Below are 72,089 nucleotides of genomic sequence, written 5' to 3' on the forward strand. Positions count from 1 at the left end.
GCCAATCTAGTTTTATGACAAATCAATAGTTGGTTTCCCTTTGGTCACACAAGTGATAGTAGTGACTCCGTTGGGGAGGATACTATTAAATGTGTCTAAGTGTATACCATTACTTGACACTAAGTCCATTAATAAGATTATGCCCCTTCCGTTGGGGAAGATCACACGCACTTAATTAACTTCCTATAGTCATCCAAAAATGGAAGTCTGTTCTAGTGATCCACAAACAAGCTCATCCGTTATGGAGGAAGACACTCAGAGCCAACGCGCAAACTTGTTTGCATCACTTACAAACCAGTAATGGAGACCATGGGATTTACTTAAAAATCCCTCTCCCACTTAGTTATTTATAAATGAGGAATTTTAACTATGCTAGCCTACTAAATATGTAAACCAACATGCACACACAGCACAATATAAAAGCAATAAATAGAAAATCTAATTTTCAACTATTATGGTTTTTATCTCTAGTTGTCCTCCGTGTGTTGTCATCCCAAGCTGCTGCCATATTTGGCCACCGCCACCGGGTCTAGCTGTCGCATCCATCTTGCTCCTAGTTCCGCTGCGCCTCTGGTCCTTAGAAGGTTCCACGCTTTGCAAGATTCGATCCGCGACATAAATAGAATTTTACATTTTTGATCCTATATTCCATAAAAGGAATGTACATGTATCTAGATCAAAAATAAAATCCTAATAAAACTAAATACAGCTCCTGCTGTATTTTATAATACAATCATGCACACACATATAAATGCCCTTGACATGTCCAAGGGTCCAATCACACACATAATAACTAAAAGTCATAATAGTTGGATCCTGCATCCACAAAGTTAGCACATCCTACTATTATCCTGCCTAAATTATGTATGACATGTGCATAATTAAACTAATACCAAATACACAGAGGCAAAACCCTAGCTCTGATACCAATTGATGGTTGCTACTCGGAAAACCTAGAGGTTCCACTGTATAAAAATTTTGTACAAAGGTCTGAACCTTTTCCTAGCTACCATATGTTCTTTTAAATTAAATTTTGGATCGCCTGCGGAACTTAACACGTTTGATCCAAAACTTAATCTATTCGTTCTTTTAGGTTTTGACTTGGGTCTCCTGCGGAACTTAACACGTTCGACCCAAATCACCTTAAGTTATTAATTTCATTAAATATTAATTTCCATAATTGGTTCCCAGTACTGACGTGGCGAGGCACATGGCCTTCTTGGATATGAGAGCAACCACCACGGACTAGACAAAACCTTTTATGGAAAAATAATATTTAATTTCCTAAAATAACTTTAGGTTAACCGAAAAGAACAATCAAATCACAAGGGAAAGAAAAACAAAAGAACACTATATCGAAAACAAATTTGAAACTCTAGAATCGTATGCCTCTTGTATTTGGTATTATTTCCATAAATAACTAGTATGATGCGGAAAGATAAATTACTAGTTATGCCTTGTAGAAAAACCTCTTGATCTTCTACCGTATTCCTCTTCTAACCTCGGACGTTGTGTGGGCAACGATCTTCCGAGATGAGAAACCACCAAGCACCTTCTTCTTCTCCTAGCTAGGTTCGGCCAATCACAAAGAAGCTTCACCAAGGACGAAGAACAAAACACCAACCAAGCTCCAAGGGATACAAGCTTTCTCTCCTTCTTCTTCTTCTTCTCCAAATAGTATCCGGCCACCACAAGAACTCCAAGCAAGAGATAAGTTTCGGCCACCACAAAAGAGGAAGAAAGGAAGAGGATGGCCGGCCACAATAATTTCCTTCAAGGATGAATAATTTCGGCCACCACCAATGCTCCAAGGGATGCTAGAGATGAGACTTGCTTTCTCTCCTTCTTCTCCTTCCTTGATCCGGCCACAAACAAAAGCTCCACCAAGAAGATAGGTTTCGGCCAACAAGAGGAGAAGAGAGAAAGGGAAGGGCCGGCCACCACACCAAGGAAAAGAGGGAGGAAAAATAATAGAGGTTGTTCGCCATGAAGGCACCCCTACCCCTTCTTTTATATTCCTTGGCTTTGGCAAATAAAAAAATTTATTTATAATAAAATTTCCTTAACTTTCCTTGATAACAATTAATTAAGAAAAAATTAAATAAATTTTCCTAATTTATTGTATGTGGCCGACCACCTCATGTAGAGCAAATAGGATAATTTTAATCAACAATTAAAACTTCCTTTTTTGTCTTTGGAAATTTTAAAAAAATAAAATTTCCTTTTAAAATCCCTTCATGGTTGATAAAAAGAAATTTCTATAATTTTAATTTTCAACATGTGAATAATTTTTCAGAGAAAATAAAATATCTTTCCAATCTACAAATAAGGGAAGAGATCTAATCTCTTTCTTTTAATCTTTTTGTAGATCTTTTTAAAGAGAGATATTTTAATTTTAATTCTCTGTAATAAAATATATCTTCCACATAATAAAAATAAAAATAAAAATTCTTTTTAATTTAATGGGGGTCGGCCACCTAAGCTTGGGTTCAAGCTAGGGCCGGCCACCCATGAACCAAGGCTTGGCCGGCCCTAGCTTGAACCACAAGCTAGCTTGGCCGACCCCTTTCTCATGGATATGAAGGTGGGTATAGGTGGGTATAGTACTCTATAAATAAGAGGCTACGATAGGGACCGAGAGGAGGAATTGGTTTTGGTCTCCCGATAAAATTAAGCATCCCGTGTTCGCCCCGAACACACAACTTAATTTTATCAATAATAATTCATTCCACTAAAGAACTATTATTGAACTACCGCACCAATCCCAAATTACATTTTGGGCTCCTTCTTATTATGAGTGTGTTAGTCTCCCTGTGTTTAAGATATCGAATGTCCACTAATTAAGTGAGTTACTGACAACTCATTTAATTAATATCTAAGTCCAAGAGTAGTACCACTCAACCTTATCGTCATGTCGGACTAAGTCCACCTGCAGGGTTTAACATGACAATCCTTATGAGCTCCTCTTGGGGACATTATCAACCTAGTATCTCTAGGACACAGTTTCCTTCTATAATCAACAACACACACTATAAGTGATATCATTTCCCAACTTATCGGGCTTATTGATTCATCGAACTAAATCTCACCCACTGATAAATTAAAGAAATAAATATCAAATATATGTGCTTGTTATTATATTAGGATTAAGAGCGCACACTTCCATAATAACCGAGGTCTTTGTTCCTTCATAAAGTCAGTATAAAAGGAACGACCTCAAATGGTCCTACTCAATACACTCTAAGTGTACTAGTGTAATTATATAGTTAAGATAAACTAATACCTAATTACACTACGACCTTCCAATGGTTTGTTCCTTTCCATCTTGGTCGTGAGCTACTGTTTATAATTTATAAGGAACCAATAACATGATCTTCTGTGTGTGACACCACACACCATGTTATCTACAATATAAATTAATTGAACAACTACATTTATCATAAATGTAGACATTTGACCAATGTGATTCTTATTTCTAGATAAATGTTTATACCAAAAGCTAGGCTTTTAGTATACATCCTAATACTAGGTTGAACCGACGTCTACTGTTCCCTTTTCGGGGAAAGCATCCTCACGTACTCCTCTAAGGAGAAATTATGTTTTTCCAAATCGGTCCTCCAGATCGTCTAGACTCTTGCACAGCGTCCGAGACTTCAGGACTTTATATTGAATGTCCGCTCCACGACTCGTCCAAACTTCCATTTGGTTCGTGACCCCCAAGAGTTTCACCTAGAGTCATTGACTCTAGGATTTCTCCCAAAGTCCACAACCTGCCAACACTTCACCCAGTCCCCCAGACCAGGACTTTGTTGCCTAACCGCAGCTAGGACTTTCCATAACCTAGGGTTACCACCCCGTAGGACCTAAGGTTACCTCCCCCTAGGGTTTTTCACCTGCCTAGAATCCCCTACGACTTCTACCTAAGAACACTTAGGACTTTCCTGCAAGCTTAGTCACACTTGTTAGATCACATGACATCTTAACTTTTGAACCCCTTGCCATAATCAAAACACAGGTTCGATCGTTTGGTGCTCCCTACACCAACATATAAGTCTTCATTGTTAGAATGTATACTAAAAGCCTAGCTTTTTGTGTAAACATTTATTTTGAAATGGGAATTAGATTGGTCAAATATCTGCATTTAGTTAAATGCAGTTGTCTATTTAAATTGTATTATAGATAACATAGTGTGTGGTGTCACACAGAAGATCATGTTATCGGTTCCTTATAAATTATAAATAGAAGCTCACAACTAAGATGGATTGGGACAAATCATTGGAATGGTTGTAGCGTAATTTGGTACTAATTTATCTTGACTATAAAATTATACTAGTACACTATGTGTGTATAGAGCAGAATCATTTGAGGTTGTTCCTTTTGTAACGCCCGAAAATTCTCAAAACTATTTTAGAAATATTCTAGGATTTTTCTGGAATTTTTAGATATTTTTCCCGGAATTTTCCGAGTAGCGGAAGTAGCAAAAAGAAATATAAGCGTAAAACGGCCTAGGCGGGGATTGAACCCGAGACCTATGATTTAGAGGGACAATGTCATAACCAGTTGACCCAGCAGGGCTGTGCTGAAAGAGGAGGGGAACGATTATATTTAAGTTGGGTTTAGCCGAATTAACCACTTAATATAAATAGAAGGTTTAAGTGGGTTTGGTTTATTTTTGCTTGGTTCGGCAACCTTCTCCCTCTCCAAACCCTCAACGCCGACTCCTCTCCCTCCTCTCCTTCTTTCGGCGCCACACCAAGGAGAACCTAGGGTTCTTCTCCTAGGGTCCCAAGATCACTTTCCGGCGACGATTTCAACACATGGACGTTCCCCTCCGCGAGTAGAGCACGTGGACGCGAGCGAAACGTCGAGAAGTCGTCTCCACCGGAATTCCTAGCGATTAGAATCGTAAGAAATTACGATCAAGAGGTAAGAGACCCCTCACCTGCGGTATAATAGCTCCGTTTGGTTTTCTACGCATTGGTTTTAGCTATATGCAGGTTTTTCGGCACGTAGGGTGTGTTTAAACCCTCCTCGAGGATGTAGGGATCTAGTTGAACACCTCTAGACGGGCCGGACGCGTTGTTCTCCTTTAGTTGGAGATTCTAGACGTTGTCGGGTGCCTAGAGGTGATCTCCCGATTAGAGGAGAGAGTTGAAGCACGCCAAGTGTTCGGTAAATTGTTGGTGTAGCTAAATACCACTTCAGTTATGTTTAATAGCTCAGTTAAGTGCATTAGGAGCACTTAAAACAGTACCTTAGTTTAGTTCAGCTTATTATATCTTATATGGATCAGATATCCAATGGGTGGGCTCCCACAGTCGCCTCTAGGTTCAGATAACCTAGCTCTAGGTTCAGATAACCTAGAAACAGCATGTTATATCGGTTAGCTATAGATATCAGTATTTTATTTTCAGTGGCACTGTACTGGATCAGATATCCTAGTAAGGTTCAGATAACCTAGTCGCTAGGTTTAGATAACCTAGTAGACCCTACTAAATTCGGGACTTGCAAACCCGGGTCTAGTTAGGGATGCGCGCACAGCACGGGCCCAACAGTATGTTTATTATTTTCACTTATTATGTATTAGATTTCAAAACTCAAAATCAGTTATGCTAGTTGAGTTTGTTTCCAGTTACAGATTTAGTTTCCGTTAGTTTAGCTTATGTTTAGTTCATGTTATCATGCTTAGATACTAGTATGCCATGATTAGACTTAACCGTTATGCTTGTATGATCATATGCCATGCTTATATGTTATGCTTTATGACCTCAGTACTCCATGTCTTAGCAAGTTCAGTGCATATTTTCAAATAGCATGATTTAAAAGCATATTGCATCGAATGCATGATTTTGTGAGGTAGATGGTTTCTTACTAAGCGAAAGCTTACAGATACTACTTTTCTTATACTGCAGATAAAGGTAAAGGAAAAGTGGACCAGTAGCGGAGGCTGGAGGTCAATGCGGAGATGGTGTGTGTGTGTGGAACTGGAATGAAAGATCTTAGGGATCTAACGAGCTTTATTTATACATTAGAACTCTTTAGCATTTACTTTCAGCACTTTCAGTTTATTAGTTTGATACTGTCGTTTTCATGCACGTTAAGTTGTTAAAATGTGTTTTAGTGAGTGAAATGCCATGAACCAGTTTAGAATTGCCACTACCTGTTATTAGAATAGTTTATTATGCAGTAGGTAGTTGTTGGATTGTATTTTGGCACACCGGAGTCCTGAAATCAGAGTTCCCGGCCGAAATCAGACACTGATCGGTCTCCAGACCGATCAGTGCCTGAGCAGTGCCACTGGATCGGTCGGCCGACCGATCCAGTGAGATACAGTAGCATACTGTATCCTCCTGGATCGGTCAGCCGACCGATCCAGCACGATACAGTAGCCTCCAGGAGCGCTGCGAGCACCTGGATCGGTCAGCCGACCGATCCAGCTATACCTGGATCGGTCTACCGACCGATCAGGGCACTCCTGGATCGGTCTGTAGACCGATCCAGCCAGGAACAGAAGCAATGAAGCTTCAGGATCGGACAGCAGAGCGATCCAGGGTCTTGTGACCGTACCAGTATCAGTAGATCGGTCTGTAAGGCGATTAGTTTATAAGAATCAATTAGTTAGCAAAGATTTTAATTAGCCCAGCTTTCCGCGCAGTATAGCTTAGCAGTATTGTAGCGATTCGCCTTACAGCTTAGTACCCAGAAGGCGGGTCGTTACAGAGTGGTATCAGAGCAGTGTTCCATACTTCCTACACACACATCAGCATTGTACCTGCAGCTTCCAAGTAAGGATACCTCTACTCTCCTTAATGTTCTTGTTTATAGCTACAGTTCATGTTATATGTTTCTTGCTTATAATTACAGTTCATGTTATATGCTTGTGCTTGTTAGTACATGGTAGTTTAATCATGATATCAGAAATTTTATAACTGTGATAGTATTAGTTATACATATGTTCTCTATGTCATTAGAAATGGCACGAGGACGCCCAGCAAAAAGGGCACTAGCCAGTGAGCCCCAGCAAGAGGCAGGCAGTTCACTAGTGGCTCAGTGACAGCAGCAGCTAGCTGAACAGCAACAGAAATAGCCACCTTAAAGGCTAATCGAACACCCCATCACCCCGAGCCAAACACGACTCCAGTTTTAGAGGTTCCACCACTGCAGACCCGACCAACAGTCCAAAGGTGAGCCAAGGAAGGAAGCCTATCCGATCCAGTGGCAGAGTCAAGCCAGAGAACTTCTCGGGCACTAGTGAACCATGGGATGCACAAGCATGGTTCAAAACACCGGAGAGCACGATGGAGCTTCACTGGCCCGAACACGAGAAGGTGAAGTGTGCCTCCTTCTGCCTGACAGGAGACGCACGCATGTGGTGGGAAAGAATCAGAACGAAGCGCCCAGTGAATCAGATGTCATGGGGGGACTTCGAGAAGGAATTCTTTGAGGAGTTCTTTCACATGCGGGTTACAAACCGCCACTACGACGAGTTCACGGAGTTTCGTCAGGGCAACCTTTCGGTGGAGGAAGCCGTGAAGAAATTCAGCAGTTGGCTCGTCTATGTCGAGTTAGTCGACCAGAAGGAACGAGTCGGTTGATGCTCAAGATCCGAGGCCCGAGATCGCGAGGCTGGTGGCATTCATAGGCCACAGACCACGGAGGAGCTAGTGAGCAGTGCCTTGACCACAGAGCATTACCAGAACAGCATGAAGCAACAGAAGCAAGTCTCCTCAGAGTTCAAAGGCCAAGGAAGCTCTCACACTCAGAAACAGCAGGGCCACAGCTCCAACTGGAAAGGGAACTCCAACAACAAGCGCAAATCAGGGAGTGACTCAAAAGGAGGACCATCTAGCAAGCGACCCAGTTATCCAAAGTGTGTCACTTGTGGGAAATTCCACCCAGGGGTTTGTCGCAAGGGCACACGAGGATGCTTTGAATGTGGACAAGAAGGGCACATGGCCAAGCAGTGCCCGAGCAAGACCGGTCTCCCGATTCCGTATGCAGGCCAGCCAGCTCAGTTACATCAGATGCAAGCCGCTCTAGAAGGTCCACTTATCAGCCAGGGCAGATTAGAAGCCCCTCCAGCTTTAGCGAATGCGAGGATCTACGCACTCACCAGAGAGGACGTAGCCAATGCCTCGACGGTTGTCACAGGTCAGATTAGCATTTTTCAGTATAGTGCTACTGTTCTATTTGATACTGGGGCAACCCATTCATATATAGCCAGGATGTTCTCCGAAAAATTAGAGGTACCCCCAGAGATACTCAGCGGTCAGTTTTTGACGACGCTACCTTCAGGAGAGATCATGGCGTCCACGCACTGGCTCAGAGCAGTGCCGGTCATTATAGCAGACAGGGAGCTCTTTTGCGATCTGATAGTGCTAGAAATGACCGACTATGACGTTATCTTCGGAATGGACTTTTTGGTCAAATACGGTGCCTCTATCGAGTGCCGTAAACAGAAAGTCACGTTCCAACCTGAAGCGGAAGCACAGTTCGAATTCGTCGGGGAACCAAGGAGAAAGGCCACGAGGTTTCTCTCAGCTATGAAAGCACAGAAGTTATTGGATTCAGGATGCACGGGATTCCTAGCACACGTAGTCAGCACCAGTCAGGACAGGGACCAACAGCTAGCAGAGGTCCGAGTCGTTTGTGACTACCCAGCAGTCTTCCCTGAAGAGCTACCAGGCTTAGCACCAGACAGGGAGATGGAATTTGAGATAGAGCTTATTCCCGGCACAAATCCAATTTCCAAGGCACCATACCGCATGGCTCCAGCAGAACTGAAGGAACTTCAGGAGCAAATACATGAGCTGCTTGACAAGGGTTTCATACGCCCGAGTCACTCACCATGGGGAGCGCCTGTGTTGTTCGTGAAGAAGAAGGATGGAAGCATGCGACTGTGCATAGACTACAGATCACTGAACCAGGTCACAATCAAAAACAGGTATCCTCTTCCCAGAATAGATGACCTATTCGATCAGCTGAAGGGGGCATCAGTGTTCTCTAAGGTAGATCTCAGATCAGGTTATCATCAAGTAAAGGTTAAAGAAGGGGATATACCAAAGACAGCATTCAGAACCAGATACGGACACTCGAGTTCGTGGTCATGCCCTTTGGCGTGACCAATGCTCCACTACATTCATGGATCTCATGAACAGAGTATTCAGGGAGTATTTAGATAAGTTTGTTATTGTGTTTATCGATGACATCCTTATCTACTCAGGAACTCAGGAAGAACACTCAGAGCACCTGAACCTAGTATTGCAGACCCTTCAGCAGAACCAGTTATACGCCAAGTTCACGAAATGTGAATTTTGGCTAGATCAGGTGTCCTTCCTGGGTCACATCATCTCAAAGGATGGTATTATGGTGGATCCCAACAAGATAGAAGCATTAAGTAACTGGAAGAGACCTAAGAACGCCAGTGAAATTAGGAGCTTTCTAGATTAGCAGGATATTACAGGAAGTTTGTAGAGGATTTCTCAGGGTAGCCTCCCCACTGACAGCTCTTACCAGAAAGAACAGGAAATTCCAGTGGACAGAGGACTGTGAGAACAGCTTCAGCGAGCTAAAAAGGAGATTGACCAGTGCTCCTATTTTGGCTCTACCAGACGACACCAGCAGCTTTGACATCTATAGTGATGCCTCTAAGTTGGGACTAGGAGCAGTACTGATGCAAAACGGCAAGGTGATTGCCTATGCCTCCAGACAACTCAAGGATTATGAGAAGAATTACCCTACTCATGACCTTGAGCTTGCAGCAGTAGTGTTCGCTCTCAAAATTTGGAGACATTACTTATATGGAGCTCAGTGCAGAGTGTACACAGATCATCAGAGTCTGAAGTACTTCTTCACTCAGAAGGATCTGAATATGCGACAGCGCAGATGGCTTGAGCTGGTCAAGGACTACGATATAGACATCCTCTACCATCCAGGGAAAGCCAATAAGGTAGCAGATGCACTTAGCAGGAAATCCAGTGCTACCTTATTGTCTCTTACAGCCATGTCGCCGCCCCTACAGAAGGAGATCGTGGATTTCGGTCTCGAGCTCATCGTGGGACAGCTCTCTACTATGACCTTAGAGTCTACCTTGCTTGGTGATATTCAGTCAGCTCAGGATCCTGAAATTCAGAAAATCAAGCAAGGGCTAGCAGAATCAGAAAGTGGAGAATTCAGAGTGTCCGACAGCGGGGTGTTGTATTTTGGCGACAGACTCTGTGTTCCAGATCGGGAGGAGCTACGGAGACAGATTTTAGATGAGGCTCACAGGACTCCCTATGCGATGCATCCAGGCTCCACCAAAATGTATCAAGACCTGAAGAAACGCTTTTGATGGCCCGGGATGAAGCGAGACATCGCCAGATATGTTAGCATCTGCCTCACCTGTCAGAGGGTCAAGGCAGAACATCAGCGACCAGGAAGAGTTCTGCAGCCTATACAGATTCCAGAATGGAAGTGGGAGGATATCTCCATGGATTTCATAGTGGGACTACCCAGAACCACGAATGGTTTTGACGCCATCTGGGTAATAGTCGACAGGTTGACTAAATCAGCCCACTTTTTAGCTATCAAGATATCCTACTCTATGGAGAAGATAGCTCAGTTGTATCTCCAGGAGATTGTCAGACTACATGGAGTCCCACGAACCATCATTTCAGACAGAGACAGCGGAGTTACATCACACTTCTGGAAGTGTGTTCAGTCAGCTATGGGCACCCAGTTAAAATTCAGCACAGCTTTCCATCCTCAGACAGATGGTCAGACGGAGCGAGTAAATCAGGTACTCGAAGATATGCTCCGAGCTTGTGCCCTAGATTTCAGGGGAAGTTGGTGCAAATATCTGAGTCTAGCAGAATTTGCATACAACAACAGTTATCAGGCCACTATCGGCATGGCACCTTATGAGGCACTCTATGGGCGGAGGTGCAGATCACCAATCTGCTGGTATGAGAGTGGTGAACAGAAGGAACTAGAGCTTCAGACATAGTAGCAGCTATACAGCAGATTCGCCAGAGGATAGAGACAGCACAGAGCCGCAGAAGAGCTATGCCGATACACGCCGCAGACCCCTAGAGTTCTCAGTTGGGGATACAGTTTTCCTCGAGTAGCTCCCATGAAGGAGTCATGCGTTTTGGGAAAAGGGCAAGCTAGCTCCCGGATATGTGGGACCATACCTTATCACGAAGAGAGTGGGCAAGGTAGCATATGAGCTAGAGCTACCTCGGAGATGTCACCGTCCACAATGTATTTCATGTCTCTATCAAGAAGCATATCCAGACGCCACCTGTGTGATTGAGCCCTTGGTACAGTCCGTGATGATCTCATATGACGGTCGGCCTATTCGGATAATAGACCGAGCTAAAGAAAATCATACCATATAATGTGAGCACATAAACATGAAATCAGAGCCGACCATGTGAGAGCATAGACATAAAATCATATTATATTATGTGAGAGTATTAACATGTAACGCCGAAAATTCTCAAAACTATTTTAGAAATATTCTAGGATTTTTCTGGAATTTTAGATATTTTCCGGAATTTTCCGAGTAGCGGAAGTAGCAAAAGAAATATAAGCGTAAAACGGCCTAGGCGGGGATTGAACCCGAGACCTATGATTTAGAGGACAATGTCATAACCAGTTGACCCAGTAGGTCTATGCTGAAAGAGGAGGGGAACGATTATATTTAAGTTGGGTTTAGCCGAATTAACCACTTAATATAAATAGAAGGTTTAAGTGGGTTTGGTTTATTTTTGCTTGGTTCGGCAACCTTCTCCCTCTCCAAACCCTCAACGCCGACTCCTCTCCCTCCTCTCCTTCTTTCGGCGCCACACCAAGGAGAACCTAGGGTTCTTCTCCTAGGGTCCCAAGATCACTTTCCGGCGACGATTTCAACACAAGGACGTTCCCCTCCGCGAGTAGAGCACGTGGACGCGAGCGAAACGTCGAGAAGTCGTCTCCACCGGAATTCCTAGCGATTAGAATCGTAAGAAATTACGATCAAGAGGTAAGAGACCCCTCACCTGCGGTATAATAGCTCCGTTTGGTTTTCTACGCATTGGTTTTAGCTATATGCAGGTTTTTCGGCACGTAGGGTGTGTTTAAACCCTCCTCGAGGATGTAGGGATCTAGTTGAACACCTCTAGACGGGCCGGACGCATTGTTCTCCTTTAGTTGGAGATTCTAGACATTGTCGGGTGCCTAGAGGTGATCTCCCGATTAGAGGAGAGAGTTGAAGCACGCCAAGTGTTCGGTAAATTGTTGGTGTAGCTAAATACCACTTCAGTTATGTTTAATAGCTCAGTTAAGTGCATTAGGAGCACTTAAAACAGTACCTTAGTTTAGTTCAGCTTATTATATCTTATATGGATCAGATATCCAATGGGTGGGCTCCCACAGTCGCCTCTAGGTTCAGATAACCTAGCTCTAGGTTCAGATAACCTAGAAACAAAGAATAGTAAGTATTAGCTATTATCAGTATTTTATTTCAGTGGCACTGTACTGGATCAGATATCCTAGTAAGGTTCAGATAACCTAGTCGCTAGGTTTAGATAACCTAGTAGACCCTACTAAATTCGGGACTTGCAAACCCGGGTCTAGTTAGGGATGCGCGCACAGCCGGGCCCAAACAGATGTTTATTATTTTCACTTATTATGTATTAGATTTCAAAACTCAAAATCAGTTATGCTAGTTGAGTTTGTTTCCAGTTACAGATTTAGTTTCCGTTAGTTTAGCTTATGTTTAGTTCATGTTATCATGCTTAGATACTAGTATGCCATGATTAGACTTAACCGTTATGCTTGTATGATCATATGCCATGCTTATATGTTATGCTTTATGACCTCAGTACTCCATGTCTTAGCAAGTTCAGTGCATATTTTCAAATAGCATGATTTAAAAGCATATTGCATCGAATGCATGATTTTGTGAGGTAGATGGTTTCTTACTAAGCGAAAGCTTACAGATACTACTTTTCTTATACTGCAGATAAAGGTAAAGGAAAAGTGGACCAGTAGCGGAGGCTGGAGGTCAATGCGGAGATGGTGTGTGTGTGTGGAACTGGAATGAAAGATCTTAGGGATCTAACGAGCTTTATTTATACATTAGAACTCTTTAGCATTTACTTTCAGCACTTTCAGTTTATTAGTTTGATACTGTCGTTTTCATGCACGTTAAGTTGTTAAAATGTGTTTTAGTGAGTGAAATGCCATGAACCAGTTTAGAATTGCCACTACCTGTTATTAGAATAGTTTATTATGCAGTAGGTAGTTGTTGGGTTGTATTTTGGCACACCGGAGTCCTGAAATCAGAGTTCCCGGCCGAAATCAGACACTGATCGGTCTCCAGACCGATCAGTGCCTGAGCAGTGCCACTGGATCGGTCAGCCGACCGATCCAGTGAGATACAGTAGCATACTGTATCCTCCTGGATCGGTCAGCCGACCGATCCAGCTATACCTGGATCGGTCTGCCGACCGATCCAGCCTATACTGGATCGGCCCCCGACCGATCCAGCCAGGAGCGTGGGGGGTCAGTGGACCGTTCAAGGGACCGATCCAAACCCAGTTCCACCGATCCAGGTGCGAACAGTAGCACCGAAAGCCACTGATCGGTCTACCGACCGATCAGGGCACTCCTGGATCGGTCTGTAGACCGATCCAGCCAGGAACAGAAGCAATGAAGCTTTAGGATCGGACAGCAGAGCGATCCAGGGTCTTGTGACCGTACCAGTATCAGTAGATCGGTCTGTAAGGCGATTAGTTTATAAGAATCAATTAGTTAGCAAAGATTTTAATTAGCCCAGCTTTCCGCGCAGTATAGCTTAGCAGTATTGTAGCGATTCGCCTTACAGCTTAGTACCCAGAAGGCGGGTCGTTACACCTTTTATACTGACTGCATAAAAGAACAGAACATCTGTTATTATGAATGTACGTACTCTTAATCCCGATATAATAACAAGCACATGTACTTAGTATTTATTTCTTTAATTTATCAAAAGGTGAGATTTATTCGTTAAATCAATAGGACCGATAAGTTGGGAAATAATACTATTTATATGGTGTGTTGTTGATTTTAGAAGGAAACTGTGTCCTATTTATTAGGATGATGATGCCCCCTTGAGGAGCTCATAAGGATTGTCATATAAACCATGCAAGTGGACTTAGTTCCGACATGACAATGAAATTGAGTGGTACTACTCTTGGAGCTAGATGTTAATTAAGTGAGTTGTCAGTAACTCATTTAATTAATGGACATTCAATATCTTAAACACAGGGAGATTAACACACTCATGATAAGAAGGAGCCCATAATGTAATATGGGATTGGTGCGATTGTTCAATAATAACTCTTTAGTGGTATGAGTTATTATTGATGGACTGGAGTTAGGTGTTCGGTCTTAGCACGGAAAGCCCAAGTCCATCAGGAGGCCAAAACCAATTCCTCCTCTAGGTCCTTGTTGTAGCCTCTTTATAAAAAAAATCTTGTATCCAACTAAGTCCACTTCTTACCTAAGTAATGGGCCGACCACATCCTTGCTTGGTGCCCAAGAAAGGGCCAGCCAAGCTTTGCTTGAAGCCCAAGAGGTGGCCGGCCAAGCCTTGCTTAGTGCCCAAGCAAGGGGCCGACCACAAGGAATTAAAAGAGAGTTTTATTTTTTTTTTAAATCTTTCCTTTTATTGTCATCGTCCAAGCGATTTAAAAGAGTGATTTTAATTTTAAAATCTTTTCTTTTATAGCCATCCTCCAAGGGATTTAAAAGAGAGATTTTAATTTTTTTAAAACTTTCCTTTTATAGTCATCCACAAAGGGATTTAAAAGAGATATTTTAATTTTAAAATTTTTCTTTTTTGTAGTCATCCACAATGGTTTAAAAGAGAGATTTTAATTTAAAATTTTTCGTTAATTGTTGCCCAAATAAGGGCCGACCACACATAATAGGAATTAAAAGGAAGGTTTTAGGGTTCCACATTTTTTTTTTAAAAGGAAGGTTTTAATTTTAAATCTTTCCTTTTTTGCATTCACCAAGGATTATAAAAGAGAGGTAGATGGTGCCTTATAGTGTAACACAACCTAAGTCCCTTCTTTTAATCCTTGTTTTGGCCAACCCTCTTCCCTTTCTATTCTCCCCTTGTTTCCTTTACCAAGTGTTGGCGGCATCAAGAGGCTCCATCTTCTTGTGGCCGGTTACTTGGAGGAGAAGAAGAAGAGAAGGAGGCTCCCTATTCTAGCATCCCTTGGTGGCCGAAAGTCTTGGAGGCAATGAAGTGGTTCAGGTAGTGTTGTCTTGGAAGATCATTGCCCACACGACGTCCAAGAGGAGGAGAGGAATACAACAGAAGATCAAAAGGTATATTGAATCAAAGGAAAGGTACAACTAGTTAATTATTCCGCTGCATATTAGTTAGTTTATTTTCTTTGTATGGATACTAAAATTCCAACACAAGAGGCCAATGATCTTGTACTTTGATTGTGATCTCTGTAGTTAAACCTAAGGTTACTGTAAATAGTTTAAATATTTAATTTCTTTGAAAGGTATTGTCTAGGAAGTCGGGATGATCTCACACCCAAGAAGGTTGATGCCTCGCCAATGACCTGGAAGCAATTCTTGAAATAGATATTTAATCAACTTCTATAATATGGTTTAACTTCTGATGAACACATGAGTTGAACTTGGATTAATAATATTAAGTTTCATTTGTAATCCAAGTTTAACTTCTGAAAAGTACATGGGTTGCTAGGAAACGTTCTGTGCTTGTACACATTTTTGTATAGGGGAAACAGAAAAGAATTTCGAGTAGCGCCAACATTCATGACCAAGGTGACTTGACTACCTTAAGTCAAAGAAAACTTACACTCGAGCTATAATGAGATTTTCATTGACATAGTTATATATGTAGAGAACCATATAAAGTCTTATAGCGGCCACTCTAATGAACTAGTTACCATAGCTAGCATCCATATTTAACTCTCAATATCTTAATGTCTCCAACCAATGATGAACACCTGTTTGGTTAGATCAAGGAGTATAACCCGTGCTAGTCTCATAGAATCGATGATGTCTGAACTCATCAATTCATCAACTAAGACTCATTTCATTACATTCAATGAACTACTTACCATAACTAGTATCCATATTTAACTCTCAATATCTCAATGTCTCCAGCTAATGATGAACACCTGTTTGGTTAGATCAAGGAGTATAACCCGTACTAGTCTCACAGAATCGATGATGTCCAAACTCATCAATTCATCAACTAGTACTTATTTCATTATATTCAAATTACACATGTAGATATGCTCACAAGTTGTGATCAAATCACAAGTTCTTTCATACTATGAATCATATTATGAACATTCAGTAAATGAGTTTAAGATTAAATTATACACAAAAAATGTGCACTAAATTAATGAAACTTTATTTATCCAATAAATAATACAAATCATAAGACAATCTATGATACTTCTCAAATATAACACGTATGTCAGTTTGCAAAAAGTAAAATTAACATTTTGTTTGAAGATAAGGAGAGTATATTGGGGGATGATCAAAGAGGGAGGAGGAAGATGGGTAGAATTAAATATTATTAAAAAAAAAGTAAATGGAGATGCAGGTATAGATCCTGTACCTCTCACATGTTAAGCAAGCGCTCTACCATCTGAGCTACATCCCCCAATGATTTAATTATAAATATTTAAATATTTTACTATAACTAAAAATGGAGATATCAGGTACCAATCACCATGCAACACTCCACCCTCTGAGCTATATCCCTAGTCGAATACAACTTCCCCAACCGAGGAAAAAAAACCATCATCCGTATTGGTCAACTACAACTTCTCAATGTAACTCCTCATAAATGGTTGTGAGGCTGACCATATGGGACCGTTGAGATGCAGATTCTATCTTTTGCTACCATATATCCCCTATCGAATAAATTCAAAATATTTTGTTATTTAAAAAATAATTATAGTAAAAAATAGATAAAAAAATGAAGAGGTAGGAGACATGCCTCCCCCGATGATATCATTGAGATACCAGATTTTATTTATTGACATTTTATTTAAATAGAATAGAGAGGTAAACAATATTCTTTCAAATCTAAAAAATACATTGGCATGTGTTTTTTGAATAATAATAATAATAATAATAATAATAATAATAATAATAATAATAATAATAATAATAATAATAGGGTGCGTGAATTTGGATTGAAATTAGTTGTTTTTTTATTTTTATATTTAACTTGACAAACATGCTTAAACACAATCACGCTAAGGCTAAACTATCCAACTGTGTATCACCCACTCAGTTACTCACAAGAACAATCATGATGTTGTTGCTGCTCAAAATGGTTTGAAGGCGATGTCACACAACACCATTCGGAGATCCCTTTCTTATGAAAAGATAAGCACATTGCATGCAGTGTTTCCCATGATAAAGTTAAAGCATTAACTGTGAAAATCTTCCTTGCCACTGGTACTATAGCTCACCTCACATGAATTTGTGAGGAACAAAATCAAACTCATCAAAATCAAACCTCTGTCATTCTTTACCAATCTGCATCGTTGTGAAGTTATTGGTTAGCATTGACAGATTCTTTGTGTTTTGTAATAGAAGGGGACAAGATAATTTAACTCACCTTTGACAGATATATAGGATCGCATGAAAGATGTTCGTCCAAGGAGCTTAGCTTATTTGACAAGTCAAATTCTTATCTTATTTGTTATGCTCCTTATGGTCATGACCCCTAATATTTACAGTTTATTTTCCTTTTCCTTTATTATTAATCCTCTTTTATTTCTTGCTTGAACATTGAGAATCGGTTGTTAGGTGAACATTCTCAGATGTCTCACACCTTAGTCTCTCCTCCTCTCGAATGCATTGAGCTATAAGTTTATTAAATGCCCATTTTTTCTTTTAAGTATTATATAAAATCTTAAAAGTAATGATCATGCAAGTAGAGACATCAAGATAAAATGCACTAACATACTCTCATACATTTTAAGTTTTAGTACTTTCTTTTGGTGATATTCGACATTTTCATGATGATATGTTTCCTTTGCCATTATACCACATATAGACACAACACTTTAAAAGAAGTGTGGTAGTGTCAACCTTTTCGTTTGCCATGAAATGGTCTGCTAATTGGGTAAGAAAACTCCTAGTATCTTCCCCTTTAGTTATCAAGCCCTTTATTGGTACTGAAATAGAGAGTCTCATTATACTTAGACTCATGTGGTTTGTGTAAATATTAGCCCTTAGAGTTAATTATGAGATGATTGATAAGGAAACTTTTATATCATATTCCATTAATAAAAGGAAAAGGTCATGGTTATTATATTTACTTCAAATTTGTGCCAGATAAATAAGTATAATAATATCCTAAGGTAGTATGTTCTAGTCTATAACATATCAATTAGTTAAATTGATAGGGGGAGACTATATATATATATTTGAAAAACTAATCTTAATTATTCCTAGTCAAACATTAATATACAAGGACAATATTATATGTTGAGACTAGTATGTAGGTCAATTGATGACTTAATATCACAAGTCATGAATATAAGATATTAAGTTAACACATGTGTATATTAGAGTAGGGGTGACAATTTTTGATCCAACACGAAAACATGACCTGAATGAAACACGAAAAAAATCAAGTTAGGGTCAGGTAGTTTCAGGTTCGGGTTAAAATTGGGTCGACCTAATTAACCCGATTAATAAACAAGTTGGAGTTTTGGTCAACCTGAAGTGACCCAATTACAACCCACAAATCCGTTTATAAATGATTATAAATTTAAACTAAAATTGTAAATTTAAAAAAGTTAAAAACCCTACCCCCATATACATGTATTTTACTAATCATCTTCCAATCGACGATCGACGCAACAGCTGAATTCTTGTTTCTAAAAATCGAACTCCTTTTCATCTTCCAATCTTCGATTCTTCTTCAGTTCTTCACCCTTCCTCAGAGAATTGCATCGATGGGCGATGCTCCAACCCTGCGATGACCTAGCCCTGAGTCCCCAACGTGACAACCCTAGACGTTGACCCCAAATGCATCAACGCCCTCGACATTGATGACCCGACATGGCGACCATCGATGTCAAAGCCACGAGGCGACGAAGGTTCGTGCTTAACCACAAGAACATTGATGACCCGACATGGCGACCATCGATGTCAAAGACATTAGACAGTACATAATTGCTATGGATGAAGGTTCGTGCTTAACCACAAGAACAATCTTTAGTCAAGATAAATTTAGGGATTTGGTGGTGCATGCAATTTTAAGACATAATTTGCCGTTTTCTTTTGTTGAATATGAAGGAATGTGGAATATCTTTAAGTACTTTGAATTGAGAGTTTGTTATTTCTCCAGAAACACTATAAAGTCTGACATTAAGAAGATTTATGGTGCTAAATTTGGTAAACTACGTACTGAGTTACTTGCATGCCCTGGTAGAATATGTTTAACCTCTGATGCATGGACTTCTATTGCGATTGATGGGCACATGAGTTTGATTGCACATTATGTAAACAAGAATTGGGTGTTGTAAAAAAGAATTTTGAATTTTTCTTATATTCCTCCTTCATATGTAGGGGTTGCTTTGGCTGAAACAATTTATAGTTTGGCTTATGATTGGGGTATTGAAAAGAAGTTGTTTTCTATCACTTTGGATAATGTTAGTGTGAATGATGTTTGTGTTGAAATACTTAAAACTCAGCTTAGGTTAAAGAATGCTTTGAGTTTTGATGGCACTTTGTTTCATGTTCGATATTATGCACATATTCTCAATTTGATTGTACAAGATGGTTTGAAAGAGATTGACATTGTCGTGGATAGGATTAGAGAATTTGTGAAATATGTTAAGGGTTCTCAACGAAGAAAGGAAAAGTTCAAGAATTGTGTTTCCCAAACTTCTATAGATTCTAAAAGAGCATTAATACAAGATGTTCCGACTAGATGGAATTCTACATATATGATGCTTTCTAGTGCTCTTTACTATCGTCTTGCTTTTTGCCATCTTCAATTGAGTGATTCTAATTTTCAAAGTTGTCTAATTGCAGAAGAGCGGTAAAAAGTTAAAAAAAATATGCAGATTTCTTGAAACTTTTCATAATGCAATTGTGGATATTCTAGATCTCGTTATCCAACATCAAACTTGTATTCTCCTCATGTTTTTGTAATCCAGTTGAAGTTACATGAAGAGTCATCTAGTCAAGATTTGTATATGAAGAAGATAGCTGATCAAATGTTTGTCAAATTCAACAAATATTGGTGTGAATTCAATGTTTTATTTGCCATTGCTGTGATATTTGATCCACGGTACAAGTTTCGATTTGTTGGATTTAGTTATGGAAAGCTCTATGGTTCTGGGTCTCAAGAATTAATGAAAGTTAGAGGGTGAGTATATGAAAGATTCAAATACTAGTCCAGCATCATCTTCGCATTCTCAAGGAAGTAAAGAGGTTAACGCTCTTACATTTCAGGATGATATTAGTAAAGAATCTTCAAATGCTTTCAAGGTATGATATTAAGTTTTTAATGTTAATGGTAATTTTAGAATGATGAACATTTTGATTGTTTTGAATTATTTTTATCAAATATAATATTTTATTGTCTTAATATGCTAGGAATTTGAGGATTTTGAGTTTGCTGCCAATGCTAAAAAAAGTCAATTAGAGATGTATTTAGATGAACCAAGAAGTAAAAGAATATCTTCAATTAATGTACTTGAGTTTTGGAGATCTCAACAATTCAGATATCCATAGTTAGCTAAATTAGCTAGGGATGTTCTTGTTGTTTTAATTTCAATAGTTGCATCTGAATTGGCTTTTAATCTTGGTGGTAGAATTCTTGACCAATATCATAGTTCAATGTCTCCACAAGTTGTTGAAGCGTTAATATGTAGAAGAGATTGGCTCTTTGGAGAAAACGGTAAATTTTCCAAAGTTTTAATTTTTGTAAATCTAAAGTTTTATTTTGTATTGTAATTTTTTCCTTTCTTTTTCGTATAGATATATCTCTGGTCAAATTGGAAGATGTAAGTCAAAACATTATGGCTTTGGACCTCAACAAAGGTGAAGCAAAATCTGGTTTGATGGAAGGTGCAAATTTAAATATTGGGTAATTAGATAATTGGTGAGTCAATGTATTTTCATTAATATTTGCATCATAAGTTTATTTCATAAAAATTTTTTGTCCAGAATTTTATGTTGTAATGTTGTTCATTTTGGATAATTAACTTTTCTACTTTGAATTGCCACAATGGATAGAGGAGTACATTTTGTTCAGAGGTTTAATGTTGAATTGTTGATCCTCTTCTACTCAAAGGCTCTTCGCCTTATCAAAATATTTTGGATATTTTGTTATCTAAAAAGTTGATGAACGTCCAAATTATGGAAACTTTATATTTGACAGTGACATTTGGAGTTTGGATAGTGATTTCTTAAAGATATTTTTAGTTTGTAATTTTAATGGTTTACATTATTTACGGATTTGACTATCATTTGTGATTTGATATTATAATTTGGAGTTTGGACTGTGATTTGATTTATAATTATAATTAATAGTAATATTTGGAGTTTAGAGTTTGGACTGTGATTTGCATTTAATTTGCTTAATCCTAAATATAGAGATGTGCTATTGATTGCAATGTCATTATGGTTTATTATTTATGATATGGATTTACAATTTGTGTAGATAAATGTAATTTTAAAATTTTAATTTAATATATAAAATTTCTTTATTGAATTTGGGTCATGTTCGAGTCAAATGGGTTAAACGAGTTAAATTGCTCAAACAGGTTAGGTTTGGGTCAAGTACAAATAAACAGATTAGGTTCAGGTTGAATAGTTTGACCTGAATTAATAATCAGATCGGGTTCAGGTTGTCGATTGTTAACCGGTCGACCTGCCAACCCGAATTTGTTTACCCGAACCGAATTGCCACCCCTATATTAGAGAATATGTACTGAATTGATTCGCCATGAGAATGTTTTATGAATTGTTATATGAGTGTCATAAATATTTTCATAGTGACTATTAGTATAAATAATCCTTATACCTGAAGACACTTCGGTTCCCTACATAAGGAGTTATGTACTTTGGTATCGACAAATGCCACCTATAACAAGGTTGACTATAAAGTAAATCACTGGATATACAATAAATTATGTGGAGGGATGTAAGTAATATAGATGGAATCTATCTCTTCCATATGAGGGAAGTGATATCTGTGGTCCTCTTGATTAAGTAGGATTACTAAAATACATGGTTATGCTCAAATAAGTCCGTATGAGATATTGAGCTCATTTGGTTAAGTGAGTTTACTTGGATATCAAGAAATATAAAGATTGATAAGAGGATGACATTGTCTATGTCTCATGGATCAATCTAGATATCAAAGATAGAAGAACCAAGTCATACAAGATAATAAACATAGAAAGATTAGGTCGGATCTCAACATTCTTATCACTTGGGTAGCCATGATGCATTGCTAGATGTCACTTATTGCTTATGTATCTAAAATATTATTTTAGAAACATTGTCAATGTTATAAGAACCTATTGGGTCACACACAAAGAGCATGTTGACTTAGAGATCAATTTATTTTAGTTTGACTAAAATAATATAGGTTTGAACCTTAAGCCCGAAATGAGTTTGGACCTTAAAGCCCAACCCGACTAAGAGCCCAATAAGATAAACACTAGTAGTAATCTCTTCTTAGATGGTGGAGAAGATGAAGAGTTAGTGGTTTCTTTATGGCACCTTAATAGCTGTCTCTTAAAGAGAGTCTTTAAGAAGGAGAAGGTGAAGAGTTGGGTTGTCTATTTATTGCTACCTTAAGTAGTCATCTCTAGCAAGATGAGAAGGTGTGTGAGCCTCTCTTTTTTTCCCTTCTTTTTCTTCTTCTTCTTCTTATTCTTGAATTCGTGAGTAACAAGAAAGGAGGTGGGTGAGATTCTCCAATTCCGGTGTTCGTGAGATGATTCATAAGGATGTGATCGTGTGGATATCATAGAGGCACGACCATTCTGATTGTCCTGAGATATGCTGAATCAAAGTTATCATAATTATGTCAATTATGTCATTCTTGTATGTGATGAATGTTTAATTAGTTATCATAATTAGGTCAATTTAACATGTCTACTAAAATTAGATACTCACTACTACCTTAATCAATTGTAGACATGTTTGCCAAAGTAAAGTGACTCGATTTATCTTGGTAAAGTGCGATGGGACAATTGTGACGTCCGATTATTGAACTTTGGATGCGACTTAACTAAGTTATTTTTTTTCCTTTCTTTTACATCTTAGGATTTGGGTCTATATAAGTGTTTATTTAGTTGATGTTTATAGAGAAGTTTTTCGATTAATAATATTTTTACCAGCGTCGTTTATTTTTTTATTTCCTAGTATCCCTCTCTGAATTAATAAGTTGTAGAAGATTGATTCTGATATTCATGAGCAAACCAACGAATTCAATAACTTATAGCATAATTGCTATCCCATTGGGCATCAACGCCCTATCTGTGGCACAACTCCTAAGACACTAGATTCTATGATTGTATATTTTTCTATTGATTTCTAATTTTTCACCTTACCATGTTGTTCACATTTGTTATTTCTGCACAAACTATTACATATATGAAGTTTACAGAGGCAAAGGAACAACTAATAAAGGCTCTTGTTAAGGCCAAAGAATATTTTGGTTTGTGGCTATTTCCCTGAAGATTTGAATAGATTATCTTGTTGTTCATTTTGTAGAGTACAATTAGTGATTATTCTTTGAGTTGATTTAGGTTCAACTCATCCAAAAGTTGGTGTGATCTTGACTTGCATAGCCATTATTGCTCGCCTTTCGATCAGGATCGAATGTAATTATAACTACCTCCAAGTAGATTGTTCATCTTTTTTGAAAGCTTTCTAGATCATTGTTCCCCTTTTGGTGATGTTTGCTCAATGTACCAAACCATAGAATGCCTTGTTGCTCAACGTATGTTTTCTAAGCTTGATTGTCTATGAATAGTAAAGTGAACTAGGCTAATCTCTTCTTTATGAGTTGTTTTATATGTGATGGATTAGCTTTTGTATCCATTTGATTGATTCTAACAACATTGTGTTTGATAGGATTTGGTTTGCTCACATTTGTGCTATATTTGGATCTCCATATTGCATTTTTCACTATCAAGGCCATGAGCTTCCAACTTATTTCATCTCAATAGCAGGTAAGTTTTTTTTTATATTCTTATTTATCACTATTGCATTATTTTGACTTGATTTGGAAGTTTCAACATACAACTAGGATATAAACTTAGCTAGGAGATTAGGAAATGATGTTTTAAGTCACTCAACACAATGCATGTGCCTAAACTCCCTTGTCAACAACATATGCTTCTACAATTTTAGTGTCTGTTTGAATAGGAGAATAATTGAAAGAATGGAGGTGAAGAGTGGCAAAAAACTTTTTCCCTTGTTTTTTTTAGCAAAAGGGATGTGTAGTTTCTCTTGATTGTAACTTTGGATGGGTAAATAACAAAATGGAGAGACAATGGATTGAAGGAAGGAGAATTACTTTCTTCCAAACCCACAATTCTTCTAAAAATGTCTTCGACAACATTCTAAGCTAAATTTAACTTTTCCTCACTTCTATTTGGATTTAATGAATGGGGGCACTTGATTGGGTAGAGAACTTGAGTCTTCGTTATCACCTGTTGAATTTTAAAAAATTTGGGCTACCCCTATCAACTGATTGGGTTGGTTAACTTAGCCCAATCAATTTTTTTGACAACTTCTGCTATTAGGTTTTTAATTTTCTTATAAATTATTATTGTCATCTAGATATGTGTTTAAAGAATAACTTGTTAATGTTATCATGTTTGGGTTATCTTATAGGAGATATTTTTGTAATTGTTACTAAAAATTTCAAATCTATGTTATGGTGCATCTCTTGTTTAGTTGGATTCCCATTTCTCATTGGACATTGGGGTAGTGATAGATTGGGGTCAATTAAACCTACATAGGAAAGAGCTCATGTAGAATAATATATGAAACTAGTTACTTTTTAGAACACAAAAAAAATCAAAGGTATGTAATATTTTATTTATTTAGAATATATAATTTGATTCAAATGTTAGAGCTCATGGGGAGTAGTTCCTAGCCATGGCATATGCAATCGACTAGTAATAGAATAGAAGATAGTTAGAAAAGATGGATGAGTAAATTAAAAAGCAAGACCAACATATTGTAATATTAAAAACAAAGATTTCTGAGCAATCAAAATCAAATCCTCTTTCAAATTGCAATAATAGTCAACACACTTCTTCAAGTAGTAATTCACAAGGTTCTATTCCATCTCGTCCAACTTTACAAGTAAGATTTGTTTAATTTTTATTTTATTATATGTTCCACACATATTTAAACTTTTGTTCTATTTTGGACTTTCATGTAGATTGGTTGTTCTATTTTGATCAAAAGTTTATTTGATTTAATAAAATTATGGCAAAAGGAGTGTTACTCTACATGGATCCAAATAATATATTACGGAAACAAAAGATAGGACCAAATTGATTGAAGTACAAATACTAGTTGTCCTAAAACCATAATAGAATTTAATTAAACCTTATGATATTTTGCAAAGGTTTTAGGATACACTTGGAGAAATGATAGCTTTGTCTTATCATCGGGTATAATTTTAACCTTTTAGTGAAATATTATTAATTTTTGATATTTGTCATGGTATTAAAATTTTAAACAAATATAAATGTATTTGCAATTGATAGTAAGTGACGACTACTATTAATGCATATGGAATGATACTTTATATATTTCTCATTTGATATAATATTCAATCTTTTAAATTATTTTCATTAGTTTTATATTTTCATTATTTAATTTACTTATACAAATTTATGGATTCTTTTTGTAGGTGACAGATACTTGAATTTTGCTTATAATATGATGGTTGAAGATGATTGATAGTAATTAGTTGAGTTTATATTTTACAAGCTTTGTTAGTTCTAAAATTTAATATTTTGTTAGTATTTAGCTAGTTTTGGATTCAATACTTTTACATTAGTATTGTATTTGTGCTTTTGTGATGATGTGATGAATTGTGAAGATAAGGTGAATGAATTAGATGTTTTGGATGTAATTTTTTCTATTCTTTATAGTGGGTGAATTGTGATGATGTTTAATTTTTTTCTATTCTAGATAGTGGGTAAATTGTAATGATGTGTAATTTTTCCTATTCTATGTGGTGAGTAAATTAAGATTATATATTCTGAATAAATATTAGTGATAATATTTAATGTTTTTATAAATTATTATAATTGACATTTAATAGTGTCACTATAGATTAGTTAAGGTGACACTTTAAAATGACTTTATAAATTATCATTTTTGACATTTTCATCAAATTATCAGTATATCTTTAGAATTAAGACACTTTCTTAGCATAAATATTTTATAATGACATTATATAAATGTCAAGAATACAGAGGGCCTAAGATGACATTACATTTCAATACATTTTTCGATAATGCCGCCATAGCTTTAGTGTCACTAAAAGTATACTATAAGAGCATTTATGTGTGCCCTTAAAGAATATTATTTTAGTCTCGCAAACATGCACAAGGAAGTGAAAGAGCTTGAAGAAGAAGAAGAGATTTGTCTTTGTGTGAGAAAATAAAATCATACCTTCACTTACCTTGGTGGAACTTTATATAGACACGAAGGTGGAAGGTCCATGTAAGCTACCACGCGAGTCCTAGATGGGTCTCGTGGATGATCTCATGAGTGAGATGCCATACATTGGCCTTCCACACGTGTGGGTGATTATGTTGGGGGTGATAGTTGTTAGTTCGTTCTCCTGTTAGGGACGATAGTCTTTAGTTCATAGTCTTGGCGCTGCCTAGTTGTTGGCCTAACATCACTTTATAGGTAGGTAGTCCTGCTAAGGTTAGTTCTATGTCAGGAACTGTTAGAGGTGGAGTTCAATAAGAGCTCGTTAGACCAAGGTTCCTTGCCGCCCTAGCACCCCTATGGTCACTACATAGGTGGAGGAAATTGGGGATTGATAGGATCCCATCATTGCCAAGGATATCGACCTAATATACAGGGTCATGATAGGCAGAGGATCAGAAACATCAATCATCAATTCATCATCAACAATCACTTTGCTCACTTAGGAGTAAAGATAACTATTTGCTTGAGACTCTGCAATGCTTCTCATCTCTTCTCTTCTTCCTTTTGCCCATTTCCTAGAGCAAAGTTAAAGTGATCATGTGGTATTTCCATCACTCACGTTCTAGAGCTACATTTCCATTGGAAAATTAGTTTTGGTAATCAATAAAATAAATAGAGATAAGACAGCTATTTTGTGAGTAGACCATTGTAAATTAATTTCTTGAGTGAATAAGAAATTAATATCTAATGAAGGGTTAGTCTGATATGATCGGACGAAAATTTTAGCTTGCCCACAAGCTGGGTTTATAGACGAGATTACATGAAGGCTAACTCGAGTATACGTGAATGTCAATCCACATGGAACCATTGAGTGTGAAATTAGAATTAATTTTATTGATTTATTAAATGATTGATTAAAAGATTAATTATAATTGTAATATTAATATTTACAATAGATTATTTACAAAATTATTCAGATTAATCATAACTATAATATTAATTTAATTAATATTATTGATTAATTGAATCAATTAATAATAATGGATAATATTTAAGTGAAAAGACACCCCATGTTTTTTTTACCTTTTGTGAGTAATCCTTCATCTCTATGAAAGAAACTTTATTCCTTCTACTCAAATCACTTAATTCTCAAGTTGTGAATTCTTCTCTTGAGTTCTCTTCTCTCTTAAGAGTTCTAAGGCTTTGAAAGTTTGACAGGGCTCAAAATTTGTAGTGCTCTTATTTTGAGACATAAGTCATTATATCTTACGAGACGATTGATGATAAACCATAAACACTTGGGTGGGGGCAATATCATCTTAAGGAAAGAATGTTTAGTCTTCACCTCTATCTTAATACTCTTATTTGTAAGGATAAACTTGTCCGAAGGGGTATGTCGATATCCGAAGTGATAACTTGACAACCGACAAGATTAAGTCGACAATGATGATACCAAAAGGGTATGTCTATTATCCGAAGGGGTACCTTGGTAACCAAAAAGTGTGTTGAGAGTACAAATGGATAAGGTCTATGTCACCATACCTAGCTCCACCTGTTCAAGTCATCGACTCATTGTCGAGATGACTAACTGGGACCAATTAGTGGATCAACATCACCAATTCCATCCATATAAAATTCAAATACTTTTAAGACAATATTCATGGTTATGGCGACCGTGGGCTGCACTCCTACTGGAGAGAAATCAGAAAAATTCTCCATAGTCATCTTCAAGCGATGATAATAAAAGATAATGTATTATTTGAATAAAATGTACCTTGTAAGATTACTATCAAAAGATGTCCTAGATCAACTAAAAGTGAACATTAAGAAATGAGAAAGTTATTCATAAGGAAGAATAGAATTTCTCTATACGAGGGCCATGCCTTAAAAGGCTGATGACAAAACTATAACAGGGTTATATAACAATGATGATCAAGGCTTTGTGGGGGTTATTTGATTAAAATCACAAAGTTAAGGATAATGAGTTTAAACTATCCAAAAAGAGGGCTAATGAAAGACTTTAGATAGAAGATCAAGCCACTTAGACAAAAACAAGATTTGAGTCTAACTCAATGAAACCTAGTGGAAGTTAAAATAGATGAGTTAGAAGGATTACATCACATGTGTTAGTGAGCGCCCTAGAGTCGATCATGTGATGATTGTTGTATGTACTCGATGTATCATATTACTATATATATTTATAAAGACATTTCTTTATGGTTATTATACTGACTTATATTGGTGGCAAATAACTGAGTATAATAACGCCCTTGAGTAGAAGGTTCTTATCTATATCAATCGATTGGTTGAATTGATAATGAGATGATATAGAGAACACTACTCTTAATCATTCCTAGTCAAGTATTAACATTCAGGGACAATGTTAATGCGATGAGACTAGCATGTAGGTCAACTCGATAACTTGATCTCACAAGTCATGGATATTAGATATCAAGTTGACACATGGGTATGCATTGGGGAATGTATACTGAATGACCCGCCATGAAAAAGTATCATGGATCGTTATATAAGTATTATATACTTTCTCATGTGACTATTAGTATGACTATCAATCTTTGGACCTGAAGTCACCATAGTTCCCTATATAAGGAGTTGCATACTTTGGCTTCGTCAAACGTCACCCGTAAATGGGTGAACTATAAAGGCGACTACTGGGTATGTAACAAATTATGTAGAGGAATGTGAGTGATGTAGATGGGATCTATCCCTCCTATATGACGGGAGTGATATCATGATTCTTGATAGAGTGAGACCATTAAGTGCATGGCCATGCCCAAATAAGTCAATATGAGATATTGAGCTCATTTGATTAGAGTGAGTCTACTTGGAGTTCAAGATTTAGATTGATCAGAGGATGACACGGTCTATGCCTCAATTGATCAATTTAGATGTCAAGGATAGAAGGTCATTGTCACATATTGTGAGAGTCACAATTAGTAGTCACAATGGTGATGTTGGATCTCAACATTCTTGTAACTTGGGTAGTAATGATGTGTTGCTAGATACCGCTCATTGCTTATGTTTCTAAATGGGTTTAGGAGCATTGCCAACGTTACAAGAACCTATAGGGTCACACACAAAGGGCAATTAGATGGAGATTAGGTTCATATGATGGACCAATAGGGTTAGGTTCATGTGATAAATCAAATTGGATTAAGAGTAGTAATCCATATTAGACTAATTGAGTTGGACTCAATTTGATTCATGTGTCGAATGAGTCTAATTTAGACTATGACTCATTGAATCAATTTAAACCAATGAATAGAGATTCATTAAATTAAATTGATTTGAATCAAAGGTTAGATTTGATCAACCATGGAAGATAAGAGGTCAAGTTTGACTTGACTTGAGAGGGAAGATGAAGGGTCAAGTTTGACTTGACTAAATGCCACCTCATTGTGACTTGGCATGTGCCAGAGGCTACATCATTGTGTGTCACCTCATGAGGAAGACCAAGAGCTATGACTCTTGGTATTACATGGAGATATAAGAGCTCTAATAAGTGGCCAACCACATTGAATCAAGGCAATTCAAGGCTTCTTCTTCCTCCTCTCTTCTTCTTCTCTCCCTCTCCTCCATTTTCGAAACCTCTCAAGAGTGCTAGCACACTCTAAGTGGTTTTCTCCACCTTTTATCCGTATAGATACGTGTAGAGGAGTGTACACTTAACATTCTACGAGATCCGGCAACCATTTGGATGAGCGGGATAAGCGAAGGGCATCGCTACAGAGTAATACTTCTTTTTCATGTAGATTTAAGGTAGATCTAGTGTAGACAAATATGTACATGAATATTTTTATTTATCTTCGCACAGATCTGTGGCTAGCTTCGAGGTTTCCGCAACGCAAAAAGCGGTTTTTGCGACTCGAAATTGCTAACAGTGGTATCAGAGCCACGTGCGAAGCTTGTACATGTTTATATTAGTTATTATGAAAAGGTTTCAGATCTGTATGTTTCTATAATTTTTCTACTTTTATAGATTTTGTGAGTATTTTTCTTGTAGAGGCGAAGCAACAAGTGCTTGGACACTTGTAGGCTTCAAATACTGAGAAAAACCTTCCGAAACGGCAAGGTCTCGCCCAAACAAATTTTTTTTTTTTTGGGACAGTGACTTAAGGCACTATTAGATCAGTTTGGGACACTCACGATATTTATTTCGCGAGAAGGGGTGCTGCCCTTAACCCCGCAAGGGGCATTGTCTCGCGATCGTGCCCGAAAATCGCTAAACGGGACCGCCGAGGAGTTGTGACTAATAAAATTGATAAAACAGTAGTAAAGTTATATAAATTTATGTAAAATACATAATTTAGAATTATGTATGATATTGTGATGGTCATGGCCCAAAAACCCCAATGTGATTGGTTAAAATTGTGTTGTAATTCATAATATGGCCTGCACGCCATTTTTGTATTGTGCGTGTTATATATGATATGCGACCTGCGCGTCGTGCCTCCCTTATTATGTTCCTGTTGTAAATAGATTTTAGACTCGAATGTAACTCGAGTTTCATATTTGTAATGTACAAAATGAAGCGGTGGAAGGTCCACTCAAGAAGGAGTTACTAGGAGGGAGCTGTCAACACATGGCGATCAAAAGGAGGCGCTTGAAGAAGCCGTTAACCCTAGGTTGACCGTCCGATCTTTTCATTGGCTTGAGAAGATCGTAGTAGAGTCATGACCTCATCACAAATTAATTAATCAGTATATATATATATATATATATATATATATATATATATATATATATATATATATATATATATATCATTGCTTATGTGTATGTGATGCATGCTAATGTAGGGTAATTAGTGCATTAATGCGTATATGATACACATTCATAATTAGATTAGATCTTAATCAAGTCAACTCTAAATGTCTATCAAGTTTTGATACCCATCACTACCTCGATCATTTGTTGTTGTTGAATCTGCCAAAGCAAAGCAACGCATATTATCTTGATAGGGTGCGGAGGGACAATCTTGGTCCCGCCTATCAAAGCTTGGGTGAGAACAAACTCAATTAGATTGAGTATAACTAGTTAACTCAATTGGATCGGGTAAAATTATAGGCATTTTCTAACGGTTGGGAAGATAGGATAAATATCACATTTATCTTGATCCTATAAACAAGAGTTGCATAAAGATGTAATTGATAATTAGTTATCTACCAATCATACTAAGTCTTGAGCGATTTAGCCAAAGCTAACTCAAGCCGTAGTATGATGTGGATCTTGTCCCGTGAGAATTATAGCTAATTGGTATGAATCTAGTAGTGTGGTTTGACCACATCCATGACTTGATTCTACAAAAGCCCTATAATTCAGTGGGAGCATCATTTAGTTAAAGACCTAATTAAATGATAAGTGGAATATCATATTTACTTTCTGCTTTATTTATGTTGTAGATTGCCATGTCGATGAACATGAACATTTTCTCCCTGCGTTCTGTCCTTGACAAGGACAAGCTCAATGAAGCTAATTTCCTAGACTGGTACAGGAATCTGAGAATCGTTCTCACACAAGAAATAAAATTGTACGTCCTGGAGTAGCCCATTCTGGAGGCACCTCCTGCCACTGCCACGCGAGCCGACTGAGATGCTTATAAGAAGCATCAAGATGATGCATTAGATGTGTCATGCCTCATGCTCACAACCATAAACTCTGAGGTTCAGAAGAAACACGAGTTGATGACTGCTTATGATATGGTTGAACATCTTCGTCAACTATATCAAGGACAAGCAAGGCACGAGAGATTCAAGATCTCTAAGGCACTGTTTCAGTGCAAGATGCAAGATGAGACTACCGTAGGTCCATATGTCCTCAAGATGATTGGGTACATAGAGAACCTACAGAGGTTAGGATTCCCACTTGGCTAAGAAAGTTATAGTCACTGACTTGATCTTGCAATCCTTGCCAGAAAGTTACAGTCAATTTGTTATAAATTACAACATGAACGAAATTGATAAGTCATTGCCTGAGCTGCTAAGCATGTTGCGAACTGCTGAGCTCAACCTTAAGAAGGTAAAGACCAACTCCATTTTGATGGTGCAAAAGCATAAAGGCAAGGGCAAGCCTAAAAGTAAGGGAAAGTCCCAAGCCAAGGGCAAAGGAAAGGTAATGAAACCTAAAGGAGGGGTTGCCAAGGATACTACCTACTTCCACTGCGGTCAGACCCGGCACTGGAAGAGAAACTACAAAGGATACCTGGAAGATCTTAAGAAGAAGAGAAATGAGATTTCTACTTCAGATATATATGTTATAGAAGTTAATCTTTCTATTTCTTCATCGTAGGTGTTAGATACCGGATGTGCTTCTCACATTTGTACTAATGTGCAGGCGCTGAGAAATAGCAGGGCATTGACGAAGGGCAAGGTGAACCTACGAGTAGGCAATAGAGCACGGGTTGCTATTGTTGCTGTAGGAACTTACTTTCTATCTCAGCCCTCTGGGCTTGTACTATAATTAGATGAATATTGTTATGTGTCTGCTCTCACAAAGAACATCATTTCAGTTTCTTATTTAGACAAGAAAAGCTTTTCATTTATAATAAAGAACAAATGTTGTTCCGTTTATTTAAATGATATGTTCTATTGTAGTGCACCTCTGATGAACGGACTCTACATTTTAGACTTAGAGAACCCCATCTATAACATAAGTACCAAAAGGTTCAAGTCAAATGAAATGAACCGAACCTATCTCTGGCATTGTCACTTAGGTCATATAAATGAGAATCGTTTATCCCAGCTCCATAAATATGGTTTGCTAGACTCATTTGATTTTGAATCATATGAGACATGCGAGTCATGCCTATTAGGCAAAATAACCAAGACTCCCTTTAGTGGACACAGCGAAAGAGCAACTGACTTGTTAGGACTTATACATAGTGATGTATGTGGCCCTTTCAATGTCACTGCCAGAGGTGGTTATAGTACTTCATTACATTTACTGATGAATTCAGTAGATATGGTTATGTGTATTTGATGACACATAAGTCACAATCCTTTGAAAAGTTCAAAGAATTCAAGAATGTAGTACAAAACCAGCTAGGCAAGAGTATTAAAATACTTCGATCAGATCGAGGTGGTGAATACCTTAGCTATGAATTTCATGACTATCTAGCTGAGTGTGGGATTCTATCCCAACTCACTCCTCCTGGAACACCACAGTGGAATGGTGTATCCGGAAGGAGGAATCGTACCCTATTAGATATGGTACAATCTATGATGAGTCACACAGATCTTCCTATATCTTTTTGGGGATATGCTCTAGACACAGCAGCCTTTACACTTAACCGTGTTCCATCTAAAGCTGTGATAAAGACACCATATAGGATATGGACAGGGAGAGATGCCCAGATATCTTTTATGAGGATTTGGGGTTGTGAGGCTTACGTTCGACATCAAGTCTCGGACAAACTTGGACCCAAATCTGATAAGTGTTATTTTATAGGATATCCCAAGGAAACGAAGGGATATTACTTCTACATTCTCAATCACCACAAAGTGTTTGTGGCTAAGACTGAGGTATTTCTAGAAAAGGACTTTGTTTCTAGAAAAACTAGTGGGAGTACGTTCGATCTTGAAGAAGTTCAAGATATGAACCATAGCACTGAAGCCTTGATGGAAGTTGAACTGGAACCGCAAAATGTTGTGGATGATGAGATTGTTGCATAAGGAGTTGAGGAACAACAACTAGTTCAAGTAGATCTACCTCTTCGCAGATCTAACAGGGTACGTCGTCAGCCTGAGAGATATTCATTTATCTTGTTTGACCATGATGACGTTATGCTCGTTGAGAATGAGCCTACCTCCTATCAGGAAGCTGTGATGAGACCAGATTCTGAGAAATGGCTAGAGGTCATGAGATCCAAGATGGAATTCATGTACACTAACCAAGTATGGACTTTGGTTAATCCACCTGAAGGTGTCAAACCCATTGGGTGTAAGTGGGTCTTTAAGAGAAAGACTGACATGGATGGACTTTTTACCTATAAGGGTCGTTTGGTAGCTAAAGGTTTCAAGCAAATTCATGGTATTGACTATGATGAAACTTTTTCTCCATTAGCAATGTTTAAGTACATTCGGATCATGCTTGCTATTGCAGAATACCACGATTATGAGATCTGGCATATGGATGTCAAAACCGCGTTTCTGAATGGAAACTTGCTCGAGGATGTGTACATGACACAACCTGAGGGTTTTGTAGATCCACTGCATACTGTAGAGTATGCAAGCTGCATAAGTCCATTTATAGACTAAAGCAAGCTTCTCAGAGCTGGAATCTTCGATTCGATGATGTGATCAAATAGTTTAGTTTCATCAAGAATGAAGATGAACCTGTGTCTACAAGAAGATTGTTAGGAACACAGTTGTCTTCCTTGTATTGTATGTGGATGACATACTACTCATTGAAAATGACATCCCTTTACTGCAGTCTGTAAAGACTTGGCTGGGGAATTGTTTCTCAATGAAGGACTTAGGTGAAGCAGCTTGTATTATAGGCATAAAGATCTATAGAGATAGATCTAAGAGATTGCTTGGCCTAAGTCAAATTACATATATTGACACAGTATTACTACGGTTTGCCATGCAGAATTCCAAGAAAGGATTTCTGTCGACGTCACATGGTGTGAGTCTTTCGAAGACACAAAGTCCCTCTTCTAGAGAGGAGAGAGACTGCATGGATAAGATCCCTTATGCTTCAACCATAGGATCTATCATGTACGTCATGCTATGTACTCGTCCTGATGTTTCGTATGCTTTGAGCATGACAAGCAGATACCAGTCAGATCCAGGTGAGCATCACTGGATAGCGATCAAGAATATTCTTAAGTACTTGAGAAGGACTAAAGAATATTTCTTAATATTTGGAGGTGATAAAGAGCTAGCTTTAAAGGGTTACAGTGATGCCAGCTTACAAACTGACCAGGATGATTATAGATCACAGTCTGGGTTTGTGTTTTGCTTGAATGGTGGTGCTGTGAGTTGGAAGAGTTCGAAGCAAGACACAGTTGCTGATTCTACAACTAAGACCGAGTATATTGCAGCATCAGAAGCAGCAAAGGAGGCAGTTTGGATCCGCAAGTTCATTATTGAGCTTGGGGTGGTTCCTAGCATAGCTGATCCTATAGAGCTCTATTGTGACAATAATGGAGCAATTGCGCAGGCTAAGGAAACTCGCTCACACTAGCAGACCAAACACATACTATGGCGCTTCCATCTCATTCGAGAGATCATCGATAGAGGAGATGTGAAAATTTACAGAGTACCCACAGAGGCTAACGTCGCTGATCCCTTGACCAAGGCTTTGGCACAGAGAAAGCATGATGGTCACACTAGGTCATTGGGTGTTAGAGCCTACCCTAATTGGCACTAGTGCTAGTGGGAGATTGTTAGTGAGAGCCCTAGAGTCGATCATGTGATGATTGTTATATGGACTCAATGTATCATATTCCTATATATATTTATAAAGGTATTTCTTTATGGTTATTATACTTACTTATATTGGTGCCAAATAACTGAGTATAATAGCGTCCTTGAGTAGAAGGTTCTTATCTATATCAATCGATTGGTTGAATTGATAATGAGATGACATAGAGAACACTACTCTTAATCATTCCTAGTCAAGTATTAACATTCAGGGACAATGTTAATGCGATGAGACTAGCATGTAGGTCAACTCGATAACTTGATCTCACAAGTCATGGATATTAGATATCAAGTTGACACATGGGTATGCATTGGGGAATGTATACTGAATGACCCGCCATGAGAAAGTATCATGGATTGTTATATGAGTATCATATACTTTCTCATGTGACTATTAGTATGACTATCAGTCATTGGACCTGAAGTCACCATGGTTCCCTACATAAGGAGTTGCATACTTTGGCTTCGTCAAACGTCACCCGTAAATGGGTGGACTATAAAGGCGACTACTGGGTATGTAACAAATTATGCGGAGGGATGTGAGTGATGTAGATGAGATCTATCCCTCCTATATGACGGGAGTGATATCATGATTCTTGATAGAGTGAGACCACTAAGTGCATGGTCATGCCCAAATAAGTCAATATGAGATATTGAGCTCATTTGATTAGAGTGAGTCTACTTGAAGTTCAAGATATAGATTGATCAGAGGATGACATAGTCTATGCCTCAATTTATCAATTTAGATGTCAAGGATAGAAGGACATTGTCACATATTGTGAGAGTCACAATTAGTAGTCACAATGGTGATGTTGGATCTCAACATTCTTGTAACTTGGGTAGTAATGATGTGTTGCTAGATACCGCTCATTGCTTATGTTTTTAAATGGGTTTAGGAGCATTGCCAACGTTACAAGAGCCTATAGGGTCACACACAAAGGGAAGTTAGATGGAGATTAGGTTCATATGATGGACCAATAGGGTTAGGTTCATGTGATGAACCAAATTGGATTAAGAGTAGTAATCCATATTAGACTAATTGAGTTGGACTCAATTTGATTCATGTGTCGAATGAGTCTAATTTAGACTATGACTCATTGAATCAATTTAAACCAATGAATAGAGATTCATTAAATTAAATTGATTTGAATCAAAGGTTAGATTTGATCAACCATGGGAGATAAGAGGTCAAGTTTGACTTGACATGAGAAGGAAGATGAAGGTTCAAGTTTGAGTTGACTAAATGCCACCTCATTGTGACTTGGCATGGGTCAGAGGCTACATCATTGTGTGCCACCTCATGAGGAAGACCAAGAGCTATGACTCTTGGTATTACATGGAGATATAAGAGCTCTAATAAGTGGCCAACCACATTGAATCAAGGCTTCTTCTTCCTCCTCTCTTCTTCTTCTCTCCCTCTCCTCCATTGTCGAAACCTCTCAAAAGTGCTAGCACACTCTAAGTGGTTTTCTCCACCTTTTGTCCGTATGGATACGTGTAGAGGAGTGTACACTTGACACTCTACGAGATTAGACAACCATTTGGACGAGTGGGATAAGCGAAGGGCATTACTACAAGGGTAATACTTCTTTTTCATGTAGATCTATGGTAGATCTAGTGTAGACAAACATGTACATGAATATTTTTATTTATTTCGCACGGATCTGTGGCTAGCTTCGAGATTTCTGTAATGCAAAAAGTGATTTTTGCGGCTCAAAATTGCTTACAACATGTGTTGCAATTAACTAAGAAATTGAGTCAAGTGTCTCTTAAATAGTAAATGCAATCTGATCAGCACTCCAATCAAATGACCACTCGCTCGATGAGATTAGAAGACCAAAGGATGTATACTTCTTAAGTCGAGTTTCTCTCAAAGAGTAAATACAATCCTAGTCAGCACTCTAATCAGATAACTATAGCTTTGGCTCGACAAGATTGGAAAATCAAGAAATGTATACTTATTAAGTCAAGTGTCTCTCGAAGAGTAAATACAATCCTAGTCAGCACTCTAATTAGACAATCACGGTTTTGGCTTAAGGAGATTGGAAAATCAAGGGATGTATACTTCTTGAGTCAAGTGTCTCTTGAAGAGTAAATGCAATCTTAGTTAGCACTCCAATCAAATAATTGTAGCTCTAATTACTAAGATGCATATTTTCTAAATTGAGCACTTTTTGAGAACAAGTGCAATCTTGGTCGCCATTCTGATTAGACAACCACAATTTTAACTTGGTGAAATCAGAAGATTAGAGTTGTGGAGACTTGCTTTTAAGCAAGATAGTCCTTGAAGTATTTTAAAATCACTAGAAAAATGGTTGAAAAATCAACTAAGCAAGATCATCTATAGTGATTAAGGGGGAGAATGTAGGATATTGCTTAAGGAATGTTTCTTGAGGAAGAGCAACATTCAATAATCAACTATATCTCATTCAGCTTAATTCAATAATGTTATGGCTAAATATTGAGAACATGATAAAAGTTATGTTGATAAGTTTTTAGTTTATCTTAGAAATTATGGGAGAAGTTGTCCTCTCAACAAATCACAAGCCCTAGTGAGATAGTATTGAAAAATTTTCAATGACATTGAAAGATCACATAGCTTATAATGGAGCTAATAAATGTGAGGATATTTGGGTAAGGTATAAATACCAAAATTGAGAGCTCAAAGAATTAATGGCATAAAATGTATCAATATGTGCTAATATATATATGATATATTATGATATCTAAGAAATTATGAAAAGGGCACTAGTGTAAAATGGTAAGTCTTGAAAAGATTTAATAATATTAAAGCAATAGATCTCTCGTGGTGAAATTTTCATTCAATATGGCGAATTGTAGGGCATAAAATGTATCAATATGTGCTTATATATATATATATATATATATATATATATATATATATATGATATATTATGATATCTAAGAAATTATGAAAAGAGCACTAGTGTAAAATGGTAAGTCTTGAAAAAATTTAATAATATTAAAGCAATAGATCTCTCATGGTGAAATTTTCATTCAATATGGCGAATTGTAGGGATTTGCTAGTTAAAAAATGACCTACAAAGAGATTAACTATATTGTATATCTAGGTGAATGAGTGTAAAACTCAACATTTAAATCAAGTAGTGATAATCCAACCATGTTGACTGGTGATCGCAAGATCATGGTTCAAATGAGACAACTAAGCTATAAGATTTGAGGCACCTAGGAGTCATTACTCCAACTCATTCCTAGAGACAAAAGGTGAGACTTATAAAATGAGTAAAGGATGAACAAAAGTTCTTAATGATTTATGTATTATATTATAAAAGGTATAATATCGTATTACAGGATACTCTTAATAGGAGATTACCTATATAAGTGTGAAGACGGACTACTTCAATGAACACTTATAAATCTCAAACTTTGTCCATGGCTAAAACAGACACGATAGAGAATCGGTAAAAACCTAGGGGCTATTGTGTGGATATGATTGTCTTTGTTTACACCAACAATTGAACAATTCAAAACATAATTCATTGGATAACCAAGTAAATATGGTCGTATTTCACTACAAAAAGTTCAAAGCTACAAGCTACCTCTCCTAATGCGATAGTCTTTCGATGAAACTCTTGTTTGAAATTTGAAACTTATCCATAATTTGTATTCATGCGGGGATTGTTGAAAACTTAGTTTGGTAACTAATAAATTAAATAGGGATAAAACGACTATTTTATGAGTAGGTCATCGTAAATCAATTTCTTAAGTAAATGCAAAATTAATGCCAAATAATGAATTGATCTAGTATGATCAGACAAAAGTTTTGGCTCACACATGAACTGGGTTCATGGATGAGATTACATGAACGCTAACTCGAGTATGAGTGAATGCCAATCTATGTGGAACTATTGAAGGGTGTGAAATTAAAATTAATTTCATTGATGAATGAAAAGATTAATCATTATTGTAATATTAATTAATTAATTAATATTTATAATAGATTAATTAAATAATTAATTATATTAATCATAACTATAACATTAATTTAATTAATTAATGTTATTGATTAATTGAAGCAATTAATGATAATGGAAAATATTTAAGTGAAAAGACACAAATCATGTCTTTTCTCCTCGGGAAGAAATTTTTCATCTCTTTAAAGTAACCCTTCATTATTATAAAAGAAACCTTATTCCTTTCATTTAAATCACTCAATTCCTAAGTTGTGAATTTTTTGAGTTCTCTTCTCTCTCTTTTTTCTTAAGAGTTTCAAGACTTTAAAAGTTTGTCAAGGCTCAAAATTTATAGTGCTTTTATTTTGTGACGTAAGTCATTGTATCTTGGGAGATGATTGTCGATAAACTATAAGCACCTGGGCAGGGCAATATTGTCTTAAAGAAATAAGGTCTAGTCTTCACCTCTACCTTAATATTCTTATCTATAGGGATAAGCTTACCTGAAGGAATGTGTCGATATTTGAAGGATAACTCGATGACTGACAAGATTAAGTAGACAATGATGATACCAAAGGGGATATATCTATTACCTGAAGGGGTACCTCGATAATCAAAAGGATATATCGAGAGTATAAATAGGACAAGGTCCACATTGTCATACGAAGATCCACTGGTTCGAGTATCAACTCATCGTCAAGATGACTAACCGAGTCCAACTGCTAGATTAACACTGTTGATTACATCCATATAAAATTCTAACACATTTTAGACACTATTTCTTTTTCTTTTGTAGAAAAAGATGATAACCCTTATATGAGGTCCTTCCAAGACTATCCCACCGTTTCTTGTTCTTCTGTTTTTTCAAGTGCCACATTAATGAATAAATAATTTTCTTCATTCATATAGTTGCTAAATTATTTTATAAATTTGAAATTTGAAAATTTTCTTCCCATTAAATGAAGCAAAAGATGACTTCACTCACCGCGAGTGTCCCTCGTTGCATGCCCCGTTGTGAGATAAAATAAGATAAATCATGTAATGGGTGGTCTCCTAGATAGGAGGGCTAAAATATTTTATCAATTTCAAATTTGAAAATTTTCTTTCCATTAATTAATGTAAAGGGAGATTTCGCTCACCTTGAGCATCTCTCATCCTTGGTCCATAGTGAAATAAGAGGTTGTAAATTGCATACCAAGTGATTTCTTAGATGGGAGGATATTTAATTCCCATAGAAATGAACCTCATAGAAATCGAACCCTTACCTAATAAATCTGAGTTTCAATTCAGCTACGATGTGGGGGCAAATTTCTTCCCATTAAAGCAACACTAACTGTATTCATTATTAAAAAAAGAATTAGCGAGTGCTTTTCAATTTATCCTAATGGCTGGTGAGAAATTTTATAGGACCGGATTAGTCGCTCCAGCTCAGTTTTACCTAATTCAACATTATTAGAAAAAGAATTTATTTATTTCTTTAATAAAATTTGGTATCTCTATTTCTAGATTTATTATCTTTTAAAACTTAATTCTTAATGTTAAAAGATAACCAATAATATCAAAATAATTATCATAGTTTAAAAAAGACATTAAAACAGCTTTCCTTTAGATAATTATTACCACCGACAAGCAATTTTGCTTTTTTTAATTTTAATTTTTATATGATATTAAACTTTTCTTTATATATGTTAGAATTATAATGAAATGAACTTAAAATAATTTAATTTTAAAATATATTTTTTTAAAATAAATAGAATATCAACGCTTAGAGGACAGATCTCCTGGACCACTTTTTTATGAGACGAGAGGAGATCCTCTCGTCCAGAATTTTCTGGACCAGATGAGGCTCTATCCATTGATTGGTTGGATGGGCTGGACCCCATATGTTAAATAGGTAGGATCCAGATCATTCAACCAATGAATGAGCAGGGGACCAGTACAGGTACAGGGATCCTGGACCAGAGGATCCCTGCCCCTTTTTTATAGTACAGTGGATATGTCACTTGTATTTGCGGTCGGATCGTGACTGCGATCCGGCCGTAAATTATTGTGATCCCTTCTTGGGTTCATCATCCCTACCAGGGCATAAGTGGCCAGGTTACTGGGCGCCGAGCGAGGGTGTCCTCCAGATGGCCTCCGACCGCTCGTTCCGAACAAAAACTATAACCTGGTGGGGACGGTGAACCCAAGAAGAGATCGTAACAATTTGTGGTCGGATCACGATCACGATCCGATCATAAATACAAATGATACATCCTCTAGACCATAAAAAATGATTCAGAAGATCCTGCCTCCAATCTCCATATTTGTATATGTTTTATAAATTTCATTATTTTTTCTCTTTATGTGTCAATTCATCTTCTAAGTTATTAATGGTGTCTTTATTACTATTAATATTTGATGAATCAAAATTCTAGCCATTAGAATTTTGTTCATATTTTTTTAAGATAAAAATTCTTAAAAATACCAGAATAATAGAAACTTACTCAAAAGGATTTAATCATGGATAACAAATAAAAAATAAAAAATCATAAAAAATAAAAATACTTAAAACTTAACTTTGTTAATTCTTCAACATTAACAAGGAAGAATAAGTTTCAAAATTAAATAATTCTAGATCAAAAATGAGAAAAAAAAGTGAACAAACAAGAAGAAAGAGTATTTCACATGCGTTAGTAAGTACAGATCAGGGGCAGATGTAAGGGGTGGCAGGCCTGGGCTATAGCCCAGGCCTGGATTTGGCCCATTCTCTGTTAAATAGCAATATAGCATAATAAGATAAAAACTTATGCTTCATTACTTAACCTACCTACCACCCCTTTCATCCGCCGCAGCCTGCAGGTGACGCCAAGCTTCACGCAGGCAGCGCTGAGCTTCACGCAGACAACTCCGAGCTTAACGAAGGCGAAGTCGAGGTCTCGAGGAGGTATACCGGCTATACATAAGATCTCCTCTTTTCCCCCTTCAATCATCCTCTTTGAGTTTTTTCCCCCTTCGATCTCCTCTTTTCCCTCGCAACCTGCCGCCCAGTTCTAACTTCCAATGTATCAACTAAATTAGGGAACTATCGGTGTTAGATGGGTGTAGACTTGTAGTTTCCAAATGGACCAAACCGTACTAGAGAATTGTTTCCACTTTCCAGCAAGCAACCAAAAGGGAATTGCAATGCATTTTAATTTTAAATTTGTTAATGTTATATTAGTGGGCATTAACGAGTTCTATGACATTCTTTATAGGTTTTTTAGTTTCCTTATTTCAATGCTCCTTATTTATAGTTTCAATGCAGCCCCTATGATAGAATTTTAGGTTTTCCATATCCTATTTCTTGTTTGTTTTTATGATTTTGTTTAGTATTAAGAATGGTAATATGATATGTATTTCAGTATTTCAGTAGTATTATACAGAAAAAATATGGAAACATTAAAGGGTTGTTAGGCGAACCTTCAGGAATTCTACCTAGACCTATAAATATCAAATTACCTATATTATATCATGAATAATGATCAAGGATAATTCCTTATAGCTGTTGTATCTCATGCATGTACTGGATACTCTAAACAAAGCTTGTTTCAGACAGAAATTCAAATGAAATTGTAAAATTGACACTGTGAGTTTCAAAAAATTTTCATTATTCTTATTTGATTTAGGAATTAGGACATTAACTTTAAATTAATAATCATTGTTAGAGATTATTTCTGTATATGTGGGTAATACAAATCTGTAGATTATATTTAATTATTTATTCCTAATTAGATGAATATTTGTAGAATTAATGATGTATGACTATTTAGTATTTATAGAATTATCAAAATTTTTGGTTGAAGCTTCAATCTTCTTAAAGTTGTATTAGTTATTTCTAGTTTTGTTTGAGATTATGTAACTATTAATAATATAATTGGTTTGCTTAATAGGGGTTAATTTTGCAGATTGAAAATGGAAAATCATCAACCTGTTATGAAAAGGGGAAAAACTTTATTATTTTTTTTTCAAAAACAAGACCAATCTGAAGGTTCCTCAATTCCTAATGATGTCCCCCCTTCAGTAGCCACATCTTCTGAATTCATAGAGTCTTCACCTTCTAATCCTGTCATAGAACTATCTGTTTCTATTGAACGTGATCCGGGGAAGAGGAAACAAATATGTGAATATCCAATAAATGAACGAGACCAAGTTCGACGAGCTTACCTAAATGCTGGACCATATCAACCGAAACTTTTGACATATCAACGAACACAATTTGGTAAGCAAACACGTAGATTCCAAGAACATTGGTATAATAAGTTTCGATGGTTGGAATACTCTTCTTCAATAGATAAGGCATATTGCTTTTATTTCTTTCTTTTTCTTACCGATCCTACTCAACCAAACCTTTCATCATTGGCCATCGATGGATTTAACAGTTGGAAGAGGGTATGTAATGGAGATAAGTGTGCATTTCTCACTCATGTTGGTACCTCATCTTCATCACATCATAATACATCTTTGAGAAAGGCCGAAGTTTTAATGAAACCATCTCAGCATATTGACAAAGTAATGCTTGCTGTATCAAGTGAGGAAGTTCAGAAAAATCGTCTGCGTCTTAAAACCACAATTACAAGTGTGTGGTGGCTTGCACTTCAAGGTTGTTCTTTCAGGGGGCATAACGAATCATCTAAGTCATTGAATCGAGGAAATTTTCTTGAATTGTTGGATGCTTTTGGACGACTTAATAAAGAAGTTGGAGATGTATTGAGTAGTGCTACAAGAAATAAAACATACACTTCTCCAAAAGTACAAAAAGAGGTTTTGAATATTATGGCCAATAGAGTTCGACAAAGAATTCGAAGTGAAATTGGGGATGCAAGCTTTTGTATTCTTGTTGATGAAGCACAAGATGAATCTAAACATGAGCAAATGGCTCTTATCTTGAGGTTCGTGAATAGCAACGGGATTCTAACAGAACGATTTTTTGAAATCAAAAGTGTTAGTGATACTACCTCATTGACACTCAAAAACACAGTTAGTAATATTCTTGTTCATTACAACCTTCGAGCTCAGAACATGAGAGGCCAAGGGTATGATGGGGCTAGTAATATGCGGGGTGCTTGGAATGGACTACAGGCTTTATTTCTCAAAGATTGTCCATATGCATATTATGTACATTGTTTTGCGCACAGATTACAATTAACATTGGTTCCAGCAGCTAAGGATGTTCGAGATATTTTGGATTTCTTCTCTCATTTGGATAATGTTGTTAATATGATGACGTCTTCTCCTAAGCATCTTTGTGAGTTGCAAATTACTCAAAGAAGAGAAATAGAGCATTTGCTAGAAATTGGAGAACGTAATCCAGGACGTGGGGCTAATCAGATTGGTAACTTGCAACGAGCAGGGGCAACTCGTTGGAGTTCTCATTATGACTCTGTAAAGAGTTTGATAGATATGTATGGTGCTACTTGTAAGGTGCTTGAGCATCTAAGTGAGCATAGTTCAAATACAAGTTCTCAGGCTGAAGTTGGTGGTATATATAAAAACATAACAAGCTTCGAATTTGTATTTGTCTTGCATTTCATGAATAGGATTTTGGCCATCACTGAAAGTTTGTGTCAGGCCCTCTAGAAGAAAACTCAAGATATTTTAACTGCAATGAGATTTGTCTACAGTACAAAAATTGTCATTCAAGCATTGAGGGAAGATGGCTGGGAAGAATTTCTACAGGAAGTGACTTCATTTTGCTCAAAACATGATGTTTACATACCTGACTTCGACAATTCATATAGGGTTGGTCGTTCCCATGGGCGAGAGTATCCTACAGTTGAGCATCATTATCATTTTGATGTTTTCAATAAAGCAATAGATTTTCTTCTGATGGAGTTAAATACAAGATTTAATGAGACATCAGTAGAACTCCTTTCTCTTAACGCAGCATTGGACCCTAAAAATTCATTTGAATCATTCAACATAGATGACATTTGCAAGCTTGCAGAGAAGTTTTACCCTCAGGATTTTACAAAATAAGATATTTATTCCTTGAGAATTGAGTTGCAACATTATCAGAGTGATGTGATTTCTGAATCTCGATTTCAAGTATCCACTCTTTCTAATTTATGTCAGGAGTTGGTTGCGAGTAGAAGGTCAGAGAATTATGTTATGCTGACACGACTGATTTATCTTGTGTTGACACTACCCATATCTACTGCTACAGTTGAAAGAGCTTTTCAGCCATGAAACATGTCAAAACTGCAATTCGTAACAAGATGGAGGATGGTTTTCTTGCTGATTGTATGACCATTTATATTGAGCGAGAATTTGCAATGAATATAGATGTAGATTCTATTATTGATGAATATTACGTTATAAAACATCGTCGGACACCACTTAAATAGGTGAGATTGAATTATTACTTTTGATATATTCTATTAATTTTATTCTTATATTTGACTTTTTAAAGATATAGGAATAAAGCCAAATAAGTTTTAGTCATTTTTTGTTGTCATAAGTTCTATACTTTAGTTTTTATGTACAGCTTTGTTCATTAAGATTTTTTGTAGTTGGCACTTGGTTATCATAGCAAGGGGAGATACATGTGATATCACAAACCTTGTTTTTCACTTGAAGCAATTTGATTGTATACTCGTACAAGGTTGTTTTATTTTTATCTTCACCTTTTAAACATTCATTCTGTTCCAGGCTTACGATCAGCATTTGAATATGATTTTTGGAGATATGGAAGAGATCATAACTACTGTGGAAATTGACAATGAGACTTATAAAGAAATAGTTCAGGTAAGCTAATCTTGCTACTGTGGTATCATTATCCTAAGATGCAATAGTGCCAACAAAACAAATTTTGCCCAAGTTTATCTAATTTACATATTCTAATTTATTTATTATAATGAAATGACACATGTCTAGCATTACACAAATGATTTTTGGAAAAATAAGAGGCTACTGATGTCTATGTTTTTCATAATTTGCTGTTAAAACTAAGATTATAATATCCAAAAAGTATATAGTCTAAGGTTTGTTGAAGATTCAGAGCATCAAGGAAAGCAAAATAAAAATGAATTTTCTGTAAATTTTTTTTGCATGATACCATAACAGTGACTACTGGGTTGGTAAAAGATAAATTTAGAAACAAATCACAACAAAAAAAAGGTTCCACTTTTAATTTGTGTCACTGGTTTGCCTCTAAATTGTACGACGACAACAATAAATAGATAGTATTCCTCCCAAACTCATCGAGTGCAATGTCAACCATAAAAGAGTTTTTATTCTTCTATCATACACTTGTCGAGTCAGTCTTCTGCATTCAAATAGTCTATGTTTTTCTTCTGTTTGACATCCACGCAAGTAACCATATGTCCATACCAGACCTGTACCATACAATGTTGTCAAACTCAAACTATGAATTTTGAACTTTGCAAAACTAAATTACTTATTCTCTTGTTTCATTATTTAAAACTTAAGCTATTATTCAATAAAGTTGATAACCTCAGAATTTTATGTGCATCCTATCTCTGTTTTACAGACCACCAAGCGAATTGTGCCGTTTCTTTTTGTTCAAGGTGATAGAGTTATTTTAGTTTCTCCACCTTTGAGGATAGCATGGCAACCCGAAGAAGGATGTTTTGATGATGCACCAAATCTGTCACCAACTGCATCAGTTACTTCATTTAAGATTGTCTCGTGTTGATTCAATATACCGATACACAAGGGAGTTTGAAGCTGTGATCCCTATTTGAACCCCTCTCCAGTGCTATTAGAAAACATCTAAATTTGCTAGTGTATTGGGGTAAGACTTTTTTGTTGTTATAGTAATAGTTAAAAATTTTAGCCACTCCTTTAGTCAATTCCTGGCTCCGCCCCTGGTACAGATAATTATAAAAATTGAATATGAATAACATCTTATCCTAATAAAATTAATAATTCAATTTAATGTAATAAATATATATTTACCACACATGATAATAGTAGTGTAGATACCTAGAGAACTCGTAGGTAATTAGATTGATCGGCCATGGCCTCGTAGCCATGTGGGCACGAGGTGCGACCACTCCACTGATAAGTTTTTAAAAAATAAATACTAAACCTTAACTGTGAGTTTGGCTGATGGTTTCAAGTAAAAAATTTAAATTGATAACATATTTGAAAAGCTTTAGATCTAAATTATTCATTGATATCATTTTTATAAGGAAATATGACAACTTAAAATATTAAATATTAAATTAAAAAAATATAATAATAAATGGATGACTTAAATACTAGAATACGAAGTGATGGTGCTAAATTAAAATCAGATCAAGTTCAAACTAAATCCAATAAGCACGAAGAAAAAGATTATGTTATTTCAAATTGCAGTGTGCAATTATACTATCCACAACACGCATCACACATTGAACAATTGTAAACTATTGAAAGTCATAAGAGTATTCGCAGCACGCACCACGCATTGCAGTTAAGAGTATTCGTAGCATGCATAGTGTGTTATAATTAAGAGTATTCACAGCGCCTATCACGGGCTACGATTAAGAGCATTTCGCAGCGCGCACCACGTGTTGCAATTAAGAATATTCACAACATACGATGTGCATTGTGGTTAAGAGTATTCGTAGCGTGCATTGCAAGCTGCAATTAAGATGCGATGTAAAAACATAAATATCAATATTATACAATTAAAATTAATATATATTTAATTTATATAATCCAAATTTAAAATTTAGACATTATCACAATTCAATCATCACTTGAAATAGAAATAAAAATTTTTAAAATACAATTAAAATCTGAATACATAATTTTTATTCATTTAATAAATATTTGAGACAATTTTACAAATGAAACATTAATAAGAAATATTTTACATCCAAAGCTAATACACCATTAGAAATAATTGAAAAGGAACATACTCTTGCAGTTAACTAAAAAGGTTTACTGGTGTACATAATTTTCTACCCCTCCCTTTGCTTAGATTCATCCCATGCCGAGAAAGTCTATGGTGCCTCTCTTTATCCTGATAGCATTTGATATTATGTCCTATGAATACATGCATAGCGCACTTCTTTAATGTTAGAATTGCACCAAGAGGAACCTATAACAAGCAAAATGATATAGCTACTAATAGAGATAATTGTAGGCTTATATAATCCAAAAGTAACAAAATTATTTACTGGGGCCTAAGTAAGAATACTGCAAAAAGTTGAGCACTTGGAGAAATGAAATAATGCATAAAAAAGATAATAGTATTATTATTACATATGAAATCAGTTAGTATTGAAAAAGAAATCCAAAGCCTACCAAAATATGCCATATTCTATTATCCTAATCGGTCGTCCTAAACTATCTTATTTAAATCATGTGTAATAGAGTATCAGTATCTTTGAACAAATTGCAAGAAATATGAGACCCAATGTCAAATATGTTGGAGCAATTGGTGTGACCATAAGTTTTGATATTTGAATAAATATTTAAATTAGGTTTATTATTATATTATTTAATATGCGCTTGTGAGTGTGTATGAGGTAGGTACAACATGGTGAAGTCCAAGTGTGTAGACTTACCGGTGTAAGTCCAACTGTGACTTGGCATGGAAAAGTCCAAGTGTGTAGCCTTCGTGGTATAAGTCCAAATGTGACTTGGCATGGTGAAGTCCCAAGTGTGTAGCCTGTAGGATCGAAAAGAATTTAGATATCTCCACAATGACATGATATTGTCCACTTTGGGCCTAAGCCCTCATGGTTTTGCTCTTGGGCTCTCGCCAAAAGGCCTCATGCTAATGGAGATATCTTTTCTCTTATAAACCCATGATCTTTCCCATGTGTTTCCAATATGGGACTATGTTTGCAACCTTGCAACCCCAACAATCCCCCCTCAAACAAAGGACCATAGGCTTCCCACGTCCAATCCTCGACCCACCAGGTCTTCCTGCCCCTCGGTCCACCCGACCTACTAGGACTTCCTTGCCTAGTCACAACTAGGACTTCCTGCCTGGTGTCTGGTCCTCTTGATCCGAACATAGGAGCCCCCACTTTCTTTGTTCGAGGTTAATATTGTACCCACATGGCTCAATCAGACCATAGCTCTTGTGCACAGTCGGCGGTTAAACCTTCTGGCAGTCCAGGCTCTGATACCAATTGTAAGATCAAAAAGAATTTAGATATCTCCACAATGACATGATATTGTCCACTTTGGGTCTAAGCCCTCATGGTTTTACTCTTGGGCTCTCCCCAAAAGGCCTCATGCTAATGGAGATATCTTTTCTCTTATAAACCCATGATCTTTCCCATGTGTTTCCAATATGGGACTATGTTTGCAACCTTGCAACCCCAACATAGCCTTGGTGGTATAAGTCCAAGTGTATAGTCTTGACAACGTAAGTCCAAGGGTGATATTGGAAGAGGTGAAAGTCCAAGTGATTAGCCTAAGCAGTGTAAGTCCAAGTGTGTACCCTTGGCAATGTAAGTTCAAATGTGATCTTGGCAAAGGTGAAAATCCAAGTGGAGTCTTGGTAATATAAGTCCAAATGTGACTTGGCATGGTGAAGACCTGACAACAAGGACAAGGTGTGAAGGAAGGGGAAGCATCCGAGGGACGTGAAGCTGAAACGCAAGGCATGAAAGATGGGGAAGCATCTGAGGGACGTGAGACTGATGGGAGAGGCTAGAAGGCAAGGTTGAGGTTGTGCAAGCAATGACAAGTGCATGAGAGATTGTACTCGGGTCAAAACCCTAAGTCTCCATAGAAGCTAGCCGACTGGTATACTTACCAGTCGACTGATAGGCGGGGTTTTCAAACCTATGGCCTATATAACCAAACCTTTCGAGCTTTGTTATGGTTGACAAAACAGGAGTGGAAAACCCCTGTTAGTAGTCTACCTTGAGCGGTGATTGGTGTGTGGTGCATTGATCAAGGCTAGTACTCCACCGAGAAGGAGTTCGTGCTAGCTGGAGTTTTAGGGCTTGATCTACTGAAGAATCATAGGGATCGTCCACATTATAAACACATCATAGAGTAAGAGTTTATCTCCAAACCACATTAAACAAACGTGTTACAGTTTGCTTACTCTTCTTGCCTTTAGATTAACTTTCTACTTGTTTTATTTTTCCCTTTCACTAACATTGTAGGAAGTTAATGACTTCGGGTGATCGCCTATTATATCCCCCTTCTAGCTGGCCTAAAGATCCTTAACAAATGGTTTCAGAGCAAGGTTGCTCTCCGTCGAACTAACTACCGAGGAAGTAAAGGATGGTGTCACACCCCGGGGGGGTCCCTGTCCGAAGAAATTTCGACAGCATCTCCCCTGTACGGCGGACAATCTGAAACTTTCTATATCGCCCTCTGGGCCACATATACCTCGGCCAATACGGCCGGAACAATAACAATAATATAAACAATCACCCACGCAGTTAATAATTTAACAAACTGTAACAGTGATAATATGACTCAAAAACAACCCTACTCAACTACACTCATAAAGCTCAAAACATATTCCTACTCCACTACACTCATAAAGCTAAAATCCGACGATAAGACCAACTTACCTCTTCTGCCGTTTAGGCATCCATGTAGTTCAACAAATCCAAACAAGCTCATCGATAAATAAAAATTCATACAAAATCTAAATGTATCAACACATAACAAGTCCAACATAATCTAAACAAGAAAATCTAATAGATCAACACACATCCTCGTGGCCTGTAGGGGACTAGCGACTGGAACTCTCTGGACAGCATCAACCTGAAAATAACAACGGAGGAGGGTGTGAGTCCAACACTCAGCGGGTAACAACTGATATGCATAATAAAGAAAATAACCGGCAGTACTAATCATGCGTACAGTCTCCTGATACAAGAAGGATAAATGCAACAGAAACAAAATAGGAGAAAACTGTATTAACCAAGACCAAGGTATAAGTACAATCGGGTCGTCAGACCGAGAGTGTCATAAATCCTGTATGCATGTCAATCATATGCATCCATATAAATGCAGCAAGTAAATGCAGCAAACACAAGCAATAAATGTATAATGCATATGATGCCAATGACATGGTCACCCCTGACGCCAGTCAACCATCTCACACACAATGGTGAGTCCGAGTGGGTAAAGCTGTGACAACCGTGCACTCTGTCATCACTGCTCCTAATGAGTGACCGAGTGGACGGGATGCTGTCGGAGTACACACATACTCCTACCCCAAATCATAAATGGGGGAGCGCAATGCTCTCATCTCCCGAAACACCATGACGGGGAGGGATCCCTGACGTGCTAGCACGTTGCGTCACACTACCCATGAGCGGACCAACGGAGCACCGAATAGAGCAAAACTGACGTGCTACCACGCTGCGTCATGCTACCCATGAGCGGACCAACGGAGCACCGACAGTGATGAAACTAGCGATGTGCTCAACAATAATGGAGCAGACTATCGCACAGCATGCAATCATGCGAATGGTCCATGATACTAAGCATGACAAAATACTGAACAACATAGAAATATCCATACATATATAAAATGTGTACCATAGGGAAATGAATCAAGTCAAAGGTACACAGATCAAAAAAGGTATCAAAAACCCTAGGTCCTGAACATGATAAATAACATGGTTGTGTCACTACCTCTATAAATATGCATAATCAGGTAAATACTAACATGATGTGCATAAAAATAAACAAACAACATGTAACAGGTCGGGTAGTGATCAACCGAAGCAAATGAGAAATATAATCAATGCTATATGTTAAAAACATTATTATTCATATCAAAAGACATAAAGTCAAAGTACCCGCCTCCAATCGAAAAGTCCAATCTGGTCCAAATATGACGTCGAAATACTCGTCTCGCATCAAAGTCCTGTGTCACAAATAGAAATACATTTTATTTAGCTACAATTCTTCTAAATAGCTAAATAAAATCTTAAATCCTAAATTAGGGCAAAACCCTAATCATATTACCATCATTCTTCCCATAAGAATTAATCTACACATCATCATCTATCTAAAATAATAGAATCAAAATCATGACCTATAGCATATATCAAATGCTCTACACCTTACCTTACTTCTTACCTAGATTCACAGCCGTTGCAGGAATCCAGTAGCTACGAAATGGAGTGGCTGCCAAAATCGAGGTAGCTGCTGAAAACCCAAGTAACAACCCCACAACATATCCTACTTCACCTCACAGCCTTGATTAAATATTCACAGCACAACCTTGTTGAAATCTTTCCTTACTGATCAGATCAAGTTGGTATCGTTAAGTGGGGATCACAAATCAAGCAATAACCTATCTAACGATATCTAATCAACATAATTCCAAAACTCATCTTACCCCAATCTAGAGACACCCTTGTTGACACTCAGTCGAAGAAGGTGCTGGCTAGATATTACAGCTGGAGTTATGCGAAGCTACTTCCCTCTCCGATGAGGCTGCGTCTCATGCTTGTTGGCGACGCTAGAGGGCAAATCGAGGGATGAGAAGACCAGGCAACACTAGTAGGTCGTGTGTGGCGTTGGCTGTAGCAATCGACCCAGGGTTCGCTGTGGTGGCTCTGTGCCGGCACGAAAATAATCCTCCGGATCGGAAGAGGGTAGAGAGGAGGCAGCTGACGTTAGGGAAGAAGGTGTGGCGGTGCTGCCTGGGTCGAGAGGCGACAAAGAGGGTGCGGCGGCGGTGGAGAACTAGGGCACAGGGGAGGTAGCCGGCGCTAGGGTATAGGCGACAGTGGCTTGGCGAACCTGGTGGTCGACGCTCGAAGAAGAGGAGAAGGAGAGGCCGACACTTGGGCAAAGAAATGCGAAGTAGTGGCCACCGGAGAGAATTCGGACCGTGGTCGTCGTCTTCAAGCTAGGGCACAGCGTTGGCACTAAAGCACTGTTGAAGGGGAGGTGTTGCGAGTGGCGCCGTCAAGTGGAGCAAATCGATCAGGTCGGGGAGACGGCATCGGCTAGGGCACAAGGAAGGTAGCTCGACCGCGGAGAGTGAGAAGAGAAATGTCGGCTTCTCTTGGTCCCGGCTTTATGCACGCGAGGGAGAGGAGTAACCGCCGACGGTTATGACTCGAGAGAGCTTCGGCGGGGAAAGGAAGAAAGACGCGCGGGGGAGGGGGTTCAGCGAGGAAAAAGGAAATAAAGAAAAGAAAGAAACAATAAAAAAAAAGGAAAAAAAAACTTTTCCTCGTTTAAATAGGGTAACCCAAACAGGCTTTCCCAGACCCCGTTATTATCCCCGTTTACTCGTCCATACGAGCTCCGAAAAATTCCCGAAATTTTTTTAAAAATTCTAGAAAATTCCCTTATTATTATTCTCTATTTTTTTGATATTTTACGTTCTCCCCCACTAATAAAAAATTTGATCCCCAAATTTCATTATCTACCATCACCAAGTACTAACAACAGATATAGAGTATAAATGCTGACCGGTAAATTAAATCACATACTTCAAGTGAAAAGATGGGGGTATCGAGCTCGGATAGTATCCTCGAGCTCCCAAGTAGCCTCCTCGTCCGAATGATGCTGCCATCCGACTTTAACGAGCCAGATAGTCTTGTTCCGCAACTGACGCTCTTCCCGGTCCAGAATCCGTACCGGAATCTCCTCTTAAGTGACATCAGGCAGAATGAGAACTGGGATATCTGTCAGCACATGCATTGGGTCAGGTACGTATCTCCTCAGCATAGATACGTGAAATACATTGTGCACGCCTGCCAGGGACGGTGGTAGTGCCAGCCGGTAAGCTACTGCTCCAATCCTCTCCAGGATCAAGAAAGGGCCAATGTATCGCGAAGCTAGCTTACCTCTGAGCTAAATCGCTTCACCCCCTTCGTGGGTGAAACTCGCAGAAAAACATGATCGCCAATAGAGAACTCCAAAGGTCTGCATCTCCGATCAACATAACTCTTCTGGCGGTCCTGCGCCTCTGACATCCTCCGTCTGATAATACGGACCAACTCTGCCTCCTGCTGAGCTCTATGAGGTCCCAACAGCTGGGCCTCTCCAACCTCATCCCAGAGGATGGGTGTCCGACAAGGCCTATCATACAATGCCTCAAACGGTGTCATCTGGATAGCCGAATGAAAGCTATTGTTGTAGGCGAACTCTACCAACGGCAAATGGTCATCCCAACTGCCTCCAAAATCTAGTACACAAGATATCAGCAAGTCCTCTAGAGTCTGAATAGTCCGCTCTGACTGTGTATCTGTTTGCGGATGGAAAGCTATACTAAATCGGAGCTGCGTGCCCAAGGCCTGCTGCAGACTCTGCCAGAATCGAGACGTGAATCGGGGGTCTCTATCTGAAATAATAGTCAAAGGGACGCCATGTAATCTGATGATCTCCCGGCAATACATATCTGCCAATCGATCCAGGGGATCAGTCCTCCGGATTGCTAAGAAGTGCGCGGATTTGGTTAATCGATCAACGATTACCCAAATTGCGTCATGACCTCGTCGTGTCCTCGAAAACCCACCACAAAGTCCATAGTAATATGTTCCCATTTCCACTCAGGAATAGGAATCCGCTGAAGTAAACCAGCAGGTCTCTGGTGTTCAGCCTTCACCTGCTGACAAACAAGACATCTAGCTACAAATTTCGCTATGTCTTTCTTCATACCGTTCCACCAGTAGGAACACCTCTAATCTCGATACATGCGGGTCCCACCTGGGTGGATCATAAATCGAGAGCGATGAGCTTCCTGAAGTAACTCCTGTAAGACCAGATGAGACTGAGGTACGCATAATCTGCCTTGGAAGTATATAATACCCTCCTCGTCTCGTGTGAACTCGGTCTGCTGCCCGGAAGTTATCTGGCTTCCAATAAGCTACAAATGTTGATCACCGATCTGGGCCTCTCGATCTTCATCCTGATCGACGACTGAGCAACCATGGTAACCAGAATACCCTGCTCTGTCGGTCCCTGCTCCTCAAGGTCTAACCCGGAGAAACTTTGAATCAAGTCTGTGACTGAAGTCCGGTGGCAAGCCAAAGTCCCTCTGGACTTCCTACTGAGTGCGTCGGCAACCACATTAGATTTCCCAGAGTGGTAGCTAATGGTACAATCGTAATCCTTCAGGAACTCCATCCATCTCCTCTGTCGGAGATTAAGCTCCTTCTGAGTAAAAATATATTTGAGACTCTTATGATCAGTGAGAATCTCAAATATAATACCATATAAATGATGCCGCCAAAGCTTCAGAGCAAAGATGATGGCAGCTAACTCCAGATCATGAACTGGGTAGTTCTTCTCATACTCCTTCAACTGTCGAGAAGCATAAGAGACTACTCTGCCGTGCTACATCAGAACAATGCCCAAACCCTGAAGAGACGCGTCGGTATAGAACACAAATCCGTCATCTCCAGAAGGTAAAACCAAAACTGGAGCCGACACTAATCTCCGCTTCAGCTCCTGAAAACTGGTCTCACAATCCTCGGACCACATGAACTTCACGCCTTTCCTGGTAAGGCATGTCAGCGGCATAGCAATACGTGAGAAACCCTCGACAAAACGTCAGTAATATCCGGCCAATCCCAGAAAACTGCAGATCTCCTGCATTGACTTCGGCTGCTCCCAACTGGTGACAGCCTCGATCTTTGGAGGGTCTACTGAAATACCTCTGCTCGAGACCACATGTCCCAGAAAACCGACTGAAGATAGCCAGAATGCATACTTGCTGAACTTTGTGTATAGCTGATGTCGTCTAAGAGTCTCCAAGACTATGCGAAGATGCTGTGCATGCTCCTCCTCGGAATGCGAGTAGATCAATATATCATCGATGAAAACATTAACAAACTGATCAAGATACTCCAGAAAGACGAGGTTCATCAAGTCCATAAACACCGCTGGAGCATTGGTAAGCCCAAATGGAATTACCAAAAACTCATAATGACCATATCTGGTACAGAAAGCTGTCTTCTGAATATCTGAGTCTCTGACTCTCAGCTGATGATACCCGGACCGCAGATCAATCTTAGAATACACTGATGTACCTCTAAGCTGATCAAATAAATCCTCGATCCGTGGAAGGGGTACTTATTTCTGACGATCACTGCATTCAGTTGTCTATAGTTAATACATAACCTCAGTGTACCATCATTCTTCTTAAAAAATAACACCAGAGAACCCCATGGAGAAACACTAAGGCGAATAAATCCCCTATCCAAAAGCTCCTGGAGTTGAACCTTCAGCTCGTTCAACTCTTTTGGTGCCATACGATAAGGAGCTTTCGATGCCGGTGCGATCCCCGGAATCAGCTCAATAACGAACTCCACTTGCCTTCTGGGAGGCAGACCTGGCAGCTCCTCTGGGAATACATCTGGGTACTTGCAGACCACCGGAACGTCGGAGAGCTGTGAACTACTGCTGTCCTCAGTACTAATCAAAGATAGCAGAAAACCCTGACAACCATGCGACAACAGCTTCTGAGCCTGAATCGCCGAAATGATTGATATGCCGTCATCTCTGATGCTAGTGAAATCCCACGAGGGTTGGTTCGGAGGCCGAAATGTGACCACCCTCGTCTGGCAATCAACAGTGGCATGATATGCTAACAAACAGTCCATGCCAAGAATAATATCAAAATCGACCATTTCCAATATTAAAAGATCTACCGTAACTATCAGGTTGCCAAAATCTAATAGGCAACCTCTGACCTCCTGAGTGACGTCCAATGAATCATCGGACGGTAGGGAGACGGTCAGTCGCTGCGGTCTGAAAGTGGGTAATCTACTTATGTCCCTCATAAATGCACGAGAAGTCTCATCCCATGTTGGTCTTGATACCACTACCATAGAAATCTAGACTCATGTAAAAGAAGTAAGGTGAATCCACGTTCTTCCTCACTCAGCTAAGTGAAGTTTCAAATACTATATTACCTCATACTTCCATCATGATCATTCTAATATTTTTTTTTACATTGTCTGACCTCATATTTATTAAATTATAACTCAGATATTACTACAAGTATATCAATCATAAAATAAACATCATACTTATTTGCTGTCTGGAGATATTCCGTCGTTGCCCAGTCCCCAAATTGACCTCAAAATTCCGAACGAGAAAATCACCGGAAATCCATATAAATCCGAAACGGAAGTCCAAAACCTATATATAATGGAAAATTCGTGCAATCCAAAATAACTACCCAAGTTTACTAGTAACTCGACTAACACAAAAATCCAGAACACCATAAGCAGGTATCATAACCCGCTCTGATACCAAATAAATTGGTATTAGCTAAATCTCGAAAATCCGTAACACGAAAATCAAACAAGTATCGCAAACTTGGCGCTCTAATACCAAATAAATTGGTATCAGGTTATCCCAAATATCCAAAATACGAACACAAAGGATCGTATACCTGTGCTCTGATACCAAATAAATTGTCATGCCCCGGGGGAGTCCCTGTCCGAAGAAATTTTGGTAGCATCTCCCCTGTACGGCGGACAATCTGAAACTTTCTACATCACCCTCTGGGCCACATATACCTCGACCAACATGGCCGGAACAATAACAATAATATAAACAATCACCCACGCAATTAATAATTTAACAAACTGTAACAGTGATAATATGACTCAAAAACAACCCTACTCAACTACACTCATAAAGCTCAAAACATATTCCTACTCCACTACACTCATAAAGCTCAAATCCGACGATAAGATCAACTTACCTCTTCTGCCGTTTAGGCAGGCATGTAGTTCAACAAATCCAAACAAGCTCATCGATAAATAAAAATCCATACAAAATCTAAATGTATCAACACAGAACAAGTCCAACATAGTCTAAACAAGAAAATCTAATAGATCAACACACGTCCTCGTGGCCTGTAGGGGACTAGCAACTGGAACTCTCTGGACAGCATCAACCTGAAAATAACAACGGAGGAGGGTGTGAGTCCAACACTCAGCGGGTATCAACTGATATGCATAATAAAGAAAATAACATGCAACACTAATCATGCGTACAGTCTCCTGTTACAAGAAGGATAAATGCAACTGAAACAAAACAAGAGAAAACTGTACTAACTAGGACCAAGGTATAAGTACAATCAGGTCGTCAGACCGAGAGTGTCATAAATCCTGTATGCATGTCAATCATATGCATCCATATAAATGCAGCAAGTAAATGCAGCAAACACAAGCAATAAATGCATCATGCATATGATGCCAATGACATGGTCACCCCTGACGCCAGTCAACCATCTCACACACAATGGTGAGTCCGAGTGGGTAGGGCTGTGACAACCGTGCACTCTGCCATCACTGGTCCTGATGAGTGACCGAGTAGACGGGATGCTGTCGGAGTACACACATACTCCTACCCCAAATCATAAATGGGGGAGCGCAATGCTCTCATCTCCCGGAACATCATGACGGAGAGGGATCCCTGACGTGCTACCACGCTACGTCACACTACCCATGAGCGGACCAACGGAGCACCGAACAGAGCAAAACTGATGTGCTACTACGCTACGTCATGCTACCCATGAGCGGATTAACGGTGCACCGATAGTGATGAAACTGGCGATGTGCTCAACAATAATGGAGCAGATTATCGCACAGCATACAATCATGTGAATGGTGCATGATACTAAGCATGGCAAAATACTGAACAATATAGAAATATCCATACATATATAAAATGTGTACCATAGGGAAATGAATCAAGTCAAAGGTACACAGATCAGATAAGGTATCAAAAACCCTAGGTCCTGAACAAGATAAATAACATGGTTGTGTCACTACCTCTATAAATATGCATAATCAGGTAAATACTAACATGATGTGCATAAAAATAAACAAACAACATGTAACAGGTCGGGTAGTGATCAACTGGAGCAAATGAGAAACATAATCATTGCTATATGTTAAAAACATTATTATGCATATCAAAAGACATAATGTCAAAGTACCCGCCTCCAATCAAAAAGTCCAATCTGGTCCAAATACGACGTCGAGATACTTGTCTCACGTCAAAGTCTTGTGTCACGAATAGAAATACATTTTATTTAGCTACAATTCTTCTAAATAACTAAATAAAATCTTAAATCCTAAATTAGGGCAAAACCCTAATCATATTACCATCATTCTTCCAACAAGAAATAATCTAGACATCATCATCTATCTAAAATAATAGAATCAAAATCATGACCTATAGCATATATCAAATGCTCTACACCTTACTTACTTCTTACCTAGATTCACAGCCATTGCAGGAATCCAGTAGCTACGGAATGGAGTGGCTGCCAAAATCGAGGTAGCTGCTGGAAACCCAAGTAACAACCCCACAACATATCCTACTTCACCTCACAACCTTGATTAAATATTCACAGCACAACCTTGTTGAAATCTTTCCCTACAAATTAGATCAAGTTGGTATCGTTAAGTGGGGATCACAAATCAAGCAATAACCTATCTAATGATATCTAATCAACATAATTCCAAAACTCATCTTACCCCAATCCAGAGACACCCTTGTTGACACTCAGTCGAAGAAGGTGCTGGCTAGATATTACAGCCGGAGTTATGCGAAGCTGCTACCCTCTACGATGAGGCTGCAACTCATGCTTGTTGGCGACGCTAGAGGGCAAATCGAGGGATAAGAAGACCAGGCAACACTAGTAGGTCATGTGTGGCGTTGGCTGTAGCAATCGGCCCAGGGTTCGTTGTGGTGGCTCTGTGCCGGCACAAAAACAATCCTCCGGATCGGAAGAGGGCAGAGAGGAGGCAGCCAACGTTAGGGCAGAAGGTGCGGCGATGCTGCCCGGGTCGAGAGGTGACAAAGAGGGTGCGGCGGCGGTGGAGAACTAGGGCACAGGGGAGGTAGCCGGCGCTAGGGCATAGGTGACAGTGGCTTGGCGAACCTGGTGGCCAACACTCGAAGAAGAGGAGAAGGAGAGGCCGACGCTTGGGCAAAGAAATGCGAAGTAGTGGTTGCCGGAGAGAATTCGGACCGTGGTCGTCGGCTTCAAGCTAGGGCACGGCGTTGGCACTAAAGCATTGTTGAAGGGGAGGTATTGCGAGCGGCGCCGTCGGGTGGAGCAAATCGATCAGGTCGGGGAGACGGCGTCGGCTAGGGCACAAGGAAGGTAGCTCAGCTGCGGAGAGTGAGAAGAGAAATGTCGGCTTCTCTTGGTCCCGGCCTTATGCACGCGAGGGAGAGGAGTAACCGCCGACGGTTAGGGCTCGAGAGAGCTTCGGTGGGGAAAGGAAGAAAGACGCGCGGGGGAGGGGTTCAGTGAGGAAAAAAGAAATAAAGAAAAGAAAGAAACAATAAAAATAAAAAGGAAAAAAAAAATTTTCCTCGTTTAAATGGGGTAACCCAAACAGGCTTTCCCGGGCCCCGTTAACTCGTCCATACGAGCTCCGAAAAATTCTCGAAAATTTTCAAAAATTCCAAAAAATTCCCTTATTATTATTCTCTATTTTTTAGGTATTTTACAGATGGCTATCTTGAATGTTCCTCCAAAGGATAGAGGGGGAAATCTATGGGATATCACCTTTTGGATGGTGAACATGGAGCCTTTCTTCGAGACGGATTGGGACACCATGATGGTTGTTGAAGAGCCATTTGAAGTTCCAAGAGACAAGAAAGGGAAGAGACTTTAACCATGTTATTGGGCCGAGGAGAAAAGCTCACAATCAAAGGCAAATGAAAAGGTAATATCAATTTTGATTGATATTTTATCTAATTGTGTGATGAGTTGTGTAGGTGAGTACGAGAATTCCCATGATTTGTGGATCAAGGTAAAGATGATTCTAGGTGAATAACCTAAGCCTACAACCGAAGAAGAAAAGTCCGAGGAAAGGGGCGTGGTGGCTCAAGTGGAGAAGGGGCAATTGGAAGTTGACATGTGTTCAACTTCCGATTAGAAGGAAGATGAGGAAGTGTCATTCACATCTTTGAAGAAAAATCCAAGACAAGTGAAGAGGAAGTCTTGGAAGTCAACCTTGCAAGCATCTCCATTGAAGTCATATCAAAGGACCATAACATTTTCTTCGGTTGCAATGAGAAGGGACTCTATAAGAGTAGGTGTCAAATGGATAATAAGAAGATAAATCCTAAACTCATTGAAGTTATTTTAGATACTAATATGGGTTGTAGGAATGAAGAAGCCGAAAGGAGGAGAATGTGCATTGTGTGCTTCATGTGTGGAGAGAAAGGTCACTACCACACCCAGTCCCCTTAGAAGAGGGAAATCAAGAAGCTAGTACATTTGAAGAAATGGGAAAATAAGAAAAGCTTAAATCAAGGGGGAGCTTCAAGGGTAAGAGAGGTATATCCTAATTTGAATTGTAATTCAAATTGTTATTTTCTCATGCATGCTAGGATTGATAATGATTATCATCATATAGCAATGAAAAAATTTTGTTTTAGGTATCATGATAGAAGTAGGGTAAATTTTGGAATTAACCCTAAAGTATCTATGCATGATAAATCTAGACAAGTTAGATTCTCATTATCTAGGTAAAAATTCTAAGAACGGGAGGCATATGTCTAGAAAGATGGGTAGGTCTAGGAATATCCAAGGTGGATAACAAGAGTCTAGAATTAGAAGTCTAGAAAAGGAAAATCAAACTTTAAAGGCAAAGCTTGGTAGTTTGGAGAAAATTCTAGAGAGATTCAATGTTGGATCTAAGGGATTAGGTATGGTGTTGGGTAGCTAAAGACTCAACAATAATAAATCAGATTTGGGATACTGATCTAGTCCCTCCAAGGTCAAAAAGAGATCATATGCTAGGGTGGCACATGACAATTGAAAGCAAGGAGTAATCAAGAGCAAGGGAGAGTCATCCAAGGCCAATGATAAGAAATATGTAAGGGTTGCATATGATTATAGCAAGGATGAGGTGTCCAAGGTTATGAAGGTAAAGTGGTTAGACTGATCATCACCCAAGGTGGACCATTGTGTTGGGATATGCTTGATGCGGTGTGTGCTAAAAATACATTTCGTAAACATGCACAATGGAAGACTTAACAATAAATAAACAAATTTATTAAATCACACACACCACACGCATGCAAGATACAATCATGCAGATAAGATCATAAAATAAAATGAAATCGAATAACAATTATTCTAGGTATACCTTATAGATGACCTATAATGAGAAGGGCATCAACTTTTTGCGATGTTGTCAAACCTCACCTCTATTCGTATCCACGCCGAGCTCTTCAAGACAACTCCAAGAGAACAAGCTTTGCCTTTGGAAGGTACTAGTCACGAGCGAAAGAGAAGGATCAAGAAGAGGAAGAGAAGCAAAATGAAGATCTTCTTCCTTTGGGTGGCTCACGGTAATAAGAGGAGAACCTCTTGTTGTGATTGGTGGCAAGAGAGAGGGAGAGGGAGAGAGAGAGGGAGAGAGAGGTAGGGTTTAAGTTTCTAAAATACAATCAAGTCAATAATGAATTGTATGTTAATTCTCTCTTAATCATATCAATATATAGTCCTCTTTAATGAGCTAGATTAAAAAGCTCAAATCCAACTCATTATGCCTTAACCAAAAGTTAGCCTATTAACCCCTTGATTTGGTTCACAACTAAATCAAGTTAGTTCATGGCTAAATCAAATTAGTTCATGACTAAACCAAATAGGGTCCAACTCTTTCATAAGAGATGTGGCTCATCCGTGCTTCCATTCTGACAAATATTTTCATATTTGTCTTATGTGTAGTCCAGCCAAACATTTATCTCTTGATCTAAGAATCCTATTCTCTATTGCTTGTTTTACATTTTTTAGAGACTCGAAGTGCGTGTGACCCAATAGGTTTTTAATTTATCTTGGTTGTCCATAATTAACTGCTTAATTATGGAACGATCATGAGTAACGCCTAGTAGTACATCATGATCCCAAATTAACCGAAAAATTACAGTTGATCTCATAACTAATTTTGAACCTTTCAGCATCTACAGTGAGCCATGTCTCATTCATTTCACTCGTCTTATACCACTTAGTTCAAGATATGGTCAATGTGTTTGCCCCCTCTAGGCTAACTACATCACACCTAGCCCAAGTAATACTTCCTCATTCTGTGGATTCAAATTACTCGTACATGTGTACTATAAGGTCTGGTTTTTTTTTATAAAAAAAGAGAGAAAATTCAAAGGAGGAGTATAATAATAAATTTTATTTAGGAATAAGTAGGAATTTAAGGGACTAAATCATTATTTGTTAATTAATGGACTTATAGGCTCAGCCCAATTGATAATGAATGGATCTAACCCTAGTATTTGGTTGCTTATAAGAGGGGGTGCTTGAAGGGGGGCGTTAGAAAAAAAAAATAAGAAAGGGGAAAGAAAAGAGGGAGAGGTCTCACAATAAGCAAGAAGAGGAGAGGAGACTCCAACCTTGGAAGGAAGAATGAGCCCAAAAGATCTTCCCATCATTGCCCTTTGTCATCGCCGCGCCATCGCCAAGCTTTTGAGCACAAAGGCACCTCCTAAACCCTTTTCTTTCTACGCCTTTAAATATATGTCGGCAGCAAGTTTTCGAGGAAGAATTGAGGGCTAAAAGCAGCAGGTTTTGAGGGAGATCTAGAGTATATGTAGCAAGTTTTTGAGGAATAATTGAGGGTTGAAAGCAACAGATTTTGAAGGAGATCTGGAGTATATGCAGCAAGTTTTTAAGGGAGAATTGAGAGCTAAAAGCAACAGGTTTTGAGGGAGATCTAGAGTATATGCAGTAAGTTTTCAAGGGGAGAATTAAGGGTTGAAAGCAGTAGGTTTTTAGGGATATCTGGAGGGTACGCAACAAGTTTTCAAGGGGAGAATTGAGGACTATAAGCAGCGGATTTTTTTTTGAGAGTTGTCTAGGGTATATGCAGCAGGTTTTCGAGGGGGAATCAAGAGCTAAAGGAAGCAGGGTTTGAGGGATATTTGAGGTATACGTAGCAAGATTTGAGGGGGAAATGAGGGCTATAAGCAACTAAGGTTTGGAGGATTTCTTGGTTTATTTGCAGCAGGATTTGAGAGATGTGGAAGGGGGTGTGGGGGTGTGACAAATTTTGACGAAGGTTTAGTCACCTGATGATCAAGGGGTTTTAGGTGTAGGGATGTTTATGTGGCTAATAATATTCATGTTTATTTAGCTTCATGTAGTTAATATGAAAGTTTGTTTGAACTTAATTTAGATTAATGGAATGAATGCTTATTTAGGTTTATGTAGTTAATGGTATATATGCTTCAAGAGCTACACGTAGTTAATGATATGCATGATGGTTGAGCTTAATGTAGATTAATGGTATGAATGCTTTGTTAAGTTCATGTAGTTAACGATAGCTACATATAGTTAATGACATGTGTGTCTATTTGAACTTAATGTAGATTAATGGAATGAATGCTTATTTAGGTTTATGTAGTTAATGGTATCTATGCTTCAAGAGCTACATGTAGTTAATGATATGCATGTTGGTCGAGCTTAATGTAGATTAATGGTATGAATGCTTTTTTAAGTTCATGAAGTTAACAATATCCATGCTTTAAGATCTACATGTAGTTAATGACATGTGTGTTTGTTTGAACTTAGTGTGGATTAACGGTAGGAATGCTTATTTAGGTTTATGTACTTAATGATATCCATGCTTAAATAGCAACACATATTTAATGATATGCATGTTTATTTGAGCCTCATGTAGGTTAATGATATGAATGTTTAATTGGGCTTTATGTGGTCTAACAAAATATGTTAAGGTCATGGTGCATGGTTCCCTTAACAAAAATTATGAAAAAAAACAACAATCACTACAAGAAAAATCCTTATAGATATCGGTGGAACAACAGCAGTTTTAAGTAAAAACCAATGTCTTTGAGTATTTTACACTGATTTTTCTAAAAATCGGTGTCTATAAGCGCAGATTTTCGCTCATAGACATCAGTTTTTTAAGCCGATGTCTATGAGTGTCTTTTTTTGGTTAATAGACACCGATTTTAACAGCGGTTTTTAAAACCCGGTGTCTATGATAAAATAAAATAATTTAATTTTCCCACCAATACTTTGCCGAAATTTGCAACACTTCACTCTTCCCTCCAAACCTAAACTTATATCGCGCCGTGCACCGTATACCGTCGCGACGCCACCACCACTTTCCTCCTCGCCGCAGGCTGTCCAACCATCTCTCTCAGCTTCATCTCCCTCTTCCCCTTCTTAGATCGACGTCTCTTCCTCTCCCGATCAGGATTGACTCACGACGCATCTCCTCCACCTCCTCCCTTTGGGTAAGAAGAGGAACCCTTCTTCGCATTTCGAGAAAGGAGAGGTGATGAGTTGGTCTTGTTTTCTAGGGTTTCAGAGTAGTAGCGGCGGAGGGAGGCAAGATGAAGACGACTAGGGGGAAAGGTGATATACTAAGTTCCATCGATCTGATGAAGACGATCAAATCGTGCCTTTTATTTCAAAATTCTAAGTTTACAGGACCTCACCGCTGCCCTCTTTCCTCTCTCCCTCTCGATCTTTGCCGCAAAGATGGTACCTTTGCTTTCGACTACAGTGTTCTCTGTCATCCTCGACTCCCTGTGGTTGAAGTTTTTTTCTCTCCTTATCTCAATTTGGTTTTCGTTTTGTTGCAGCTCTTCTTCTCGTACTTCAAGGAGTTGGTAGGTAAAGAAGTGACGGAGGAGCTGAAGAACAATCTCGCCATCAAAGGAACCCTCCACTCCGTCGACCAATACCTCAACATCAATCTTGAGAACATCAAAGTCGTAGACGAAGACAAATACCCTCACATGGTACTCTAGCCTTCTCCTGCATCTCTTTCTTCTTCATTAGATTGATAAACATAACCCTATTTCTCCTGGAGCAGCTCCGCTACGGATTATAATGTCATCGCTTCCGCCACCCACGCTCCACCACTCCACTTCGTGCCCTTCTGGCTTCTCGGTCAGAGCTTACTGATTTATGGTGACCCTCTTCATTTCCGGCTCTGCATGTCAAAGACTAGCTCGGATCCTGTAATCTTCCGTTCTTGCTTCATCTCCTGCTCTCGCTCTTTGCGGTGTCTATGCAGCGCTGACCCAAAGGGAACTGGATCGAGGCTGGACGAGATAGTATCCGGCATGGTGGAGAAACTGTTGTAGAGGGAGGAGAACAAAGCGCTTGTGGACGGGCTGGAGAAGGCCTCCGCCAGAGTGGACCGGGCGAGGGAGGCACTTGCTGACATCGAGCCTAAGGAGTATGTGCGGCAACTACGGAGTTGCGAGGCCGAGGTGAGATCTCCCTCATAGTGCTAATCATCTCCTTCATGATTATTTTTGGTTGTCTAATTGCTTCATTGGCTAAAGAAAAGATTTTGAATCTGGTGATTTGCAATGCCCATGTATGCAACATACTTACATAACTGCATTCCTTTTGCAATTCGGTCTCGCACATAGTGTTGAAATCCTTTTGAATCCTCATCTACATCCAGATGAAGTTTTGAAGATTATAGAGAGAAAGGTTTCCATTTGGTGAAGGTTGTTTTTGAACTTAGGACCATGGCAATAACTTTCAGGGTGCGTTTGGTTCAAGTTATCATATATAACTTTAGTTATATGATTACCAAGTAATCACATAACCAAGGCTATGAGAGAATAAAACATAATCTTAATCTTGTTTGGTTCAACTAGGTAATGGTATAATTTAACTTGACATTTACTATATTACCCCTTGTTTAATTATATGATTAATTTTATAGAATAAATTAAATTAAATTAATAATAATAATAATTATTATTATTATTATATTAATGAATAAGTCGATAATATATATAATAAATAAATAAAATTGATTTATAAATTTTAAATTTTAAAATAAATTTATATATTTTAAAAATATAATTAGATATGTAATTAACTTATTATATATATTTTAAATTTATATATATTTAGATATGTGATTAAAATTTTTAATTATTTTAATAGATTTTATTTTCCCTTATTAAAATTAGGACTCCTCCCCAATTTTTTTACGCCGACAACTTCTCCCCGTAGCAACGCCGCCTCCTCCGCAAGCCGCTGGTGCGCCATCTCCACGAAGAACGAAGAGGAAGTGAACGAAATTGACGTCGGAGGATCGGCGACCAACTTCAGCCCGATCTCCTCCATGACACGGTGTCGCGCGACCCTATGGGGCTGGGCAAGATCTGTCGCGTGACCTTATGGGGCTGGCGAAGTTGATCGCAACGAGCTCACGACGACTTCTGGAGGCAAAAGTCGATGTCGCCCGACTTCTGGAGCTCACGATGACTACCTATAGGAAGCTTCCTCTTATAGATGAGGAGCCATCTGCTGTGGCGATCGGAGCTTCCCTCATAGAGCCTGCGGAAGTCATCAAGAAAAGTCGTGAGCGGACGCGAGAAACACCAGGAGGGTGAGGTGGAAGAAGATCTCATGGAGGAGCTCGGAGGGGAGAGAAGGCATAGGCCGATGATAGTGATGTCGTGATCGACATCCCTCATAATTTGCTCTTGCTTATCTCCTGCTCTTCAAAGGGTGATTTCGGAAAAAAATATTGATAACCCCAGTGTAAAATACCGGAAAAAATGGCGAATAACGATAAGGAAATTTTTCGGAATTTTTAGAAATTTTCTGAGAATTTTTCGGAGCCCGTATGACTTAGGTTACGGGGATAAAACGGGTCTCCGAGAAAGCCTGTTTAGGCTACCCTATTTTAGTGAGGAAAAGTTTTATTTTCCTTTTCCTATTTCTTTTTCTTATTTTTTCTTTTCCCTCCGCTAGTGTGTCGTTTCCTTCTTCCTTTTTCCCCCGCGAGCCGTGCCCTACTTCACGCCGATTCCTCCTTTCCCTCTTCCTCTTAGCCGCTGCCCTAGCGCCGGCGCCGCCTCTTCTTTTCTCCTCTGCCCGACGCCGACGACGCCAGGGAATAGAGAGTCGGCGGCAGAGCATCTCCTCTCTCCCTCTTCCTTTCTTTTTCCCTGTCTTCGCCACTGGGATCGGGACGCGCCACCGCCCCTTTCAGCCGGAAGCCACTTCCAAGCCATGCCCTAGATCACCAATCGGCCACCTCTGCCCTAGCCTCTTCACCGTTGCACCGCCGGCCTTCTCCACCCCGTCGCCTGTGCCCTAGCACCGTCGCCGACCACCAGGACCGAACCACCACAGATCGTTGCCCTCTGTGCCCTAGCTTTGGATGGATACCACGGGCTCAGCCGCAACATTAACCTAGAGTTCTGACAGTGGGCTGATAGAAGAGCATTCCGGCCACTGTTGCTTGCTACCATCGCCGGAGAAAGTCAGGTAATGGTCTTGTTAATTACAACAGAGATGTAGATTTTGGTATGCTACTGTAAGGATTTTCAATTTGCGAGTTTTGGGAATTTGTTGTTCAATTGCCAGTGAACAGCAACGTGAAGTAATTCATGTTGGATTTCTGACCATTAAGAGCATTGCTGATTTGAGAGTTGATGATTGGAACGTGAAGCTAACACAAGAAACTGATGCAACATTGATGATCATGTTGTCGACCAAGCATCAACATGTTGGAGAACAATTGTTGGTCCTCCAAGTTGAACGTTATTGATTGGGTGGTTCTTCTAAGCAATCAAGTTATGGTTCTGTGCTGATCAAGAGAGGGATGTGCTGCTCTTACTTCTTCGGCTGTGTATCACAGTAGTAGTTTGGTGAAAAGAAGGTAAGGTGCTCGAGTTATTTTGGGAATTTGGTTACCGAATTGAAAATGATGTCTTGAGTTTCATTTTGATATGGACAGTGAAGTACTGGTGATTTATTGGGTTCCAGCAGTTAATCCTATTCCAGTAGCGATATCTCTAGCAGTGGATCATTATTAGGGACTGTGAGTTTAAGGTATGGTTTATGTATCGAATTATTGATAAATTGGATTACTAGATGGTTAGATTTATTAGGGTTTTACCCTAATTGAGTCTCAAGGATTTTTATTTGGTTATGCATTGGAGATGTAGCTAAATAAAAATGTATATCTATATTGGTGATACAGGACTCTAATGCGAGACGAGCATCTCGACGTTGGATTGGATTGGATTGAACCTGCGATTGGAGGCGGGTACCTCTTGACTTATCATTTATGATACTGTCTTTGGATATGCATAGTACTTTATAACTACAAGCAATGAACATGTTTGTCTTTGGTATGTCACTGTTTGACATCCATAGCATGTTAGGTTTGTCGCCTGTGATGTATTCGTGCTTATATCACATGATTTGTTGCCATGAGTATCTTATTGCCATGAGTACTTTATTACCTTATGTATCTTAGTTTCTAGAGTAAGTGACATACCATGTTTTACTGAGGTTAGGACTAGGTTCTGGATTTTTGGTTTTAGTCATGTGTATCTAGATTATCTGATACTTAGGTTTTTATGCCATGACTGGCTTGTGTACCTCTGTTTGTTTGTCATATATGGTTCGTGTACCTAGACCTTGTTCTTTGATCTGTGCATATTGTTGGTACATAGGTTATGGAAGGGGGATATGTTTAGGATCTAGGTTGTTATACCTGAGAGGACCTGTATATCCTGGATCCGTGGATTTGACCTACTGATACTGTGGTACCCATATTATATATATATGGATTTTTCTATGCTGATCAGGATATACCGTACTTGTTATGTTCGGGACATATGTTTTGATATTCTATCTGACCTGTGTACTCTAGATTTTGGTATGTGACCATCGCTTTTACAGTACCCATTTTGTATATATGGATATGGTTATGTTGATCAGTTTTTGCTATACATAGTGACATTCATCATGATTGCATGCTGTGCGATTGTCGGCTCCACTATGGTTGAGCCCATCGCCAGTTACATGTACTACACACACCCCCACTCATGGTTTAGTGGTATTTCAGGCAGGTGTGTGGCGGTTCTGCTGTTTGGCTCCGTTGGTCATATGACCGGCAGTCAGTTCCGCTCTGTTTGGCTCCACTGACATTTAGTGTAGCAGCATGGTAGCCGGCAGATGGTGGACTCTGTTTGGCTCCGTTGGTCAGGTGACTCAGCGTGGTAGCCGGCAGAGATTTCCTCCCCGTCATCGTGTACCGGGAGATGAGAGCATTGAGCTCCCCCATTTATGATTTGGGGTCACAGGACAGGAGTACTCCGATAGCATTCCGTCCACTCAGTCACTGTCAGGAGCAGTGATGTTAGAGTGCACGGTCATCACATGCATTGATTGCCTTTATTTGTTTGTGTTTGCTGCACTTATATGCTGCATTTTGGTGGATGCATTTGTTTAACATGCATACAGGAGACATACTGCGTATCGGTTTGATGACCCTTTAGATCAGGATAGGAGTTCCTGGTGAGTACAGCTTCCTTGGTTACTTATCAGTTTTGTATATTTCCTATATATTATTCGGAAGCTGTATTCCATGTTTATTGCTGTTAGATATATCTTACTAGGCATGTCTATTGATATTCGCTGAGTTGTTGAACTCACCCTCGTGGACACTATCTTTTCAGGTACCAGGTTATTTATGGTGTCGCTTGGAGCATCCTGTCTGCTGGTCCCCGCGTCACATCAGAAGACATATCGCTGCCTTTCTGTTGTTTTATCTTGGTATATGAAATTTCTGTATTTTGATTTGTGTTCTGATTTTGTTTCCGGGTGTTATGTTGTTGGTTGTGTAAGCCTAGCCGGCTAGCAGTTTTGTGTTTTGTTGTATTTGGTTTCTGTCAGTTTTTGTTGTGTTTTGGTTTTGGTACAGCCGAGTGGGCTGCTTTACTTTTAACTGCATGGTTGTGTCAGCCAGAGGCTGAATTTGATATTAACTGCGTAGTGTTTGTCTTCTTTTATTGTTATGATTCCAGCCGGATGTGGCTGAGGTATATTATGAGGATGTAGAAAAGTTTCAGATTGTCACCCGTACAGGGGAGGTGCTGCCGAAATTTCTTCAGACAGAGACTCCCTCGGGGCGTGACAATTAAGTAGTATCAGAGCAGGTATACGATACTTGCTATGTGTTCTGGATTTTCGGGATTTATCTGATATCAATTTATTTGGTATCAGAGATCGACTTACGTGTCTTATTTTTCCGGTGTTTCGGATTTTGTGTTTTGGTCTTCTCGA

General features: G+C 38.5%; 2 protein-coding genes across 2 annotated transcripts; both read left to right on the forward strand.

Moving 5' to 3' along the window:
* The first annotated feature begins 19,169 nt into the window (after nt 1-19,169).
* LOC122043610 (zinc finger BED domain-containing protein RICESLEEPER 2-like) lies at nt 19,170-21,137 on the forward strand. The gene is made up of 8 exons (XM_042604220.1): nt 19,170-19,224; nt 19,333-19,464; nt 19,606-20,080; nt 20,147-20,402; nt 20,497-20,532; nt 20,641-20,713; nt 20,825-20,944; nt 21,025-21,137. Exons 1-8 carry the CDS (start codon nt 19,170-19,172, stop codon nt 21,135-21,137), a joined length of 1,260 nt encoding a protein of 419 aa, XP_042460154.1.
* A 23,441-nt stretch (nt 21,138-44,578) lies between these two features.
* Nucleotides 44,579-47,750, forward strand: LOC122043611 (zinc finger MYM-type protein 1-like). The gene is made up of 4 exons (XM_042604221.1): nt 44,579-45,575; nt 45,634-45,653; nt 46,745-46,840; nt 47,586-47,750. The coding sequence occupies exons 1-4, from the start codon at nt 44,579-44,581 to the stop codon at nt 47,748-47,750; spliced, it is 1,278 nt and encodes a 425-aa protein (XP_042460155.1).
* Nucleotides 47,751-72,089: the final 24,339 nt, after the last annotated feature.

This window comes from Zingiber officinale, chromosome 2A, assembly GCF_018446385.1.
Source record: "Zingiber officinale cultivar Zhangliang chromosome 2A, Zo_v1.1, whole genome shotgun sequence".
Taxonomy (NCBI): Eukaryota; Viridiplantae; Streptophyta; class Magnoliopsida; order Zingiberales; family Zingiberaceae; genus Zingiber; species Zingiber officinale.

Excerpts from the sequence above, each read along its gene's own strand:
- LOC122043610 (XM_042604220.1), top strand. The coding sequence starts at position 19,170 with ATGGCGACCATCGATGTCAAAGACATTAGACAGTACATAATTGCTATG. Across the intron at positions 19,225-19,332 it reads CATAATTGCTATGGATGAAG|GAATGTGGAATATCTTTAAG; the intron begins GTTCGTGCTTAA and ends TTGAATATGAAG. Across the intron at positions 20,081-20,146 it reads TGTCTAATTGCAGAAGAGCG|ATCTCGTTATCCAACATCAA; the intron begins GTAAAAAGTTAA and ends TGGATATTCTAG.
- LOC122043611 (XM_042604221.1), top strand. The coding sequence starts at position 44,579 with ATGAAACCATCTCAGCATATTGACAAAGTAATGCTTGCTGTATCAAGT. Across the intron at positions 45,576-45,633 it reads TTCTCAGGCTGAAGTTGGTG|GATTTTGGCCATCACTGAAA; the intron begins GTATATATAAAA and ends TTTCATGAATAG. Across the intron at positions 46,841-47,585 it reads CTTATAAAGAAATAGTTCAG|ACCACCAAGCGAATTGTGCC; the intron begins GTAAGCTAATCT and ends TCTGTTTTACAG.